At 45.2% G+C, this 64,991-nt stretch overlaps 1 protein-coding gene across 1 annotated transcript; it reads left to right on the top strand.

The window, feature by feature from the left end:
- The first annotated feature begins 7,681 nt into the window (after positions 1 to 7,681).
- CLIC4 (chloride intracellular channel 4) lies at positions 7,682 to 54,363 on the top strand. Its single transcript, XM_066574593.1, has 6 exons — positions 7,682 to 7,940; positions 34,085 to 34,194; positions 45,036 to 45,161; positions 46,618 to 46,724; positions 48,904 to 49,085; positions 49,182 to 54,363. The coding sequence occupies exons 1-6, from the start codon at positions 7,872 to 7,874 to the stop codon at positions 49,344 to 49,346; spliced, it is 759 nt and encodes a 252-aa protein (XP_066430690.1). The 5' UTR covers positions 7,682 to 7,871; the 3' UTR covers positions 49,347 to 54,363.
- Positions 54,364 to 64,991: the final 10,628 nt, after the last annotated feature.

Below are 64,991 nucleotides of genomic sequence, written 5' to 3'. Positions count from 1 at the left end.
GGATGAGTAGACTATGCACAGGGGAGGAAGTAGCAAATGCGGACAAGATGTCGGATGAAGTGGAAATATTTTTCAAGCGGAGCATTACTTGACAGATAGAAAATAAAGAAAGTAGCTAGACCATGTACAGTGAGCATTACAAAATGACTTATTGTGCTTATGTACATTAGATTGTAAAATGTTAGTCTGTGCCCAGAATACCCCTTTAAAGACTGCAGTTATTGTAAGAACACATGGCAACACTGTATTATACTGTTATATGGTCATTACACAACCAGGGAACATAGTTTTGCCTTATAAGGCAGAAACAGTAAGGGGTGGGAAGACATTTTACTTAAGACTGTCATTGGCATCCAAATAGCAGTAAAACATACTGTTAGGAATAAACTATAGTACAGAATGCTGCTACATGAGTAAAGAAGCCGTCTGGTTTAACGTTTCACTGTTTTTCCCTCTATTGGGATATTTTTAGCTCCTGCCCAGTAGAAAGACTGAACCCTCCTAAACAGACATTATGTCATGTTCAATTACATCACCTCGTCAGTGAAAGATTTCCAAATAAGCATTAAGCAGATCTTCCTTAGTCCCACACATACAAACACTTCAAAACCAATAACCAGAGTGGTTAGATGCATTCACTGAAATTGTACTACTGCTAGCATGTTTTACCTTTGTTGTCTCATGGAGGAGAGGAATTACATACCCAGTTAAACTACATCATGATTTAGCACTTTTGAATTTTCTGTTTCTGTCTTGTTATCACTTTTTATTATAAATACATATAAGCAGTTTATTTTAGTTGTCTTTTCTAAGGTAATCCGATTCAGAAGTATAAAATTGTTTAATATTAGAAAATTAGAATTTAAACTCATGGTTTGGTTTGCTTTACTTCCAGAAATCCTGGTATTTCAGTGGTGGCCATTTATGGAAGTACTGCCTTACTGTCTTTCCCCTTTGAATTATCTTCACAGAAACTGACATCTGGCATTCTGTTGGCATGTACAATCAATTATAAAGTAACAGTTTAGCATCGTCAGATAAGGCTGCCATCGGAGGTTCCATTGCAGATCCAACACAAAATATCAAAAGTGCTGCGTGCAGGGCTTTTTCTTCCAGTAAAATGCCAGGCAGCTGAGCGGAAACTGAACGGACCCCATTGTAGTCAATGGGGTCTGTTCAGTGCTGTTCGGTTTCATCATTAGACGGACCCTGTCAGCCAGGGGATTCCCCTTTCTTACTCCCCTAACAGAGCAGGAAAATGGAACCCATGCCACAGATATGAAAGCCGCCTTCAATAATTCAAAGGTGACAACCAAATATCTCTGCAAGTGAAGGCAAAAATTTACCAAACTACAATAATTTCTAAATAAGTAGTACAAAGCCTTTTTTATTTTTTACATGAAAACCATCTTTGAATTGATTTCCACTTTAATTGTAGAATGGCAATGGCACGCAATGCATGATGCAATAAATTGTGCTTAAAGAGGTATTATCATCTCGGCTTTTCATGACCAAGATGGGAAAAACCTGACCACTCTGTTTCGGCCACCTGTCATAAACAGCCAAGTGCTTGGCCCAGTGCTGTTTCCGTAGCTTTCATTTAAGTGAATGGGAGCTACAGATAGTGTAGCACAGCGTGCTGCTGTTTCCAAAACTCTCCAAGTTACGCAAATAGCATAGCGTGCTGTACTACATTGTCTCCGTGGCTTTGATTCACTTTAATAAGAGCTATAGAAAAAATGCTGTGCTAAGTGCTCAGCTCACTCTGTAGACTCCGGCCGGGTGGTTGCTAGCTATGGCAGCATTTTTCCATCTTGGCAATGAAAAGCCAAGATGGGAACACCGCTTTTAGGCTAATTTCAGACAAGCATATTGCCTGTAATATGGATGACTGTCCCATCTTGATTGCAAGTCTACTCACCTTAACTCAATGTATCATAGGGATAAGTAGACCTGCAGTTGGGCCAGGGCATTCATCCGTATTAAAGGTGCATAAATGCGCCCATAATATGCTAGTATGAAACTATGTTTTGTCTACAAGCTGAGTAGGAGCCCAGGAACAAGGATGGTAATATCTGCTGTCATTGCTGGCCTTAGGTATGTGCAACCTGTGTAGCTGCACTGGGCACCGGCCACCAAATGCAAGGGCGGTTGACAGTGAGCCAGTGGGGTCCAAGGGCTGGTCGCAAAAGGGCCCAGTTTGCTGGGTCAAGCACAGCACTTGGACCCCCTTGTTTTTAATTTTAAGTGTGTTAAATAAATAAAAACTAGTAAATACTCACCTCCACTATCTCTCCTGGCTATGGGTAGTTGGTGGCTCCGTCTCCCACTGACTTCCATATTGTTCGATTATGTGACACACATGATCACTGCAGTCAATCCTTGGTCTAAGCGTTAGTGAGGGCATTATTTCTCAGCTCCAAAAACAGAACAGAGAGATGGAATTATAACTGACAGCCTGAAGTGTGAACGCACCCTAAGATAAGTCACAATGTTACGTCTAAAGAGATATTTAGGGGTTTTTTAGGTCAACAAGGCAAACTTATTAAAGTTCTAGGCTTTAAAGGGCCACTCCGGAGATTTTTTATTTCATTCGTTATGTAGCTATCCCCCCAGTATTTATATATAAGTCAGCTAGAATTACCTTAGTTATTTCTTTCTGTCTGAAATCCCTGGCCTCTTTTTCCTCAGATGGCCATGTACTCATAATTCTGAACAGCTCAGATTTAATTGGGGTTATGAATTCATTTTCTAGTCAGAGTCTCAGTTTGCGTGATGCTATTACAGGGATCTACCACAGAAACTGCTTGCAGGAGGACATAGACACTCCTATGACAGTTACTGATGATGATCACACAGCTTCTTTTACACAGTTATAATAGAGGAGATCACAGCTCATTCCCCTGACTGTATACTTATGGTCTGTAGATTATATAGGCGAATACAGAATGCAATGATAATTAAACTGTCCTCACAGCAGGCAGAATGTATTACCTTAGCTAATGCTGTGCTGATGCATCATGGGATTAATGTGCAACTGAAAGTAAAAAATCTCAGCCTCAAGATCATGTCCGAATAAACATTAGACAGGGTACTGTACTTCATGGAAGTGATTGGTTTACACAAAGGAGATCTCCAGAGCATGACAGGAAAAGGCAAAAAAAAAACCAGAAAAGCCCAATACTTAACGATTCTGTGGGGAAAAGTCCTTTGTCTGCTCCCAGGAACATGAGCAGAGCATATACATAAATCCAGTTTGTATCATTTGATGTGGATCAATCCATCTTTTTTATACACTCCAAAATTGTGGTTAATTAGATGGACAATCCCTTTCCTACATAGCTCATCCCACAGGGAGGGCAAAATGCAACCTAATCCTTTCAAATACTGATTATGAAATATTATGTAATATTACACCACCAGTTCAATATAGCATCATAGAATGGTAGAGTTGAAAGGGACCTCCAGGGTCATCTAATCCAACCCCCTGCTAGGTGCAGGATTCACTAAGTCATCCTAGACAGATGTCTTTCCAGCCTCTGTTTGAAGACTTCCATTGAACGGGAACTCACCACCTCCCGTGGTAACTTGTTCCACTCATTGATCACCCCGTTAAAAAGTGTTTTTCTAATGTCTAATTTGTCAGTTTTATCACATTGCTTCTAGTCTTTCCATGTGCAAATGAGAATAGGGATGATCCCCTTGCACCGTGACAGCCCTTCAGATATTTGTAGACAGTTATTAAAGGAGTTCTGTCATTAAAAAAGAAAAATTCTATACTTACCTATTCCTCCTCCATCAGTCTCCTTACCAGATCTTCACCTCAGGGGGGAGGGGGGGGGGGGGGTCAATTCACCTCCAGCTGCCTGATTCTTCCCCTTCCTGTGAGGTTACGTACATTGGTTGGCTGTCTTCTTCTTGTTAACCAATGTACATTACATCACAGCTCACAGACCAGCAGGGGGAATTCCTATCTACTGCAGAGAGTGCTCATGCGAGCTGTCTCGGCAATAGATTAGAATTCCTTCCTAGACAGTGAACGCTACAGCACAGGCACGTGACCTTCACTGACCCGGCCGGAAGGAATGTGAGGAATGCAGCCTTCATAACAAGCCAGCTGGCGTGAGGTGACAACGCGGAAATGCAGATGCTTAGCCAGGAGAAGATGTGCTAAGGAGACTGAGCTAAACATTCCCAGATCCTTTTTCTGTTCCTCACAGGACATGGTTTGCAGACCGCTCACTATCCTGGTAGCTCTTCTCTGTTCTTGTTCCAGTTTGCCTATTCTTTTTTAAATTGGGGCGCTGAAAACTTCACATAGTATTCCAGATGAGGTCTGACTAAGGAAGAGTAGAGAGGGATAATTACCTCACTGTAAAAAGCTACCACAAAAGTAATTGTTTTACAGATGATATTCTTGCTTACCAATCATTACTCATTTAAATATGATAAACATATCCCATTTAAATGGTTATTAGCTCTTCTATCAACTTATATAATAACCAAAGTGATAACTGGCAAAAGCTCACATCACTTTATTTACCTAAAATGACATTTTTGTGCTGAAAATTCAATCTAAAGTGCTAGCCACTAGGGGTACTCCCTTCCTTCTAATTTGCTGTCCACTGCCTGTTGTCAAGTGATGCCCATTTCTTGTAATAGAGATAATAAGATGAAGAACAGGAAGTAAAGCAAGGTGATAACTGATGCTGCTCATAAAAGTCTATGGAGAGGGAGAAAGACAGAAGCAGAGACTCACACACATGCGAGGCTATAGATAATAGTGAGTCATTTACTGTTCCACAACTACTGCAATCACATCTACACTGCTCAGTATTGCAGTATAATGTTCCTCCCTTATGCAGTTATGTATGTGAGTATTACAGAGGGCAGAAACTGCTGTTTCCTCCATATACAGTGTATAGAAGATAGTATAACATCCAGCCTCAGTGAGATAAATGGGACTTGCCATGCAATACCAGCTGGGACCACTGCAGAATGTATAGACACCAGCCCGGGATAACAGCTAAGGAAAGGTTATCAATGCCTAGAAGTGGTATAACCACTTTAAAGAGGACCTTTCATGTCCTTGGGTCAGCTTGGCTTTCTGCATTGCTTTGTAGCTGTGGCCCCACAGACTCTATTATAGCTTGTATTTTGGTTATACTCTCCACCAGTTCTTACGCACCAACCTGCATTAGTTTCAGTTTATGGTGCTTTGAAACTGAGGAGCTGGTGGGCTCCACTGATCACTGTCAATCAAATATGATGTTATCCATGGACAGTGAGCAGTGGGGATCGCAGCTTAACAAATGCAAAGTGACAGGAACTGGTGGAGAGTAGACAAAGAGCAAGCTATATCAGTCAGCGGGGCCGCAACTCCAAAGTTATGCAGAAAGCTCCACTGATAGAAGGAAATGACAGGTCCTCTTTAAGACAATGCCAGGTCAAACTATTGATGTTCTGTGATGTCACAGTGATTTGTTTCCTAATTCTCTCAATACTTGTATCCTGTAACTGTATGTCATTCTGATCAATATTGTATTCTTAAAAATATTGTATTTTAATACTACTGGTACAGAATTGATACCGGTATGAGTAACCTTGGGGAGCTCTGGCTTTTGGAGTTCCCAAAAGTTGCTAATAAGCATCTCTTGTATGCTTTGCTGGACTTGTGTGATTCTTTTTAATTAAAAATAGACAACTGTTGAAAATCCCAGGCATAGATAAGAATACATCTGTCAAATAACCCTGATAATGACAGATTGTCTCAGAAATCATAGAATACATAACAATCATTTTTGCTAAGCAGGTTCACTAATGATATAATAGTATCAAGCCTGGAAAATAGGATGTACACATCTGATGTTTTAACATATTTATGTGAAAGATGATGTGAGTCCGCCATGATTATTTTTAATTAGCTACTTATTGTTTATTCCCGACCTTATGACGACGATGCCAATCAAGCATTGCAGATGTGAATTATGTTATAGGGGAAATTCCAACGTTATATAGAATTCACACATTCTGTGTGCAATGCAGTATATAAAATGATGCCCCTGTTGCAATAAATCTATAATGCTCTTGACCTCACCAGTGGCATAACTAGAGTCCTATGAGTCCCAGACCAAACTTTACACCGCCCCCCCCCCCACCTCTCTTCTTTCCCTCCTCCAGGGTAAACCAAGAGATATCATTCCACCCGTCACACTTTCCCTGTGCCCTTCCCACACTACAATGTTTAAAGGTGTCTTTGCGCTGTAGTGAAATATGTAATAGAAGCGGTTGTTCAATTTGTTGGAACAACCACCATAATCCTTCACAGACCTCCAAACAACCCCCACCATCCTCCACTGTGCCCGTCCTCTATACTGAGCCGGATTGGGATCAGCCAGCACGTAGTTTGTCACCTTTGTCGCAAAAAAAAAATTACTTGCCAAGGTAAAAGCGGACGTGGTTTATCACAATAGTGGCCCCAGTAGTATTAGTGTTCCCCGCAGTGCAGGCCGCCAGCAGTCAGTGCATTCACTTAGTAAAGTTCCATTGTGCATCACCCTATTGGTACACAAGGCCATGGACTCCTCCCCCTGCGCCTACTCTGCATACAGTACATGTAGAAATGCAGATGCTGGTGGGAGGAGTCCCGGGCCCCGTGTGCCCACAGGGGGCATGCAGCAGAGCCTTAGTAAGTGAATGCACTGGCTGCTGCCGGGCTAGACCTGCGCGATGCAGGTAATTAGTTAGTACTGAACCCTGTTAAAAAATAAGTACCTGCACAAGGCAGGTGCCAACCCTGGCCAACACAGGTTCCCCCTTGTGCCCGACTGTGGTCATTACGCCACTGCAGGTCTCTGTGTGTGAGAATATTTAGGGTCTCCCCGTAGGGCTCTTAGCCGTATGTAAAATGGTCAAGAGGGATCACCAAGCCTTAGGCCGGCTGCACACGGGGGATTTGCATTGCGGAATCTGGAGTGGGCACAGCAGCAATAACCCTCCACAGCAATGTATGGAAAAGTGATTATTTATGCCCACGAGCGGAAACCAATTGCAGTTTCTGCTCGCGGGTGAAAAACTGCAGCATGCTCTATTTTTGCGATCTGTGGCGCTTCTGCAATTGACAAAAACAGGAGCTTTAAAAAAAACACTCTGTTTTGCGCACATCCTACGGTTTGCTGTGCGGGCCATCCACAGTACAGAGGAGAGGGGAAAAAAGCAGGTACACACTGCCAGCGCTGGATTGCTTATGCGGCATCCACACCGCCCGTGTGCATGCAGTCTTAGCGGGTCATAATTTATCTACTTTAACCCTTTCTTTCCTTGCACTTTTACGCGACATGTAAATCCTGCACGTTTGTGTTCGCACACATTCATAGGGGCGCAGACATACACCAGCGCCACAACCTCCATGAGTGTTTTGTAGCTGCACCACGCGGGAGGTAAATAAAGTGCTAAATGCTTGTGCCACAGCCCACCAGGGCCGACATCACAGCCCCCTAACTAGCCGTCCTAAACAGAATTGTTCCCTAGTCACAGCAGCCTCACAACTCCAGTAGTACTCTGCCGTGAGGTGGGGCGCTGCAGAGGCGCGGCCTCCATCCCCGGGAACACTGGCCCACATTGTACGTGTGTGAGGACCAAGAAGCGGTTAATGCTCGTCTTGCCGCGCCCTCCTTCCCGCCTCCTCCCTTTCTTCGCCTCAGCTGCCCGTCCCGTTATCCTGCCGTCTGGCTGGTGGAGCGCCTTTCTTCTCCCCAGCGCTAAGGGTATAGAGGGAGCTGAGCCCGCGCATAGAGCTCTGCAGGAGGGGAAGAGGCCAGTGAGGAGACGGGGACAAGTTGTGTGAGCGTCCAGCCCAGCAGAGGAGCACAATGTCCGTCTCCGTGCCGCAGAACGGGCTGCAGGAGGACAAGGACAACCTGATAGAACTCTTCGTGAAGGTGAGTGCGCTTCATCTCCCTCAACTTTCCATCTTTGGCGCCTGATGTCGGGCGCTTATATAACTAATGCCTCAGCGGCCAGCGCTAATCTGATGTTAGCGCCTGCCACCAGTGCGGCAGCCTGTCAGCATGGCACAGCCCCTGCTGCTAGTAATGGAGTAGTAGTGGTGAGGCTGCAGGGAGAGGACATGTGCCAGCTGATGGGCATTAACCTCACACCAGTCTGAAGGTTTCTACTAAGATGACCTGAAGCTTCTGCCCCAGATCTGTGACTCTGCCAGGAGGTGCATCCTTATAGGAGATGTCTCCAGTGGTCCCATAGATTTTTCCACGTGGAGCATCATCCTTGCTTACCACGTGTTATGAATATAGGGGTTCCTGCGGATGTGCCAGTACGTTAGCGGCATCCGTCAGATGCTGCAACCGTCATAGGATGGATCTGGTATTTTTTAGTGTTCTGCCACTATGATGGAACAGAAAGCCAGAAATGACAACACCTTTGTGAAATAAGTCTTACGTGGCGTGAGCGTTCTGGGGAGTTGTTGGTATTTCTCATTACTTTCATAACTGAGTTAAAGGGGTTTTCCACTCCAGTATATGTCATGGTAGAGGCGGTTACTTCTCAGGACCTATTGGTGCAGAGAGACATTTATTAGACAATTTCACATCTGCGTTGGAGGATCCGGTTCAAGATACCAGAAGAAAATGAGTGGGAACCGAACAGACCCCGTTATAGTTAATGGGGTCTGCTTGGAGGAGTTCAGTTCTGTCAGGGGATTCCCCTTTTCTGCACCTGGAGCAGTAGGGCAGACCCTCAGGCACAGGTGTGTAACTATCCTTATGTGGGCTCCTGTGCAGTGTACCATATAGTCATATATAGGAACAGGTCCCATAAAGTACTCTGTTGCAGAGGAAAACACGTTTTCCTTCAGCTTTCTGTAGCAATAACAGCAGATCAAAGGGTTTGTGCCACAAAAATAAACTTTTCTGGTTAAATCCAGTCCATAATTATAAACATGTTTTTGTATTTACTCCTCTAATATAAACAGGCCTCTTCTTGCCCCACACTTTGACCCCTTTGCTGGATGATTTCGGTGGCACTAGATTTGGCACATTCTGGCCACCGCTGTAAAAGCATAACATTTGAGTTTGCTACATTGAGTGACTGCCGGACAAGGTCAGAGTTTTATGTTAAGTCTAGCGGCGCTGTTGTGCATCAGCCAACACCGCCGCTAGGGAGAGTCAAGCAATGCTAAGCGACATTCGTATCAGCTGCTCACCAGTCTGACTGTTGGCATGCCCCCAAAACATGGAAGACGGAGCCGTGGACGGCCAACAATTCAAGACGAATCCTCGGCTCAATAGTTCTTAAAACGCTTACAACCATTTTCCCAATCCTTTTATGTGCACGTAGCAAACATCACGTCAATATAGTATTAATAAAAATGTTTCTATACCCAGAAATCCCAGGATTAATGTTAGAATAGCGCCACCTACTGTCTTTTTTTCCCCTCTGTCCACATCAGTAAATGTTCCACGGTGGTCACACCTATTTAGTCTTTCTGCTGTCTGTGTTCTACTGGGTATATGGAGGGATCCTTTATGTGATGAGTGGCTGCTTCTGGAGCTCCAGCGTCTTCTCTGATGGGGATGAGTCCAATGCGGCTCTAATTGTATGATCGCTGCTACCCCGCCACTAACTGGTAGGTCGCTATTCATGCACAGTAATGTTCCATTTAGATGGGACGATAGTCAGTTAAACCAGTGCTCGAACGCTGACGTCACCACTAGGCTGTTGGCGCTCACGCAGAGCATTTAGACAGATCACCGCTGGGTTCTCTGCCTTTCAGCTTAGCCGACTGGGGTGTGTTTACACTCGGTGAGTAGTCAGCGATCCAACGATGACTTTCATGCCGGTTACAGATAACTACTAATGACCTACAAACATCCATATGTAAATGATATCAGACCTGGAGATATGTGATCTAAAGTAGTGATCGTAAGGGCAGATGGTTTTCTGCACTTCCTGGCAATAGGCATTGTGGAACACTTCAGTCAGTGACTCCTTGGCCCCAAATGGTTGGACGATGAGTAACCTTCAACTGCACAGCAAGGGTTATCTCAAACGGACGTATGCTACTGCGTATTACATGTGCAGTTTTTGCGCGCATAATACACAGTATCCGTCTTGCGTTGATTTTCCATTGTGCCTCTCACATGAAATTTGCACGGGATCTCGGTGTGTACTATACGCCCATACATGCCAAGATAGTGTATGTGGGGATTGTTGGCACGTAGCATATCATTGCGTACTTGCTTGTGTGATACTCTTGTGGGAGAGAGCCCTAAGGCCTCCTGTCCACAGACATTGTGGTATCCCGCTGTGGGAGCCACCGCCCGGAAGCAGGAGCCTCCGCCGGTCAGCCCTATCTGATAGGCTGACCGCGGACAATCGGGGCAATCCACAGCATGCTGCAAATTGCCTGCCGCGAGCGGAGAATCGTGATGATTCTCTGCTCGTGGACAGTGTGCCAGCGCTTTCCATTGCAGGGCTATAGAAAGCTTCAGAGGGCGTGATTCGCCGTCCGTTTACCACCGGCGAAATCGCGCCCCTGGACAGGCACCCTAAGATGTGGATCTTCATCACTTATTTAACCCCTTAGTGACGGAGCTTTTTTGCTTTTTTTCCATTTTTGTTTTGTCCTACTCCCTTTTAAAAAATCGTAGCTCCTTAATTTATCCATCGACGTTGCTGTATGAGGGCTTGTTTTTTGTGGGATGAGTTGTATTTTTCAATGGCACTATTTATTGTACCATATAATTTACTGAAAAACTTTTTAAAAATTCTTAGCGGAGAGAAATGGAAAACAAACGACATTCCACCATCTTTCGGTGGGTCTACAGCACACAAATTGCAAAAAAAACGGCCTGATATTTTTATTCTATGGGTCAGTACGATTGCTACGATACCAAACTTGTATAGTATTTTCTTTGCTGTAGTACTTTTATTTATTTTTTTAAGATATTTAATTTTTTTCAATTTTCTGCCGTCATTTTGTGTGCGCAATACCTTTTTTAGTTTTCCGTAGACGTAGTTGAGCAAGGGCTCATTTTTTGCGGGATGTCCTGTAGTTTCCGATAGTATCAATTTGGAGTACATACGACTTTTTGATCGCTTTTTATTGCGTTTTTTTCTGGGAGACGGTAACTAAAGTGTGTTTCTGGCGTTCTTTATTTTATTTTTTTGGACTATGTTCACCGTGCGGGAAAAATAATGCGCTACTTTGATAGATCAGACTTTTACGGACGCGGCGATACGAAATACATATTTTATTTTATGATTTTGATTTTTTTAATAATGGATATGGCAAAAAGGGGGGTGATTTAAACTTTTTTTTAACAATTTAAAAGACTTTATTGATCTTTTTTCTTACATTACTTTGAAGTCCCCCTGGGGGACTTTAACATGCGATGCTTTGATCGCTCCTGCAGTATGACGTAATGCTATAGCATTACGTCATACTGCTTTTTTTACAGGCAGTCTTTCAAGCCACCCTGTGTGGATGGCTTGATAGGTAGTCTGCTAAGGCAGCCCTGGGCCATTCATTAGGCCCCCGGCTGCCATGACACCTGCACGGCTCCCCCGATCTCACCGCGGGGGGGGCCATGCGGGACCCCCGAACAGCGTTCGGGGGATTTAAATGCCGCTGTCAGAATTGACAGCGGCATTTAAAAAGTTAATAGCCGCGATTGGCCAAACGGCTGAGCGCAGCTATTGCCCGCGGGTGTCAGCTGTAATAAACAGCTGATGCCCGCGCTGTATGGAGGGAGATAGCGCTGCTACGTAGTTTTACGATAGGGCTGTGACTAAGGGGTTAATCTCAGAACAAAGTAGGTGTTCCGGTTCGTAATGCCACCAAACTACTTTGTTACTGTATTGTAGATTTCTACATCTAAAGTGCCAGAAATTTCAGTGACTTGTTTTTCTGCACTTACCAGGCATGCTGTGATTGCAACTAATGCACAAATTAAGAACTGTTATGTTGAAAATCTATTAATACAAGCTCAGTGGTGTAGCGATCCCTTCATCCATGTGCCCTGTATATGAATCTGGCTCAGGCCGGGCTCACGCGAGTGGGTCGGATTCCTGCTATGATCTCGGCCGGCGACCCTGTGTACCTCCTATCAACTGCATTGCAAATTACTGCAGCGGCTTGGCGTTGGTCATGTGCAGTACAGTTTTTGTTTGTTTGATCTGCGCCGCTGTTTAGCGATGATGCGCGTACCTGTAGCCCATACACAATGTTATCTGTTTATGGGCTGTGGGTCAGACTACTCCATTGACACCATGGAGGCCGTCTGCACGCAATTCGTATCTGTGAGTGTGAAGGAAAATTCGAAAAGGTATGCCCGCGTTTTACCATGGAATTCCGCGCAGACACAGATCTCAAAATCCGCAATTCAAATCCAGTCATGTGAGACCGGCTTTAGGCTAAACTCCAGGTTGGTGAATTATCATGGACAGCACAGGCCCCCAAATACGCCTCAGTCATCAGCCATTAGTTATGGTTCTCTGTGCAGCGCTGATCCTGAACAGATCTGCCAAAATTTTGCAAATGCCTTGGCTCTCCATTTGTATGGTGCCTGTCTATGAGCATTGTACCATGTCCAGTGGGTATTCTAGAAAATGCATGTAACATCGGCTTTACACCATCCTGCCTCTGTAAAAGAATACTCTTGTATTAGGCACAGAAACAAAACACAATGGGCCACGTGGCCTTAAATCCTGCACTTGGCCACCTTTTTATTGCTACTGTGGCCACTAGTTCTCAGTATTAAGATACCTTGTATCAATATATGCCTAGTGTTTGATGTTTCTATGCCAGCTGCCGGGCATCATTGTCCTATTTACATAACACAAAGCATCGCATTCTAGGTTAGCAGTAGGAATATTGTGCCGGCTGATGGATGGCTTTCTTCTGACCTGATATTACTCTTCTTTTTGTCCTTCTGTTATTTATTCAGACTACACACTGAGCGTTTGCTCTGGGGGGATCTGTGCCCTATTTTCATCTGCTTCCTGGGAAAGTGTATCTGCTAACCAACTGCTCCATTCACTGACAGTTTGTATGGGAGCCATCCTACAAGAATTACCGCAGGGTGTGTTCTGTTCATGTGGTGCCAGGTATACTCCTCCCGTGAGAGTAATAGTAGTGTCTCCAATATATTCCTGCATACTGTGTTTTCCTGAAAATAAGACCCAGTCTTATATTAATTTTTGCTCCAAAAGAGGCACTAGGTCTTACATTCGGGGGATCTTATTCTACTTGGGCTTGGGCCACGCCCCTGAGTTGCATTGATTGGCCAATTTATAAATCCCGCCTCCACAATGCAATGCTGTGATTGGTTTTCGAGTGCTGCGCAGCCAATCAATAGGAGCCAGCACTTCCTGGAGGCAGGATTTTATGAATCCTGTAACCAGGAAGCAATCTTCTGTGGGCGTCTGAGGACTGCAGGAAGCATGCTGGATCTCCAGAGAGCAGCGGGAGGGACGTAGACCGAGCCTGCTAGGTATGTACTAATTTTTTTTATGTGATGTAGCTAGGGCTTATTTTTGGGGTAGGACTTATATTTCAAGCCTCCTTAAATCCTGAAAAATAAGGGTAGGTCTTATTTCTGGGAAAACGGGGTAGTGCTAAGGGCACTTCTCATCATGTTCATTGTATAGTCATACATCTACAGGGGGTCAGAAGGAAATCCATTATTACCCTCATGTGCGCCTGCAATTGCCTCACAAACCCCTGAAAGTAAAAGCTCGTAATATAAATTCTATAAAGCAAAAAACTCAAAAGAATAAGGGAGTGGTATATAATAACTCATATGTAATGTCTAGTAACCTATATAAACGAGCTCCAAACATCAATTTCATTTTTACTTCAAACGTTATTCTCATCTGTAGCTTAAGGGAGTTTTAGCAGAATTTCAAGTTATCCACTCGGTGGGGTTCTCAACTCTGAGACCCACGCCAAACTTGAGAACGGGACTCCTGTGTCTGGCTTCCCTGTCCAGCTTTCCTCCTAGAGGCAAGACCTCCATCTGTCTCTGGTCCTGACGGCCCCCTTTCCGGCTGAATATGGTGATTCGGACTTATGGAAATAGCTGATAGGGCTGAGCTATGCTGTTTCCGTAACTCAAGTGGGAGTTATGCAAACAGAGTAGTTCGCTATTTTGCTATTTGCGTCACTTCCGTTGACTTCTATGGGAGCTACGGAAACGGCATCGCACAGCCTGCTTGGCTGTTTCTGCAAGTCCCTATCACCAAATTCAGCCAGATAAGGAGCAGCACGGACCCCAACCAGAGGTGGGTGCAGGTCAAAGAGGTGGGTACCGATCAGGCTTTCATGGGCTGTCCTATGGATATGCTGGAAAAATCAGATAAGACAATTACAAGGGGTATTCCTATGTCAGGAAATGTATAACATTTAAGAAAGTCCGGATCGACTCGGCACAGATCTGCCAGCGCAGCATGTTCATTATTCCTTATTATAAGTGTCCTATTCGCATGCATCACCGGCGGAATGTTAGCCAGTTATGTCAGGATTTAGGAGCAGACTTCATGCCTAAATTCTGATAGGATTCTGAACATGACCTAATAGGTAATGCAATTTAGCTGAGTTTGCCAACTGTATCTTAATCCGAAGTACGTAGAGGAGGGACGGGCCCCATAGCAGAAGTAAAAAGTTCTCTCATGGCATTGTTTAGGGGGGAGGAAGCATTGCAAATTATGCCAACCATGAAAAGGGGTGATGGCGTCAACTTTTTAGTTGAGGTCCCCATTCTCTACGGTATCCTAGCAGAGGTGCCCTTGACCTTAACCTATGCATGCTGCTGTTTCTTAAGAAATCTACCAAGCAGTATAGAGCAATTGACTATCACAGCGTGTGCGGCTCCAAAGCAAACACAACGCAGTTCAGTCAAACAAGGCTGCTTTTATAACCAGCGTGTTAGAAAAGGCAGAACACAATGCGCTCTGGCCTGCCATACATGTGCCAATCTATTGGGCCTCAGTGGATGGATGCTGTCCCAGCTCTTTTGTGGGTAGCTTGGCAGTCAGCACCCGCATACAAACATCTTCATCTTTGTAATGTGTGGAACTACTCGCATGGGACTAATTCAGCTATTGCATCAATTCTGTTGATTGACTTTTGATATGTGGTGTTTCCAAGCTGCTTCTGCGACACGCTTATAGAAGCAATGACACTTTTTGTTCAGCTTGAATGCGTGTGCCCAAGCAGATCATCTCTGCAATTTTCAAACCAGCTCTGGCCCGTACAAGCTGCCTTAGACCCTCTACGCAGGAGACCTACTATAGTGTATGGCCGATTTAGCTTGTAGTCCATGTGGATCATGTCTTCTACAATATAGTTGCAAGAAAAAGTGGATACTTTTGGAATTATCTGGATTTCTACATTGGTTACTAATTATGTGTTATGTAAGTCAGTTTTCAAACACTATCTAATAATACATAGTTGCACCGTTCTTGAGCATATTGACTAACCATCCACTATTGCGGATTCCGCAACTCAAACCCAGTCGTGTACAGCTGGTCTTGCTCCTTTTGTGCAAGAATGGTGTTCATGGAAGAACTAGGGATTTTACAGTTTGAGTCTTCTATAGAGCTTCTCCTGTTACCCTTGATTTCCTTATCACCTCTTTTGGGATTGCACATTGTGCTTTTTCTAGTGATCTTAATAGGTCACCCAGCAGTTTTGACTTTCGTTTAATAAAGTGGTTGTCTGAGAAGCTTTCTCTAAAAACTTCTCTCCCCATGGCCCAAACATAACTAAGGGCTTATACTCTCCTCACCAATGGAAGACTTGAAAAAAGCAAGTGTGAGCTCATGTTTTAGCCAGGAGGGAGCCATTTTTTGGAGAACATGGTCCATACACAATACAATGCGTGTGGCCGATATTTCATACGCATCCCTGCGATGAAACAGGGAAATGTAAAAAATAAAAAAACACACTGGAAATAAGTGCTTGCGTGTGATATGCGGGCGTGCGCAGTACACTTGCTGCCCATGCGCGGTATCTGCTGACATACCTGGTATTTACAAACACCGGTAAAACACTGTGGGCGGGAGCCATAAGGCTTCTTTCACACTACATTTTAACAGTCCTGCATTGGTTTCTTGTTTTCTGCATAGGATCATGAACCAGAAGCATAGGGGAGATTATGTGAGACAAACCTTTTTGCCTCATAGTTTCTGCCACTGTCAGGGGTGTTCGTCTTACATACTCTGTGCTTCTGTCCTGGTTACCATCACTATGCATTTTCAGCATTAAAGCGAATGGATGGAAGCAGTACTGGATGGTAAAAATGTATTGTTTAGGAAGCCTAACGAGTCTTATGGAGAAGAATAGATCAGTAACCCGCCTGGGTACCTTTTATTGAATGGGCAAAGCACTTGTGAAACACACACTTCCAATCTTATCTCCTTAATTTAAAACATCTGCCAGTTAGCTCTATATCTGTATAAAGTTTTCTATGCTTTCAGGAATTAAAATGTATACTTTCTAATAAGGCCTTTCAGTCATAATAGAGAGAAATCAGTATGTCTTAGAAACCAAATTTTGAAATCGTGAATTGCATTGTAAGCTATAGTCACTGATGTGAAGATTAGTAAAATGACCAGGTGCCTGTGCTCGGTGTAGAAGCATGAAGCTGGGTTTGCATATTGCAGTGCCGCCCCCCCCCCCCTTGATAACTGCATGCATTTTACTGTAAATTGCCTTTGCATTTACAATCTATAATGGTCTATTTACAAGGGATGATTATTCTTCAAATTCCCACAGGAATCTAAATTTATTCTGAACCATAATCGTCCCATGTAAATGGGCCATTAGGAGTTATGCATATGGGTTCCATACTAGTTATTAGTATTATTTATACCGGTAGTACCAGTGTTTCTGGTGGCGCAATGCACCACTTACTAAATAGTGAAAGGGATTGTTTCAACACTGGACAGCAGTTCACAATTAGATGAAGGCTGGACTAGTGTTGGCGGCATTAGCACTTGAGATGACGTGATATCACGTTCAGGAGACTAAAGATAGCGGGGAAGGAGTATGCTTCAATGTTGTTGGTCAATATGTACCTCCAGCTATGTATATGTACATTTGTGAGGTGTCATTTATTGGAGTCTCCACACAGGTGTGCAGCTTCCTCACAACTAGCTACAAACTGCAAAGTGAGTAGTGCTGTATCCATAGCAACTGAGGCCGCAGAGGATGTATGAGGCCCATGAGCGCTCATTCAGTGCACAAGGATAAAGGCCCTGTGGTGATGTCAGTCATGTGATCAGGGGGTGGAGCTAAAAGACAGTAACTGATTACATGATGGTGGCATCATCACAGGTGCTGTCAGCACATGGTGCTGTCTGGCTCTGTATGTAACTCGAACAGCACACACTGACTCACGGACGAGTGGTTATCACTTTGATTATGGAGCTGTGGACCATCCATATGTTTCTGTACAGCACCTTATTATTGAGGTATTGTCCTATGGATGCAATGCTTCTAGAGGAGAGTGCCTGAATAAAACTGGGTCCTTTGGGTGTGCCTTCAATTTTTACTGCCTTCACTTGGATTTGGAACCAGAATGAAGGAACACCACACTGTGTCATTTTTATAGGTGTGTATTACAACTCCATACGTCTCGTCATTTGTACAGGGCAAGACGTTCGTGAGGTCGAGGGTCTGGGCTTTTGGAAGTAATTTCTGGTATAAACAGGCTTCACAATTCAAAGTGTATGTTGACTTAGGAATTTTTTTTTGCTCCATAAAGGTCAATGCTAAATTGCACAACTGCTGTTCAAACGTACTAGCTTTTTATGGTCATTTTAAAACCTTGTGTGACTCAGTACGTTATTTTGGGTGTAACCATCACACAACTTGCAAAGCTCTGAGTAATTCCAGCAGTGATGCATAGCTTCAGCCTAAGTAATTACATGCTCATTTGTTCCTCTTTTGGTATGCTGGAAGTTGTAGTCTTACCAAAGCCAGATAGCCACAGTTTAAGACCACTGCTATAATGTAATCAAAAATGGCTTCACTTTTTTTTCTCCAGTTTTGAAGGCTGACCTATAGTAAGTATTTTAACACTTGCCATTTGTGGTGGCACATATCTCAGGCTGCCCCTGGAAGGTAATGTGAGGTGTGCCCAGCGGAGCTAGGAACCGTTCTTCTATACTGAGCATCTCCACTGGGAGCTGGTAGCTAAGGGACATGCATCTCCAGGGATGTGATGCGGGGTGTGCCAACTGTCACTTCTGTCTAAAATGATAGATTACGTGTAATAAAGGGCATACAATCGCTTCTGTCACAGTACAAAGAGGAATGTAGAGAACTGAAATTCATAGATAAGTTGAATGTCAGGGTAAGAAAGCTGCTTGTGCCATAGAGATCCCAGATGCATCTGTCAGCGCTGCAGGCCCTGACCTGTGACCGTGTAGCCCTTGTCCTGACACATCGTGCATTGAGCCATTTATGGAATAATGGGACACGTGCACCAATGAGTGAAGTGCTGCAGCAGCCGAGGCTTTTCAAACATTAACAGTATTAAAACTGATGAAATGGACTTCTGTCTTTAGCTAATTAAGTGGCAAAAATCCTGCAAGCTGTAAGAATTCCTAATCTTTTCCAACCGACATTGAAGGGTGACAATTGTTTCCTTACATTCTCTAGAGTTCACATCTCTCATTCCTCGAGTTTGTAAAAGTTTTCTTAGGCTCTCTGTGTAACACCCTTCCCCCTTCTAGCCTTCTCCCACCATTCAGTTTTCCGCCTCTCTTCCCCCTCCTCTCTCACGCTCTCTCTTGACTTGTGTTGTAAGTCCCTTCTTTTGCCTCCCTCCGTTTCTTGACTCTCTTCTGGAGGCTCTTGCTAGACAGCGGCTCCGATCAGCCTGCCAGCTACTGTTGGAGTAGAAGTTGCTTCTTAACTTTTAGTGGCTTTGGTGAATATAGTTGTATAGGCTCCTATTTGTGCAGATAAATGTTTTTATTGGCGTGGCATGTACTGCAAGTGCCAACTGTGTCGGGGTGGTTTCTATCCAGACAAATAGACCTTTATAAGGTCTTCCAGAATCTGTTATGTGTAGGGTTGTTGTGTGCCGGTGAGAGGCATGAAGACTTTCCTAGATGCTTATAGGATGTAGGACTAGGTGTTGACCTACAGATTGACCAGTTGTTTTGTCTACCACCACATATACCTCATATTGAGGGTGGTTTTCCCTAATAAACTGAAGCACCACGCTTCATCTATCATATATTGGCACTAATATTACATGTATATCTTCTCATTGATTCATCGGATTGTGGTTGGGTCCCCACGATAGCTTTGTATCCAGAAACAAACCAGTCTTCTAGTGCAGAAATAAATTACGTACGCTTACCTGATGCTGGGCATTGGCTATATGACTGCATTTACAGTTACCATAGGGGTTATCTCTACTTCTAAGACTGAGGAGGATGTAGCATAGCTGCAACGCTCAGGGCTCTGGAAAAGCTGTGTTCATTTATTAAAAAGGTCTGTAAAGAATTACTGTATTTTAAATCATTTCCATTCTCAAATGGACGCTACAGATTCTGCTTATTTTTAGCTTGTGATAAAATAGTTGTGATCTGGATCCAGCAGGCCGCATTATGTACAACCTCTGTGGTGTAGCTTAATATGGCATTAATAGACTATTTGGCTCCGGTTTCATATGGAATACAATAAAGACACCTCCATATGAATCTGATAAAAGAAAACCATGACCTGTTCCTAATCATGCCTAATGATAGTGATCTTTTCCCATAGAAGCCACATGGAAGCGGCTGCCATGTGCTGGAGACCCTGACGGTAGAACCCCCAGTGTTATATAACCCAATAGCATCCTTATCTGATGGATATAGCCTAGAACTGACATCTAGAGACCGCTGCTCTGCTCAGCACATGTAGTCCTACTGGCAGCGGTTTAGTGAAATCCTAGGGTTCTGCCTGCTGGATTCATTTACGATTAAGCTAAGGTTAGGATTGGCCGCCTTTGTAGTGATGCACACGTGGTCTATGGTTCCTGGAGCCGATGATCTGCTTTTATTCTAGATTATACCGGTTGTCTGGGACTAGTAGAAGGCCCCCCTCCATCCCAATGGCGCACATTTTTTCTGTGGGCCGTGTGATAGCTTCTGTCTGTGAGCCTGGTCAGTGACCCTGTGTACCTGTTTCTGTATGCAGATGACTGTTGTGGCTCGCTGTCGGTCATACTCAGTGTTTTTTTTTCGTTTTTTTTTTTTTTCTTAGCATTGTGGGAAATACAAATATTTGTGGTCTGCAGGCTGACTTCAATGGAGACCATCCGTGGCAAAAGGGAGCAATTTTGGCATCATAGTTGGTACCACTGTCAGAGGTGTTCGTCTGACATATTCACCTGTGTGATTCTGTCCTGGTTGACATCCCTATGCATTATCTGCATTAAAGCAAAAAACCAGGATGGAAACCGTACTGGATTCTAAAAATGTAGTGTGAAGGAAGCCTAACCAATCTTTTGGAGTTGCAAATTTTTTTTCCCTCCCCTAGTGAAATCTGTGATTCATATCTGCAATTGTAAGCGAAAAAGTGAATTTACATGGTTTTCAACACCCATGCTGTGCTGCAGTTCCTCCGCGTGGATGCTGATTGTGGATTCCTCAACTGGAATCTGCCCATGTGAGCCCGGCCTAAATCTAATCTACTCATGGCTTAAAAGACCAAAAAAGCTGCAGTGTTACTAGGCCTGCGGTGCGCATTTTAAATTTGCTGATTTTCACCACTGATTTCTCCTCTTTCAGTGAGTGGGGTGGAAATTGCAACAAATTCACATGGCTGTCCTCAGATCAGTTCTGTATGCTCTGCAGCAGAAATCATATATGAACATATACTAAGGTTATGTCTACACATAGCGGAAATGCTGGAAAACCCTGTGGTAAAATCCACAGCACTTCCACAAGAGACAGTGAAATCCGCACCATCCGTATGGATTTTGACTCAAAAGCCGCTGTGCTTCTTCAGCTGCTTCCAGAAGATGCCACGTTCCATCTCTCCTCCGAAATCTCTGTGGTCTCAATGCTTCCTTCACCAGGCACCCGGCGGCCTCTGGTGAGCACAGTCACTTCTGCATCACCTGTCCATCAGCACCTTTTTCAGGTGACCATTGTAAAGAATCAGAGGCTGCAGGGTCACGGTATTAGTGTATTTTGATGCCACTGGAAGCTAGGGGTTTGACAAGAGGGAACGCTTCTCTCACACCCCCAGCTCCTGATAGGGTGACGTTACAAAGGTCCTAGCTGCACATTGCTTAAAGGGGTTGTCTCGTGAAAGCAAGTGGGGTTATACACTTCTGTATGGCCATATTAATGCACTTTGTAATATACATCGTGCATTAAATATGAGCCATACAGAAGTTATTCACTTACCTGCTCCGTTGCTGGCGTCCCCGTTGCCATGGTTCCGTCTAACTTCGGTGTCGTCTTGCTTTTTTAGACGCGCTTGCGCAGATCAATCTTCTCCCTTCGGCTGGTCTCGGAAGCATCGGCGTTTTGGCTCCGCCCCCTTGTACGCATCATCGCGTAGCTCCGCCCCATGACGTGTGCTGGTTCCAGCCTCCTGATTGGCTGGAATCGCCACATGACGGGGGCGGAGCTACGCGATGATGCGTACCAGGGGGCGGAGCCAAAACGTCGATGCTTCCGAGACCAGCCGAAGGGAAAAGATTGATCTGCGCAAGCGCGTCTAAAAAAGCAAGAAGACACCGAAGTTAGACGGAACCATGGCAACGGGGACGCCAGCAACGGAGCAGGTAAGTGAATAACTTCTGTATGGCTCATATTTAATGCACGATGTATATTACAAAGTGCATTAATATGGCCATACAGAAGTGTATAACCCCACTTGCTTTCACGAGACAACCCCTTTAATGGCCGGCTGGCATTCTTAGTCTCGCGCTTACTTCGGTTCTTAGCAATACATTATGAGCTGTCAATGCTGGCATGTAACACCAGTTACATGCCAGCATTAAAATGTTATAATGTAAGGTAATGTAAGGCTAAGAAGGGAAGTATCCGTGAGGCTGCGGGGCAGCCATAAAGAATTGTGCAGTGTGCAGCGATAACTCTACACGTACGGCCTGTTCTCGCCTCCCGCCCGGCCCCTGCCTCACTGCTGCATTAGCCGGCAGCTCTTGCTGCGTCTGTGCTGGCTGACGGACTGTCCCAGGGTCACCCCCATGTTGTCGCTGGGGCCGCATGTGTCGTCCGGCTCCGTCGGGAGAGCCTGCCGCCCTGCGCCTCTATGTTCTCTCACGGCTGCTCCCCCACTCAGCATTCGCATTTTGGTCCGGCGCAGTGAGAGCTGGCCAGCTGGCGGTTCTGTCAGCTGTATGGCGCCTCTCTGATTTCTTCCGGCCGGTGCCTCGGTGGTGATGAGCGGTCACCGCTCCAAGGCACCACCACTCCGCAGCTGGCCTTACGTTTCTTCCAGACGGCGTCTCTGTTCTCAGGAGCGATCACCGCTCCTAAGGCACTGGGGCTCAGCAGAGGGCTGGCAAGGGTGGAGCGGGGAGCAGAGGCCCGCTGACGCTATACCAGGACCACCGAGCGCAGCGGTGCCCAAAACAGAACATCTGCTGCCAGATTAAGGGCAATAACGGAACATCAGGTGCGCCGAGCACTGGGAACAACTGTTACACTGGCCTGCCAAGACCTGTAGACAATCCTTATTTTGAAGCCAACCACTCCCCTCCACCCCCCCACCACCACCACCACCACCACTTCCTGGTGACGTCAAGATACACTAATACCCAGGGTCACCACCTCTTCTCTTGGTATCAGCGCTCACATCCTGAGTGCCATCATGCCAGCAGTTAAAGAATGTGACGCTACAGCAGTCATGCAATTTCCTGTGACACTATCTGTTACAGCAAACCCTGTGATTGCAGTGAGCTGCACCGCTGGATCCCGGTCGACCTGGAAGGGTAAGTATATCTCTTCTTTTCACACAGGGGGTCCTATTGAAAAGGGGTCGTCTAGTAATTGGGGGGGGGGGGGACGCAGTTTAATTACTATTGCTTTCTATAGTGACCTAATTAAGTGAAGAAAAACGAAAAAAAGAAAGTGTTCAAACTACTAAAGCAAGAAGGCAGCGAAGAAGCGCTAAAATCATACAGGGGAAAAAAACAATATGCAAAGATAAGATCAAAATTGCTAAGGAGGAGGCAGAAAGACTGATCGCCAAAGACAGCAAAAACAACCTGAAACTATTTTTCAACTATATTAACAGCAAAAGGATTTGCACTGAGAGCACTGGCCCTTTAACAAATAATGCAGGAGAAATCATTGAACATGATGGAGGGAAGGCAAACCTATAAAATAGTTTCTTTTCAAGCGTATTCACAAACGAAAAGGAAATGCCACTTGAGATGCAGGGGAATAAAATGAACTTCGCACAAAATATCTCATACCCAACGCAGGAGGAGGTGCGGAACCGGTTAAAGAAGATTAAAATCGATAAATCGCCAGGCCCAGATGGAATACACCCAAGGATACTAAAGGAACTATGTGATGTGATAGCTAGGCCGCTATATCTAATATTTGTGAATATTATCAAGACCGGGGTTGTACCATTGGATTGGCGCATTGCCAACGTGGTTCCAATTTACAAAAAGGGGCCCAAAGTGAGCCTGGTAACTACAGGCCGGTAAGTTTCACTTCGGTGACTGGAAAAATATTCAACGTGTTTCTGAGACGCCATCGAAAAATACCTCAAGGAGAACGGAATGACTCCTCATCAGCATGGGTTCATGAAGGGTCGATCATGTCAGACCAATCTGATCAGCTTCTACGATGAAGTATGCTCTCGGCTGGACCTGGGAGAGTCTATTGCTCTTGTATATCTGGACTTCTCTAAAGCATTTGACACCGTGCCACATAATAGGCTGATATATAAAATGAGACAGCTCGGTTTGGGTGGAAATGTGTGTATCTGGATAAAGAACTGGCTCAGAGATAGAAAGCAGAGGGTGGTAATAAACAGTACATACTCTGACTGGGCCACCATCGCTAGTGGGGTGCCACAGGGCTCCGTATTAGGCCCCATTCTGTTCACCATATTTATCAATGACCTGATAGAGGGGCTGTACAGTAAAATATCAATATTTGCAGATGACACAAAATTATACAATATAATCAATGCAACGGAGGACAATGTACGGCTACAAACGGACCTAGATAAGCTGGGGGCTTGGGCAGAAAAATGGCAAATTAAGTTCAATGTTGAAAAATGTAAGGTTATGCACATGGGCGGGAGAAATGGAAGTCACCAATATACACTAAATGGGGTACTGCTAGGGAAAACTGATATGGAAAAAGACCTGAGGGTACTAGTGGATTGTAGACTAAACTGGAGTAACCAATGCCAGTCAGCTGCTGCAAAAGCTAATAACGTTTTGGGATGCATTAAAAGAGGTATAGGGGCGAGGGACGAGAACATTATTCTTCCACTATATAAGGCACTAGTCAGGCCCCACATGGAATACTGCGTACAGTTCTGGTCACCGGTGATCAGGAAAGATGTTACAGTGCTGGAGGGGGTTCAAAGAAGGGAAACTAAATTAATACATGGAATGAAGGGATTGGAATACCCAGAGAGGCTATCCAAATTGAGATTATTTACCCTGAAAAGACGACTAAGGGGTGATCGAATAACTATGTATAAATACATGTGGGGACAATACAAGGATCTCTCCCATGATCTGTTTATACCCAGGACTACGACGGTAACGAGGGCATCCTCTACGTCTAGAAAAAAAACAGGCTTCATCGCCAACACAGAAAAGGGTTCTTTACTGTAAGAGCAGTGAGACTGCGGAACTCTCTGCCTGAGGATGTGGTGATGGCAAAATCCATAGAGGAGTTAAAAAAGGGACTAGATGTCTTTCTGGAGGGGAAGGATATTACAGGATATAAATCCTCGGTTATTTGTTAATCCAGGTATACAGGCAGGTAGGAACTATTAGAGGTTGATCCATTAGTCTGATTGCCATTAGGGAGTCGGGAAGGAATTTTTTTTTTTCCCCCAAAAGGGCTAATTGGCTCCTGCCTCTTGTTTTTTTTTTTGCCTTCCTCTGGATCAACATGGGAGGATAAACAGGTAGGACTAGATGGACATTGTCTTCATTCGGCCTTACAAACTATGTTACTATGTAGGCTTCTGACCATAAATATACAGTCTGGATCAGTGTTTCTCAACTCCAGTCCTCAGGGACCCCCAACAGGTCATGTTTTCAGGATGTCCTCAGTGCTACACAGGTAATGTAATTATTGTTTGTGCCTCAGACATTGCCACAGGTGTTCTTACCATAGGATAGCCTGAAAACATAACCCCTAAGTAGAATTGAGATCACATGACCATCTCAGGAAAAAGAGGCTGGGATATTCGGACAAAAATAAATAACTAAGCAAGTTAACATTAGCTCACTTACATATACTGGGGGGATAGCTACATAATGAATGGGGGGAAAAAAAATCACTGGAGTGACCCTTTTAATTTACTCTGCTAGGTCAGACACAATTTTTCATTTGGAGTTTATAAAAAAAACAATGTTCCACAGATCAATCATTGACTGGATCCTTTCTTTTTCTATTGTGAAAGCAGCTAACAATAAATTGAGGAACTAGGAGCGACTTTATCACGGTTAGTGTGGCTGGCCTCCACAAAAGCAAGAATCGCTCCATTCCCCGTGTACAAGAGAATCCCATGGATTCACAAGGCTACGGAGCCTGTGTTTGGTTTTTCGTACATTGCAGACCTGATGGCCATTGTTAGGCCATTGGCTGCCGTAGCAATCCCTCCGCACAAAAAGGGGTGACAGGGTGAGCCCCCTCCCTCTAAAGACTTGGATAACGTAGTTGCTATTGACATCACTAGCAACAATCCCAGCTTAGCGTAGCACGAGCCTAGTTGTATATTTCAACCAGCTCCTGCATGCAAGTTCCATAAATGTATGGCAGCCCCCATTATCTCCTGTCTGTGTAAATATATGGTGTAGGGCAGGAAGCTGTAAAAATGCCCGTACATATTTATATACTACTTCTGCTACAACCATTGTAAATGTAAATTACATTACGGTGGTGAATAAGGACCAGGGCTGCATTGGAAGCTCAACAGGATATACTGGTGTAAAACCACAAAAGATAGTTATATTGGCAAGTTTCTGCATATTGACTTGTTTAAACCTGTTTTCTGTATCTGTGAAACGCCTATACAGAACCTTATGGTAAGAATTCCTTTTTGGGCATCAGCAATTATAAACTCACTTCATTATACTTGCAAAGTGAAGTCCTTCATTTTCACATCAACACAGCTCCCTTTTCCTAGATGCCTGAAACCTAGCTGAAAGATTACACCTAGTGACTTTAAAGGACCACTCCAGCAAATACATTTTTCCATCTCGGCTCCCCTCACCTAATTGTTTGGCATGCTTTGGATGTCTATGTATATTGTAGTCACTTCCATGCAGTGCAGCCTCCTGTCTAATGCGATACTGTTATACCTTGGCGCCACCGGAAGTGTTAGGCTGCTTGACAGCCAGGTGACGCCCCCGTGCCTGATTGGCTGTTAGCAGCGGCGCCAGACACATTGAGAGCAAGGGACAGAGAGCCGCGGAGCTGCAGGGGAGAAGGCGCAGCAGCCGCCAGATGGAGAGCGGCGGAGCTGCAGGGGAGAAGGCACAGCAGCCACCAGATGGAGAGCGGTGGAGCTGCAGGGGAGAAGGCACAGCAGCCACCAGATGGAGAGCGGCGGAGTTGCAGGGGAGAAGGCACAGCAGCCACCAGATGGAGAGCGGCGGAGCTGCAGGGGAGAAGGCACAGCAGCCACCAGATAGAGAGCGGCGGAGCTGCAGGGGAGAAGACACAGCAGCCACCAGATGGAGAGCGGCGGAGCTGCAGGGGAGAAGGCACAGCAGCCACCAGATGGAGAGCGGCGGAGCTGCAGGGGAGAAGGCACAGCAGCCACCAGATGGAGAGCGGCGGAGCTGCAGGGGGGAAGGCACAGCAGCCACCAGATGGAGAGCGGCGGAGCTGCAGGGGGGAAGGCACAGCAGCCACCAGATGGAGAGCGGCGGAGCTGCAGGGGGGAAGGCACAGCAGCCACCAGATGGAGAGCGGCGGAGCTGCAGGGGGGAAGGCACAGCAGCCACCAGATGGAGAGCGGCGGAGCTGCAGGGGGGAAGGCACAGCAGCCACCAGATGGAGAGCGGCGGAGCTGCAGGGGGGAAGGCACAGCAGCCACCAGATGGAGAGCGGCGGAGCTGCAGGGGGGAAGGCACAGCAGCCACCAGATGGAGAGCGGCGGAGCTGCAGGGGGGAAGGCACAGCAGCCTCCAGATGGAGAGCGGCGGAGCTGCAGGGGGGAAGGCACAGCAGCCTCCAGATGGAGAGCAGGGAACGGAAAAATTCGAAGCTACTGGGGAGAAGGCACAGCAGCAGTGGCACCAGGGACCTTGACAGCGGGGGACAGAGCAGCAGGGGATAAGGCAGAGCAGCAGGCAAACGGAGGCTCCTGCAGCACCAGGGAGCTTGACAGCAGGGGACGCAGAGTGATGGCAGAGTGGTGGATCAGCTGGGGAGATGGCAGAGCAGCGGCCAGGTGCCAGACAGCAACACAGCACCAGGGTTTGGGATCGCTAGCGTGGGGGAGGCGGGGGGAGGAAATAAATGCTATTTTAAAATGGAAAGAATAAATTCTTCATTAAGATAGAAGAACAGATGCTTCTATTTTAATGCTACTAATGTATGCCTAACTGTTTAAACTACCCCTAACCTTTCATCCATAACAAAAGTCCTTCCACACTCCTAGGACCTTGGAGCAGGCAAGCAATTGGGAGCTTTTCAGCTAATCGGGCACAGGGGCGTCACCTGCTGTCAAGCAAGCTAACAGTGGTGTACACCTACCACGTCCGGTGGCATCAAGGTACAACAGTACCATTTAATGCTTATACCAGCTGGATGTTTCCATCTCTCCACACTTTACCTTCTGCTGTGCTTGCAATTCCATGAAGCATCAGCACAAAAAGAAACATGGGCAGCTAGAGCCAATATCCTCTCTGCCTGAAGGGTGAACACTAATGTATTACCTTTTTTTATATTTTATGGAACAGTGTGAGAGAAGCTTTTTAAATCGTTGTCAGTAATTTGTGTTGGTCGTTGTCACAGTGCGATCATTAACAGTTATTTAACGCTTAACTCATTTGCAAACCACAAAACTTGCTTTGCAGTAGGGCTCTTGACCAAAACGCTGCTCTGTGAGACCCTACCGTTTAACCCCTTAAGTGTGAGTGCCGGCTGTCTCTTACAGACAGGCTGTGCATCGTTGGTTGGAGGGAGGGAGGGCATAGCTAGCCTAGCTCATTAATATCCAGGACTACTTCCTGTAGCCCTCTATATGTGCTGCTACTGATAAAATGTAATTTTCTCAAACTCCTGCACAGATCCACACAGTAGACATATCGCTGTGATCAGTGTGACTGTCACTACTTTATGCTGTGCTCAGAAGGGTGCAAGAAGATGGTGACAAGGCTTAGCTTTTAAGCTTTCAATAAGTAAACGACCTGTTTTGTTAAAGTCCTGCTCACTTTAACTTTAGAGCTTCCAGTTAGAACCTCCAATGCCATTAAAACATAGTACGTACCAGCGCTACATGCTGCGCTATTTAGTACTGGTGTACCTTGACGCCACCAGGAAGCTAGGGGTTTGACAGGGCTTGGATGCAGGAACGCCCGTGTCACACCCCCAGCTCCCGATAGGCGTACGTTAGTAAGGTCCTAGCAGTACTGTGTGCAGAGATTTTTGGCTGCCCTGGAGGGTTACGGTTGAGGGATTATTGTACTAACAGGACAATAATCCCTTACCCTAACCCTTCAGGGTAGGCAAAAATGTCTAGACACTATGCAGCGATATGTTGCAGCCGTCCCCCTTCCATCTGCCCTCCGCAAGCTGTTCGCTCCGGACAGAAGGGACATGGACACCGTGGAGCAGCGGCGAAGGGCTGTAGTGCACTCTGCTGGCGCTGCAGGCTCAGCATACACTGCATGTTTTGCCACTTGGGACAGAAGGGAGCAGCAGGGAAGCGCTGGGGAACACACTAGTGGAGGTTACATGCAGCGCCGCCCGGGGAGGCTGCCACACTCGCAGCAGCGGGGAAACCGCCGGGAAACACACTGGCAGAGGTGACCTATGGGGAGCCTGCCACTCGCAGCAGCGGGGAAGGTCCGGCCAACAGAGTGCAGCAGTTCGAAGCAAACAAACCCCCCGGGGAGCCTGGGACAGTCAAAACTGCATCGGAGAAATTACTTCTGGGGCCGCCCGGGGAGCCTGCCAGAGTGACCGCAGCAGCCGGGAGGACAACTGTTGGCCGGGAGCTGGGACTGGAGGATGATACAGGCCTTCCAGGACCTGCAGGGAAGCCATCTCATCAGCCAATAAGGTACAGGGGGGCATCACCGGGCTGTCAGTGTGCTCTCCAGCACTACTTCCTGGTGGCGTCAAGATACCCAGTACCGCGCTATTTAATCCTGTAAACTACTGGACATATACCCCATGATAGTCGGTGGGGGCCGTTCAACACTACGGTTCCATCATATGACTGTTTTGTTTGGCCAGAGGTGCCATCTTCCTGCTACCATAGTGGAACAAGAAAAAGGAACCATTTAGTGCTGATTATGAACCGGACCTAACTCGTGTTTTGATACACTAAGGCCTCATGTCCACGGGGAAAATCAGGCCCGCTACGGATTCTCCATGGAGAATCCATAGCGGGTCCCTCCTGCCCCGCGGACATGAGGGCTGAAAATAAAAATTAACTCACCTGCTGCGGGGCGTGCGTGTCTTCCTTCCTTTGCGGCCGGATCTTCTTTCTTCGGCCCGGCGGATGTGCTCGGCACGCCGGCTGCGTGCCACGCGCATGCGCCGGGCACATCCACCGGCCCGAAGAAAGAAGTTTCCGGCCGCAAAGGAAGAAAGACCTGCATCGCCCGGAGCAGGTGAGCTTAATTCAGGCGCGGGTCTCCTGCGGATCTGGATGGCTTCCATAGGCTTCACTAGAAGCCTGCGGGAGCCATCCCCGCGGGAGACCCGCACCTAAATGGAGCATGTCCGGATCTTTTCCTGCACGCGGGACCAGCGCCTGCAGGGAAAAATGACATCCGCAGGTATTTAACTACCTGCGGGTGTCTAATGCATCCCTATGGGGCGCGGATCCACGTGCAGGAAAAACACTGCGGTTTTAAATTGTTAATTTGCCCGTGGACATGAGGCCTAAAATATTTATTGCAGCAGGAATATTACATTTGCAACAAGACATTAGGCTAGAATTACACTCTATGATTTGCAGTCTTGAACAACATGTGTTCGTACTGTCTGAACTCAGTGCCTGGTCAAAGCCTGACTGAGATTTCTTCTACACTGTCAAATAATATCTATGTTCATGCATTTCGACTCTTGAATCATGTAAGATGTCTACAACTTGAGTCTTGTTTTGGCCTTGCACAGTCGAAATTTAAAGGAACTGGATCACCGACTTTTCTTTTTATTTATTTTTTTTAAATCCCCAGTAGTAGAAACAGTTTCCATTTTTATAATTGTTTAAATGTATAATTATTTTTTTATTCTGTATAAACATGTCTGTACATGACTCTGGGGGCGGTCATATTGCCCGAGCTGGATTTTTAAAGGGGTTTTCCAGTGAAATACTATTGATGACCTATCATCAGGATAGGTCATCTATAGTTGATCTGCCAGGGTCCAACGCTTATAACTGCAGGCACGGCTCTCATTGAAATCAATGGGAAATGTGCCAGCCACTACATAGGTCAGCCAAATACACAGAGGTTGGAGCTGAATCATTTGTGCCTACCTCCTTATAGTGTCCGGCGCTTTTAACTGCAGGCACAGCTCCCATTGAGTGACAGACGTGCCTGCAGTTACAAGCGCCGGCCACTACACTGAGGTTGGTATTGAGACTTTCACTCTGACCTCTGCGTTATTGTGGCGCTGACAGCATGATGGGTATTGATGACCTCTTTCTCTGAAAAGCCCTTTTAACAGCTTTTAGAACATTTAGAGATATGCTTTACGGCAGTCTCATGGGCCATTCATACAATGGACAGGAGGAAACCTATTTACCTGTATGGGAGACGGTTCTAAAAATGCTCTGTGACCGGTGCAGGGGGCATTATACAAGGAGAGGGTAGATGGTCACAGCTAATTTTAAAAAATTAACACGTGATTTGTATAATAAATCATTTTCTGATGACCCATTCCCTTGAAGTACAGTTTTGAACCTGGGACATCAACCACATCTGGAAAGTGTCAGCAGCCAAACTACTGGGAAATCTTTCAGACGCATCAGGTTTCTGTTTAGTTTTGGCCCTTTAGTATACGGGCTGTACAGCCAGCCTCAACGTCTGCTGCAGAACACACATGCTTGTGTGCGGTGAACCGATCCTATTGGAGTATCATGCCTGTAATACAGACCCCAGCTAGTACTAAACATTTAATGTGCCTCGCTGAGCCGTCTCTGGGAGGGCACTGAAGACCGCTTGTAGATCTTGTCTATATTAGGTTTCAGAACTGTGTAAATGTGCTTCAGATAATACTGAGCAGCGGGGCTAAGAATAGCAGATTGTGTTGTGGAATCACAATCCACATGGCAGTTGTCTCCAGTCTGACGGATACTTTTAGAGTGTTGATTAGATAAAGAATTGCAATAAACGGAAGAATTGCTGCAGTGTAACAAGTACAGAAGCGGGACTTGTATTGTGGAATAGATTATCAACCTTTTATTTTGGGTCAGAAGTTCCCAAACTTTTTTGCCCCGTAGACCACTTGCGGATCTTTATTTATTTATTTTTCTCCTGTTTTCTGTAGACACCCCCCCCCCCCCCCCCCCCCCCCCCCACCCTTCCCCTCTGTCTGCCTAAGGCCGGCTACACACGACCGGGTCGGATTCCACATGCAGAAGCCATTAGCAAAATCCGACCCTGTGCTCAGCCAGCATCCGCGCGTACATGGCCTTTCTTCTCTTCTGCGGATGGTCCATATGGCTCCCTACCTTATTAAAGTCAAACGGGTTTTTCACAGCTGACATGGTGCTGCTCACTTCGATAGGGTTTTTTGTAGAGTGGACAATTGTTAAAAAAAAAAGAAAAACAAATATAATTTTTATTCAGATCTTTATTGAAAAGACACAAAATGCAAGCAAATATTTGGATTTGGGACGAAACCAATTAGAACCTAGTAAAATTCTTACATAAAACTAATACACAATGCTGTTAGGAGGGATGAGCCGGATGCTCTGGTAGTGAGCTATAGGCTCAAGTCCCCACGTCCAGTGATCTACAATCAATTTTGTTTTTTTCGTAAGAAGATTGGCGACCGCACTACCATGTGGTATGATGATGGGAAAGCTATCAAAACCTTTCTTGCCATAGTCTATAATGTAGGATAGGCCTCAGGTACGCGCAGGCTGTGTTGCTGCCGGTATAAAAACTTTTAAGAACTTGTACATGAATATAGCCCACCACAAAGCAGATGGGTATAGATCACGCAAAACGTCTTGGGCTCTGGTGGATCACGTGAAAATGATGTTCCGTAGAAACTTTCTAGGTACGTTAGCTACTGTGCAGGTCTGTTTTGTCTATCGCCAGAGCCCAAGGAGTTTTGCGAGAACTCTACATAAACAATGAAATATCAAGGAGGTAAGTTATTTCTATGTCTATTATAAGTATTATGTACACAATCTGTCTGAGGTGTATTATGTCATTTACAGAACGCCTAAATGTTGATGACGACCTGCCTAAATGGAGTCCGCTCACGTGGACCCCCATTTACATCTTGTGCACACCCAAATTCTTTTCTTGCTAACATGGACCCCCAGCTAGTCAAAATCGACCCCTGGGGGTCTGTATAGACCTCTTTGGGAACCACTGATCTAGACAGTTCATTTTTCTAAGGCAGCTTTCACACGGCCGAGAAAATCCTGCATGATTTTATATACAGGAGTCTTTTTTTTGGGGGGGGGGGGGGGGGGGGGTTATTTCCCTGCATAATGCTGCATGTTCTATGTTTGAGCGTTCCCTCGAACACCCTGCCCATTTTGTTTTTTTTAATGGGGTCAGAAAACATATTGCACGGCATGCAGCGCTGTGAGGTTTTCATATTGAAAACCCAGTGGATCCCTGAAGCGATGGGACGCGTTTTTGACACAACTCGCATCCGCAAGAACATCGCACGCTCCCCAATATTGAACCAAGTTTAACAGCGAGATATGCGCTCGCCTGTTGGCGGCTCAGTTCAGGGTTTCTATCGCTCTCTGCTCTGTTTTTGGAGAGAAACAGAAATAAAACTGTTCTGTTTTCCCCATTGATCTGATTGGGGTTTAAAAAAAAGAAAAAGGCTTCTGCTTGGTTTCTGTTTTAGCTTTTAGTATTTTTTTTGTTTGTTTTTTTTGACAGAAGAATAGCGCAGTCTGCAGCTTTTATTTTTCTGTCTAAAAAGAACAGAACCTAAAAGAATGCAGCCAAGCAGAAGCCTTTTACGTTTTTTTTTTTTTTTCTTTAAACCCCATGGAAATCAACGGGGCGTAAAGTATACTTTTTTTTTTTTTTTCCCCCCTCTGCTTTATTTCGGTTTCTTTCCTCCAGAACAGGGCTCAGTTCAGGGGTTCTGTTTCTGTTCCAAACACAGGTGTGAAAGCAGCCTAATGCCACCCTCACTTGGTAGTATGTATTGTACACTTGATGTGCTGCCACAATTTTCAGGAAAACTGGTCACATGGTAACCATGTTAGTGAATTTCCCATGTAGACCTGCTGGCGGTTTTATTTATTTTATTTGTATTCTGCAGTTCTATTGCTTGTCTCACATTATAAACTATTGGTGTTCTTTAAAATCTGACTATGTAATCCTGATTAGCTCAAGTTAATAGATATTGTATTAGTTTTAAACTAAAAGGCTGACATTTACAAAATGCAGATCATTTATAGTAAATTGAGTTACTCGTTTTCTTCCAGGCTGGCATTGATGGGGAGAGCATCGGAAACTGCCCCTTCTCACAAAGACTTTTTATGATCTTGTGGCTTAAAGGAGTCGTGTTCAATGTGACAACAGTTGACTTAAAGAGGTAAGCGAAGTAAAGCAACTTTGGGCATGAATTAATTTGTGGGTGTTAATCTATATTCTGATTGTATAAAACTTGTTAGGGTATTGTACACTACCGTTCAAAAGTTTGGGGTCACATTGAAATGTCCTTATTTTTGAAGGAAAAGCACTGTACTTTTCAATGAAGATAAATTTAAACTAGTCCTAACTTTAAACAAATGCACTCTATACATTGCTAATGTGGTAAATGACTATTCTAGCTGCAAATGCCTGTTTTTTTTGTGCAATATCTACAAAGGTGAATAGAGGCCCATTTCCAGCAACTATCACTCCAGTGTTCTAATGGTACAATGTGTTTGCTCATTGGCTCAGAAGGCTAATTGATGATTAGAAAACCCTTGTGCAATCATGTTCACACATCTGAAAACAGTCTAGCTCGTTACAGAAGCTACAAAACTGACCTTCCTGTGAGCAGATTGAGTTTCTGGAGCATCACATTTGTGGGGTCAATTAAACGCTCAAAATGGCCAGAAAAAGAGAACTTTCATCTGAAACTCGACAGTCTATTCTTGTTCTTAGAAATGAAGGCTATTCCATGCGAGAAATTGCTAAGAAATTGAAGATTTCCTACAACGGTGTGTACTACTCCCTTCAGAGGACAGCACAAACAGGCTCTAACCAGAGTAGAAAAAGAAGTGGGAGGCCGCGTTGCACAACTAAGCAAGAAGATAAGCACATTAGAGTCTCTAGTTTGTGAAACAGACGCCTCACAGGTACCCAACTGGCATCTTCATTAAATAGTACCCGCAAAACACCAGTGTCAACATCTACAGTGAAGAGGCGGCTGCGGGATTTTGGGCTTCAGGGCAGAGTGGCAAAGAAAAAGCCATATCTGAGACTGGCCAATAAAAGAAAAAGATTAAGATGGGCAAAAGAACACAGACATTGGACAGAGGAAGACTGGAAAAAAGTGTTGTGGACGGATGAATCCAAGTTTGAGGTGTTTGGATCACAAAGAAGAACGTTTGTGAGACGCAGAACAAATGAAAAGATGCTGGAAGAATGCCTGACGCCATCTGTTAAGCATGGTGGAGGTAATGTGATGGTCTGGGGTTGCTTTGGTGCTGGTAAGGTGGGAGATTTGTACAGGGTAAAAGGGATTCTGAATAAGGAAGGCTATCACTCCATTTTGCAACGCCATGCCATACCCAGTGGACAGCGCTTGATTGGAACCAATTTCATCCTACAACAGGACAATGACCCTAAACACACCTCCAAATTGTGCAGGAACTATTTACAGCAGAAGCAGGCAGCTGGTATTCTATCGGTAATGGAGTGGCCAGCGCAGTCACCAGATCTGAACCCCATTGAGCTGTTGTGGGAGCAGCTTGACCGTATGGTACGCCAGAAGTGCCCATCCAACCAATCCAACTTGTGGGAGATGCTTCTAGAAGCGTGGGGTGCAATTTCTCAAGCTTACCTCAACAAATTAACAGCTAGAATGTCAAAGGTGTGCAATGCTGTAATTGCTGCAAAAGGAGGATTCTTTGACGAAAGCAAAGTTTGATGTAAAAACAATGTTATTTCAAATACAAATCATTATTTCTAACCTTGTCAATGTCTTGACTCTATTTTCTATTCATTTCACAACGCATGGTGGTGAATAAGTGTGACTTTTCATGGAAAACACAATTGTTTGGGTGACCCCAAACTTTTGAACGGTAGTGTATGTCCAATGCTATGGGCAACTTTTTGACATGGAACAGATTATTCTTACGTATGTTTAACCCCTTAACGACACAGGACGCCGGATAATGCCAATCACATGACTGGGGATCGCTCATCGCGGCCCTCGTACACTGTTCCAGGCTCTCTGTCACCTGTAGTAGCCAGGAGCAAGGAAATCTAAAATATCCTAGACCCTCCCTAGCTTCTGCGCTTATGTCTGCCATTTTGGCGACGCGCATGCGCCAAAGTTGGGGAAAGGTCCATGAATAAGCATCCTGTCGGCGAATATAGCCAGAGGCCTTAGGTAAGTAAGGGGGGGGGGGGTGTCTCTCCCTGTGGCAGCCCCCGACGCCCCGTGATGGCTCCAGATTGTCGGCTACCTCCGATGGCAGGGACCTGTCACGTTGCTTATATCAACAATCGGGGATGGTTTTACACAGAAAGATAAATTGCTATCAGAAGATTTGAATTTACATGGTACAATATTTTGTGTGCACTATAATTGTGATGGTTTGTACAATTGCTGCTTTTATCCTTTTGCTGTTAACATTACAAAAAATAGGCGGATACTTGTTAACATAAATGTATGGCTGTCAAAAAAAAATTTGGGCACAAAAGATGTGATAACGGAACATTGCCGCATATATTTACATTATACAATAATTAGCTATAATCCACCTCAGGGGCTCTTGTCGAGCCAAACGTTTTTTGGGTGTATTTGCTGCCACAAACTTGGGGTGTGGTGTTGATGTCTAATTCCCTTTTTCTGTGCTGCTACTGATGAATGAACCTCCGTGGACAAACTGTTTTGCCCACTAAATTTGGGACATCATAGCTTTGTGCAAGATTGTAAGAGATTTCTAAAGATGCCGCTGTCTGGTACGTCCCTTGCGGCACACAGTAAAAAATGTTCTAAAGTAGTGTGTGCCACCGGTGGAGCTTCATGGGCTGTCCGTGTACTCGGAGGTGGCATGCAGTAGTTGACTTGTCTCAGCGTTGCCATTGGTGGTAGTTTTATGGGCTGATGGTCTATCCAGTTTGCTTATACTCCCTTTCCTTTTTATGCTTCTATCAGTAATCAATACTCTTCCTCTCCATAATTTTCAAGGCAGATTTGCTAAATGTTCTGCACATCTATGGCTCAGGGAGAGGGTTGGGGCTAAAAATAGAGGCATAGAAACAGGAAATCTTGTTAAATGTTAAGCTGAAAATGAGATGGGCAGAGGTGACAGCGTCCAGTCATGCTGCCAGCGCTGAGTTCTTCTGTCAGATCCTAGAGCCTTACACATGGCCTCTTGTTCTGTGCAGACCCTGCTAGAGACTCTGGGAGATGCCTGTTAGGATTATGTAATGATGAACAGAAAGGCCAGATATCTGCTGGAATGTCTAGCCTGTGTAAGATGATCACATGCCTGCTCTTGTAGAAGATGTATCGCCTCAGCTTCAGGCCTCATGTCCACTGGACAATTATAATTTAAAAAATCCACGCGGGTGTCCCCCACGCATTTTCTGCGGGCATAGGTATGCATTGGACACCCGCAGGTAAGTAAATACCTGCGGTTGTCCTTTTTCCCTGCCGCGCGGATCGCATGTGCGGGAAATCACCTGCAACATGCTCCATTTTCTGCGGGTCTCCTGCAGGCTTCCATGGAAGCCGTCCATATTCGCGGTGCACCCGCAGCTGAATTTCTGCTCTCCGGCGCAGGAAAGCAGGAATTCAAAAGAAAGAGTGCACGGGGCATGCGCGCGGCATGCTTACAGCGTGCTGAGCACATCCGCCGGGCCAAAGAAAGAAGATCCAGCCGCAACGGAGGGAAGATCCGCTGCGTCCGGACAGGTAAGAGAAATGGTTTGTTTTTTTTTGTTTTTGTTTTTTTTTCCAGGCCTCATGTCCGCAGTAAAGGAGGGACCCGCTGCGGGATTCTGCATGGAGAATCCGCACGGGCCTGAGTTTCCTAGTGGACATGAGGCCACAGGCCCCTTTCACATGGGCAACAGATTTTGCAGCGGGAAAATAGCAGCAATATCGTGTGTGTGTGTTCTCTGCTTTTTCTCACACGACTTTGCTGCAATTTTGGGATATGTCTTAGTTTCCCCAAAAATAAGACCTATCCTATTTTCAGGGGAGGAGTGCTTGAAATATAAGATCTACCTCAAAAATAACCCCTAGCTGTGTTACATTAAAAAAAAACACCTAATAAGCACAGTCTGGGTCCTCCCGCTGGTCTCTCTCTCGCTCTGGCACACTTGCTTGCAGTCCTCAGCACATTGCTTCCTCATTACGGGGTTCAAAAAGCCTGCCTCCAGGAGGCAATGGCTTTGGCTGAGCCGTGGCACTCGAGAATCAATGCAGTGCTCAAACCAATCCCATTGCAGAGATTGGCAGAACCGCAGTGCTTGAGAATCAATCAATACATTGCTCGAACAAATCCGATAGCTGAGATTGGTTCATTGAATGCTGCATTGATTGGCTAAGCCGTGGCACTTGAGAACCAATCTCGGCCATCTGATTGGTTTGAGGACTGCATTGATTAGCTGAGCCGCAGCGCTTGAGGACCAATCAAAGCCATCGCCTCCTGGAGGCGGGGTTTTTGAACCCTGTAACGATGAAGCGATGTGCTGAGGACTGCAAGCAAGTGTGTCGAAAAGAGGGAGACCAGCAGGAGGACCCAGACAGCTCCTGTTAGGGTGTGTTTGTGTGTGTGTGTGTTTTTTTTTTTTTCCAAGGGTTGTTTTTTCAGGGTAGGGCTTAAATTTCAAGCACCCACCACCCTGAAAATACTGAAAAATTAGGGTAGAGTATTCTAATGTTAACCCCTTCCCACTCCAGGACGGGGCGACCTCGTTGCATACACTGCGGGCGTCAGCTGTTTACTACAGCTGCCACCCGCGGGCAATAGCCATGAAAGACCAATCGCGGCTATTTACCCTCTAAATGCCGCGGTCAATTCTGACAGCAGCATTTAAAACCCCCGAATGATGTTCAGGGGTCCCGTATGCCCCCCCCCCCCACGGTTAGATCAGGGGAGCCGTGCAGGTGTCATGGCAGCCGGGGCCTTCTGAAAGCTTGATAGGCTGCCTGTCAGAATGCAATATGACGTAATGCTATAGCATTACATCATACTGCAGGAGCGATCAAAGCATTGCATATTGTAGTCCCGAGGGGGGACTTAAAAGTAAAGTTAAAAAAAGATCAAAGTTTTTTTAATTGTGTGTAAGAAAAAAAAGTAATAGTTTAAATTGCCCTCCTTTTGCCATATCTATAATTAAATCTAAATCCTATAATCTATTTTGTATCGCCACGTCTGTAAATGTCAGATCTATCAAAGTTGCACATTATTTACCCCGCAGGGTGAATGTCGCCTGAAAAAAAATAGACCGCCAGAAATGCACTTTTTAAGTCACCCTGTCTCCCAGAAAAAATGCGATTTTAAAAAGGATCAAAAAATCATATCTATTCTAAATGAGTACTAACGGAAAATGCAGGACATCCTGCAAAAAAATGAGCCCTCGCTGGACTACGTCGACGGAAAAAGTTATTGCACGCACAAGATGACGGCAGAAAATTTTAAAAAAGTTTTTCAGTACATTATATGGTACTTTAAATGGCACCATTAAAAACTACAACTCGTCCCGCAAAAAACAAGCCCTCATACAGCGACGTCCATGAATAAATAAGGGCGTTATGATTTTTTTAAAGAAGGGAGGAAAAAACTAAAATGGGGGGGGGGGGGGGGGGGAGAGAAAGGGTTGCGTCATTAAGGGGATAAAGTTGCATCGTGCAAATGCCGCAATTTCATGCAGTGCAATACAAACGAAAGCTCCATAGGGAAACGTGGGCTACAAAAACTCGCAAATCGTGGCTGTATAGAGCATGCTGCAATTTTATTTATTTTTACTGCAGATTTACAAGTGCCTTCTATAAGAATGTGGATGGCAACCTCACTGTCCACAGGTGCAAAAAGTAAACTTCATATAGTTATTTAGAATGCAGAGTCACTTTACCTCAAATATAGTCAGAATACGGCCTCTATGTGAATTGTTATGATAAAAAAAATAATAATTACCCGTTCGAGTACTGGCTACTTTTTTCCATGCCTGTCTTTTAGAGCATAACAATTAGTTTTCCTTCAGCATAGCCACATAAGGGCTTGATTTTTGCCAGACTAGTGTTTGTTTTCTTTAATAATGGTAACATTAAGGCTGGGTTCACACAGAACGAAATTGTCGCGGGAAATTTGCCTGTGACCGCTAATCCTGGGTTTAGCCAGCCTTGTGGATGAAATTTGTCAAGTCTCGTCCACAAGAGACGGCCAATCCGTCGCGCCAAAGCGGCGTGGATTTCCCGGCTGCAGCATGTCAAAGTTTTGGGTTGTTTTTCCGTTGCAGCCTTGCACTCCTCTATGGGAGCGCCGGCCGCAATGGAAAAGCATGCGGCCAAGTGCCCGGGTTTTGAAGCTGCACTTTCCCGGCGTAAATCTTGCGATTTTTCGCTGCGGCCAAACCGCGGGATTTCCGGCGGGATCCCGCCCTGTGGGACCCCAGCCTTAAAGTCCCATATAATGTTTGAAAAAATTGGGCCACTCTCCAAAATTGTGGCGTTTTGCCAGTCGCATTTGTATTTGCCGCGATTTTACTTCCATTTTTGGAGGCAGGTTAATGCCTTCGGCAGCAGGATTTAGCGCACCCCATCATTGTGATGAGGTGCGCTAAACGTGGTAAAATAGCGGTCGAAAATCGCAGTGTTTTCAAATGCCGTGATAGAGTGCACGTCTGCGAGGGCCCCATTAAAGACAATGGGAGTGTTATACCGTGATGTTCAAAATGCCGCAATAATCGCAGTCAAAGGGTGCCTTCAGACCAGCGTATATCGGCTCGGTTTTCACGCCGAGCCAATATACGATGCCCTCCTCTGGGTGGGGGGGGGGGGTGGAGGATGGAGGATGGAAGAGCCAGGAGCAGGAACTGAGCTCCCACTCCGTCTCCGCCCCTCTGCACTATTTGCAATGAAAGGAGGTGGGATGGGGCAGGGCTAAGTTCTGAGAATTAGCCCCGCCCCTATCCCACCTCTCCACATTGAAAATAGTGCAGAGGGGCGGAGAGGAGGAAGCAGAGAGGGCGGGAGCTCAGTTCCTGCTCCTGGCTCTTCCATCCTCTCCCCTCCCCCCCCCCCCCCCCCTCCTACAGAGGAGGACATCGTATATCGGCTCGGTGTGAAAACCGAGCCGATATATGCTGGTCTGAATGTACCCAAAAACCGTGTGAGGGTGGCCCTAATTTTTTATTTTATTTATTTTTTAAACTGGGATGAAATTGAAAAAAAAATTAATAAAATAGCCCTTACTCGCCCTTCCACTACTAAAGCCCAACTCTGCCACCCCAGTTCCTTTTGCTCCAGTCCCAGCTTCAACAGTAAGCAATGAAGTAGTGTTCATCACTAACGTGACAGATGCTGCCGCTCGTTGTTTTCAGCTGTCATGTATGCATAATTGGCATATCACTGCCTTGGTCAGTGATTGGCTGTTGCAGTCATGTGAGCGATGTTTCATTAGGGAGTGGAGGAGACCAGATCAGCATTGCTACATTGGAAGCACAGTGGAAGGGTGAGTAATGGCTACTTAATTTTTCTTTTTTAAATGGTGGTATTTAATGTACCATATAATGTACTGAAACTTTTTTTTTAAATTCTAGGTGGAGAGAAATGGGGGGGGGGGGGGAAGACATTTCACCATCTTTCAGTGCGTTTTGTTTCTATGGTGCACAAACAGCAACAAAAATGACATAACTTGATTCTATGGGTCAATACGATTTACTGCGATACCAAACCTATATAATTATTTAAAATAGTTTTCTGTCCATCTTCTGCGCACAATAACTTTTTTTTTTTTCTTCTTCTTTCATTGACACAGTTATGTGAGGGCTCATTTTGTCTGGTACAGCCTGGCGTTTCCGTTGGTACCATTTTTGAATACAAACGACTTTTTGATCACTCTTTATTAAATTTTTTTCTTGGAGATGGGGTGACCAAAAAAAAAACCACATTTCTGGTGTTCTTGATTTTTTCGGATGACGTGCATGGAGGGAGATAGCAGCGCTATCTCCCTCCATACACGTCCTGTAATGGCAGGACGTAAAAACACTATGGCGCTGTCACTAAGGGGTTAAAGGAAACAATATACAAAGTCCATTACTAGCAGTGTACCACTATAAAAGGTCCAAATAATACTGCCACACCATGAACACTATTTTTTCCCCCACAAATTATAGCTGAATAATATATTACCATATTGTTACAGAATAAAAAATGCCACACAGACCAATATTAGCACCACACAGTGACCATATACTGCTAGATACTAGTTCTACATGTGGGTTTTGCGGAAGGTTTTTACAGTTAACTCCAGTGACTCTTGGGTCACGTGCTCTGATTAAAGTCATTCACTTATGTCTTTTACATTTGGGCCAGACCGCCTTGATGATTTTTTCAGTCTACGATTTCTGTTGCGTTTGCTGCCCAGACATCCTTTTTACTCATTTTCCAGCCCCTTATCTATTGGCCACTTGCACAAACTTCCAGCTCTGTAGCTGACCCAGCTATCTGCCTCTATAACTGTATCGACTGTTACACAGGGGCCCTCGAATACTGTACAAATAATAATCTGGGGGTAAACTTTAGTTTTTACACTATCACCACACGTATGGCACGTCTGAAAATAGTTTGATAGTGCCAGCCAAAATAATAATGCCAAACGTGTGTGTGTGTCTGTATGTATTAGTGCATCACATGTACCCCACTGAGTAATAGTGCCCTCACAAAGCAATATTCATCTTCTCAGTGACCACAAACAGTAAGTGTCTTTTTTTTTTGTGTCCTACAAAGTAATATCCAACATTGTGTCCAGACAGTATTAGTGTGGCTTTGTAATTAATTATGTCTCCCTTCTGCCCCATCACTGTAATAATGTCTTTTGTGCCCCCCTCATAGAAGTAATGCCCACTGCTGTGCCCTGTAGTAATGAACACTCTGCCCCAACAAATGGTGAGTTGTGTAGTGTGGTACTGCTGCATCTGGTCTCCACTGGATCTAGGCGTGGAGACATGGGTTGGGCTGACTCAGTGACAGGGAAGGGGCAGGTGACATCCCCAGCACTGGATTGGTTGATAGTGTTTCCAGAGCCGCCGCTGTCGCTTAATCTTGCCCTCCCGGCTGCTGATTAAGTTTCCCCCTGCCGGTTTCTATAACATGGTGGTAGAAAGTCCCCTCCTTGCTGCTGTCACTCAACAACACTCTGTTCCCAGCACTGGTTGCTGATCCTGTGCTTCCTCCTTGCCCTCTGCGCACAGACCCAGCCGCCTCCCACCCCGCTTAATTTGCATACAGGTGAATTTCTAGTCCACCATGTCCTTTTTAAAACCCATAAGACGCATGCGACATATGCCCATGTGGGCCCTACGACTGCAGTGGTTCTTCATAATGCTGTCAAAAATGTATTTTGAAGTTGACACTAGCATCCAACCAGACGCTTAAGTGCATCAGTTCATTAGTATTTTTATAAACCTGCCTTTAAGTTGCTTCAAGTAATGCTAATACTGTCTTCTATGACTGAACTAAAGAAAATAGATTTTCCTCCCATCTCCAGGAGTAGAACTTGAAGTAAATATTTACACTTAAGTGATGCCCTATGGCTCATTCCACATAGAACAACTTTGACCATAATGAGACTTAAGCTTGCTGAAGTGCAAGTGTTGTAAGAGGAAAGGAATTGGGTTATGAGTGTATCAGGGGATGCAGTAACACGCTTTGGCATCTAGTGATTTCCTGTAGTTGTTTGAGCAAAGCCATGCATTTTAATTGCAGAAAATCCCCTTATATGACTTTGGGATCAGCTCATTGAACTGTACTAGCCGGAGCATTTTCAGGTGGTCCTACATAAGCCACAAAGTTTACATAAAGTTTCACCTCCTTTCTGCCCTCCCTTTATCCCACTTGTTATGGTGGTGCCATGCTACTTGAAAAGTGACTGGACCTAAAAGATGACTGAAATATTAAGAGCAAAAGTTAACTTCTGCAAGATCCCTGCCAACGGAGTGTAAACTCCCACTAAGTAATAAACCACAGATGGATGCTTTATTTAAATAAGGAATCTCTGGAAGCATTAGAAATATCTGTGTAGGAAAGTCTCTATAAAAGTTTTTTTTTTTTTTTTTTCTTTTGAAGGTAAATTGATTTAAAATGTAAAAGGATGAACCAGGAGCAGGTGACCTTTGGGCAGTTCATACACAGAAGTAAAAGGAGTAATAAAATAGTTGTTGCCACGAGGAGGAAATCATTGAATTCAGTTGCTAAAATTAAGCACTTAAGTATTTACAGTAATATGGTGGGATTGGGAGGAGTGTACCCCACCTAGTCCCTACACGGCAAGTGATACTGTAACTTCTAATGGGTGGGGTTAGGCTGGGTTCACACGGGATGGAGTTGCTGCAGGATTTCCATGCGGAATGTCCACACAGCAATTCCGCCCATGACTGCTAATCCTGGGATTAGCCAGCAAAGTGGACAAGACTTTGCAAAAATCTCATCCACATGCTGCGGCCAAGCTGCACTGCAGCTAACATGCGGTGTGGAAAACAAAGACGCCGCATGTCAATTCTTTTTTAATTTCCACAGCGGCCTCTCTCCTCTTTATGGGTAGAGATGGCTGCAGCGAGGATACAGGTTTTGAAGCTGCGCTTATCCTACGGAAGTCTCGCGTTTTTTCGATGTGGCCAAGCCGCGAGATTTCCGTTGCATGACAACCCAGCCTTAATGTCTTGGCAAGTTTTATCTTTATCTAAAAGCTCTTGCATACTTGCGTTTTTTTTTAATCACGCGATATTGCGGATTTTTCACGCGAATGTCAATGGGACTTTCTAATGTTAAAAACGCATCACACAGAAATTGCAAAGCACAAACTTGCGTTAACATTAGAAAGTCCCATTGACAATCACGTTAAAAAAACGCAGTAATATCGCAGCGTAAAAAAAAAAAAGCAAGTGGGTGTGAGCCCTAAAGCTAAGGTTTTGTATTTGCTTATTTTATTTTCAACTGTCTTCTTGTTTTTGTTTTGTCTTTTTTTTTCTTTTTTTTCTCTGCAGAAAACCAGCAGACTTACAAAATCTTGCCCCTGGAACACACCCACCGTTTATAACCTACAACCATGAAGTAAAGACTGATGTGAATAAGATAGAGGAGTTTTTGGAAGAGGTGCTCTGCCCTCCAAAGTAAGTGATGGTAGCAGTGATAGCAGTGATGGTCCAATGTATGTGATCAGATAGTTTGGCTACAGTGCTTCAATGTTAAACTTCAGTAAGGCCGGTCTCACTTGGCCAGGTCGGATTCTGAATGCGGGAGCCTGCAGTGGAATATGGCTCTGACTGTGGCCGGCATATGCGTGGAAATGTTTAAATCTCTATTGCGGATGGTTCAAATGGCTCACCATCAGACATGCACAGTGTAGATTTTTTTTTTCCCCACATATTTTTTTTTTTTTTTTTGCCTGCACAGTCGCTAGATGACGATGCTGGTACCCGCAACATTGCTGATAGGCCTCAGGTTGGACGGCTTCCATTGGCTTCAATGGAAGCCGTCCGTGCAGAATCCACACAAGAATAGAGTATGCTGTGATTTTATTTCCGCGAGTGGAAATCCGAATCTTTGTCCGCTCATGTGAGCGGACATGCCAATGTTCCATTCTTGCTAATGGATGCGGACTACCGTGGATCGTTCGCGTGGGTGAATCACGGATTCCGCAAGCCACGTCTGGTTGTGTGAGGCCAACCTAAAAGTGACTATGGGAGGAGCTGTTTTGACATTATGATTCTGTCAATAGACGCCTGTATGTAGATTGACTAAATTCTTGGCTTGCTTTGCAAATAAGAGCCATTTGGGCCTTCGGCATAATTATGTAGTAAAATCAAATTCCAGGGAGCATAAAGTTAAGCTGTAAAGGTATGGGGGAGACACTAAAAATGCTACTAATGTGTAATTAGTAGAGATGAGCGAACACGTTCGGCCCCGCCCCTTTTTCGCCCGAACACCGAACTTTGCGAACACTTCAGTGTTCGGGCGAAAAAGTTCGGGGGCCGCCGTGGCAGCGCGGGGGGGTGCGGCGGGGAGTGGGGGGGAGAGGGAGAGAGAGAGGGCTCCCCCCTGTTCCCCGCTACTGCCGCCCGCGCCGCCGCGCATCTCCCCGCCCCCCGGCGGCACCCGAACTTTTTCGCCCGAACACTGAAGTGTTCGCAAAGTTCGGTGTTCGGGCGAAAAAGGGGCGGGGCCGAACGTGTTCACTCATCTCTAGTAATTAGCTTTAAAAATGCAAAGTCTGCCTCTACTATCCAGAGATTCTCAGGATAACCGGATCCCATAATCATTCTCGTGAGGGGCATACATTTTAGCCCTACTGCCTGCAGTTGCTGGTAAATCAAAACAAATTTGACATGGCAAGGTGGACCACCTGTTGGGTATGGGAGAGAACAGCTTTTATGAATGTGCCATGCATTACTGGTAAGCTAGGATCACTTAAATAGGCTCCTAGTGGTCTAAGATGGATTACTGCTTAGTCTTAATTTTGATCTCTAAAGGGGGATTCCGACAGCAGACTTTTATGGCATAAATATGTGCGGTTTTGTCACCCCTAGCAGATCAGATAACACCTTTTCTTATTTTTTTCTATTTCAGGTATCGAAAGTTGGCGGCAAGGCACCCGGAGTCTAACACAGCTGGCATGGACATATTTGCTAAATTTTCAGCATATATCAAGAACTCCCGCCCAGATGGCAATGAAGGTAATTAATTTAAATAGATTTGGTGTTTACTTTAGTATACAGACAACTATACTCATGAAATATCTGAAACTGAATGCAGGTTTGCCTGCCCTCCCATCTCCCCTGACTTTGGTATAACTATGTATGTTCACCTCTCCATATTGTAATAAATCACATCCACCTGAGCTGAATATAAGCTACTTGACACCTCCAGGTAGATAAATGCAGCATGTGGATATCCAACAACTTCCAATGCCCCATCTCCATACAAAGCTCAGCTGAATAACTCCCACCCATTGGATATTGATGACCTATTCTGAGGATGGGCAATACACTTTGAAAATCCACTAGCATACTTTATTAAGGGTTATCAGTTTTTCTTAATCCATGCCCGACATCCGCCATACATGTACCATGGTGTTGTACAGGCCCCTGTAAAGGCCCTCAAGCCTGCTAGGTATTTTAGCCTGTTAAGCCAAGTCTGCATTTCTGAAGTAAAACCCTATGTGACTTTTTTTTTTTTTTTTTTTTTTTTTTTTTTTAAATCTTATTTTTACTTCATTTTTTTTAGTTGTAAATTTAAAAATATTAAGGGTTTAACCCCTTCACGACCAATGACGTACCGGTCTTCATACAGTGCGGGCGTCAGCTGTTTATAACAGCTGACACCCGCGGGCAATAGCCGTTCGCGGCTATTAACCATTTAAATGCTGTCAATTTTGACAGTGGCATTTAAATCCCCCTATGTTCGGGGGTCCCGCATGGAAAATGTCTTTGAAAAAAAAAAAAGAGGATAGTAAAAAAGAAACTATACAAGTTTGGTATTGTAGCAATCATACTGACCCATAAAATAAAGTTATCATGTCGTATTTGTTGCAGTTTGTGCGCCGTAGAAACAAGACGCACTAGAAGATGGCGAAATGACGTTTTTTTCCATTGTACTCCACTTAGAATTTTTAAAAAGTTTTTCAGTACATTATATGGTACTTTAAATAGCACCATTGAAAAATACAACTCGTCCCGCAAAAAACAAGCCCTCATACAGCAACGGCGATGGATAAATAAAGCAGTTACGATTTTTTTAAAAAGGGGAGGAAAAACGAAAATGGAAAAAGAAAAAGGGCCGCGTCATTAGGGGTTAAACCCCCTTTTCCTAATCGCTGCATAAAAACATAATTCATCCTGCACTATAAGTGCTATTAGAAAAAAAAATACACTGTGCCAGAATTGCACTGCTTTTCATTCACTTGTCTCTAAAAAAAAATAAATAAAAAAAAAAAAATGACTAAAAGTCGAAGAAAAAGTCATATGTACCCCACAATAGTACCAAAAATTACAAGTCTCTCTACAATATAATTTCATAGGGTCAAATATTACCACTATGCTTTTATTCTTAACATGTCAACTTATTATGGAACGCTGTATAGCCCGTGATAGTGGGTTGTAAATAAAGGTGCATGAAGAGAAGAGGACTGCCCAAGAAGAGTGTACCAGCGGTGGATTAAATACTTGAAAGGAAAGGATATCAATTTGTTACTCCTGGAAAATCACTTTCCAGCTTACTTTAAAGGGGTTGTCCCGCGCCGAAACGGGGTTTTTTTTTTTTTTTAACCCCCCCCCCCCCCCCGTTCGGCGCGAGACAACCCCGATGCAGGGGTTAAAAAAACCACCCGCACAGCGCTTACCTGAATCCCGGCGGTCCGGCGTCTTCATACTCACCTGCTGAAGATGGCCGCCGGGATCCTCTGTCTTCATGGACCGCAGGGCTTCTGTGCGGTCCATTGCCGATTCCAGCCTCCTGATTGGCTGGAATCGGCACGTGACGGGGCGGAGCTACACGGAGCCGGCATCCTGCATGAGCGATCCCATTCATAAAAGAAGAAGACCCGGACTGCGCAAGCGCGGCTAATTTGGCCATCGGAGGGCGAAAATTAGTCGGCACCATGGAGACGAGGACGCCAGCAACGGAGCAGGTAAGTATAAAACTTTTTATAACTTCTGTATGGCTCATAATTAATGCACGATGTACATTACAAAGTGCATTATTATGGCCATACAGAAGTGTATAGACCCACTTGCTGCCTCGGGACAACCCCTTTAACTACTTAAGTACAGTACTTATTAGCGACTGCTATTAAATGTTGGATCTTGTTGTAAAGTGAAAATGTGTATTTACATTTCTTATTTTTATGATTTGAAGGACTGGAAAGAGGATTGCTAAAAACGTTGCAGAAGCTTGATGAGTACCTGAACTCTCCTTTACCCGATGAGATTGATGAGAATAGTATTGAAGATGTAACAGTTTCCAACAGGAAATTCTTAGATGGTGATGACATGACTCTGGCTGATTGCAACCTTTTGCCAAAGCTCCATATAGTCAAGGTATGAAAGATAGAGTAGCATTGTATGGAGTGGGGAACTAGGCACTTTTATTTTGGTAGGCGACTAACCTCTTCTGTATGTCTTGCTATTCTACAGGTGGTGACCAAAAAATACAGGAACTTTGATATCCCAAAATCGATGACTGGGATCTGGAGATATTTGAGCAATGCCTACAGCAGAGACGAATTTATCAACACATGTCCATGTGACCGAGAGATAGAAATCGCATATGGAGACGTAGCCAAAAGACTCACCAAATGAACTGTGCTTTATATCCGGATGGAGCCTTAGTCCACAATAGATCTTCTCTGGAGAGTCTTGTGGGCAAAATGTCTGTTTTTTTTTTTTTTGTTTTGTTTTTTTTCTTGTATTTCCCAAAACAATTGTTATTTGACATAACTTTTTTTTTTTTTTTTTTTTTGAAAAACAAGGCCTGAAGTAAGCTAAAGAAGTCTCTTGTTTTTAATTTTCTCCCCATTTTAGTACAAAATGTGTTATTGGGTCTTGTAATTTAAAAATTGGTAACTGAGTATATTAAATAATGCAGTCCCCCTTCCCCTCCCACTTCACCCTTCCCAAAAATTTTTAATTCAAAGAAATCGGTGATGAACAGGATAAGGTTAAATATATATTTCTGTTCAATCCTTTAACCATCAGTCATTAAAGAGGTTGTCTAACCGTAAACTACTAATGACCAAGCCTCGGGATAGGCCATCAGTAGTAAATCAGTGAGGGTCTGACACTTGGGGACCTCCTCTGATCCACTGTCTGCGCTTATGCACTGAGCTGATTTCTACAGAAAGCAGACCTCTCCGCTCCTACTGTTAGCGGCCTGCCTTGGTATTGCAGCAATTCACTTTAGTCGGATCTTTGCCTGTAATACCAAGCGTGGCCACTACAGAAAACGGCTGATCAAAGAGGTTTCTGAACTGTGAACCCCTGTCAATCTACTATTGCTGGCCTATCCTTTAGATGGGCAATCAATAGCTTACAGCTGAACAACCACTTCAACTATCCATGTAGATGAATTGTGCCATACTAGTTATCACTTTTTTTTTTTTTTACATTTATTTATTAGTAGTAGCGAGCAGTTATAGCATAACCTCTTCAACTAAAGAGTAGACATTGTTTCTTTATACTATACAGTTTATAAATATGTTCAGTTTGTCACAGCTAGAGTCACCATAATGAAGAACTGGGATACAAAAGTCTCAGGCCACTAATGTCTTTTGCTAGGTTCTTACATATACCAGGTCTTCAGTTAAATGTTACGAGGCTGCTGTACCAGACACAGCTGTATGACAAGTACTTCTAATGGGTGATCAGGAGTTTAGCGTCTAGAGCCACTGGCCACACATACTGCTGAAATCCGCACTCGCATGTGTTACTCAACTTTTGGATACCCCCAACAGATCATAATTTGAGGATTCCCTATAAATGCTAAGGAAACTTTGAAAACCTGCTGTAGATACTAGTGGACTGGAGTTGAGAAACCCTGCTTTAGCAGCAAGTTGTTTGTGGCAGTGTCACTTAAAATAGGCAAGATAAAGCTTCTATAGTAAAAAATGTAGAAAAACCATCTTGGTATGTAAAATTTTATTCCAAATTTTTATCCAGCGTCTGCAGCTGATAGAAACGCCATCACCAATTACTACAAAGTAGAGGTTCTAATACATAGACATTTACCTACTTACAACCAGATGCAGAGTAAATATAGTTAGTGTTACCCGGCATGTTATCAAGAGAGGTAAATATATTTATATGCAGCTTCTGTTAATGGAAATGAGTTGGGATTACAGAAACTGCTGAGTGGGCACTGCTGTTTACTTAAATCCCAATAATCTCTCCACCTTTAAAATGGATCAAGAAAAGGTCTGTTTTTGGGGAGTTTGTTGGGGTTCCAGTAAGTTGGAGAGGTCCTAAAACACTAATCGGTGAAGGTGCAGAGTCAGACAAATATTCTAACGGCTCATTCGCACTTGCACTGTGTGAGTCCGTTGTTTGACTTTTTCATAGATGTCAGATGGACCGCATGGACTGTAATAGGGTCAGTCTGAATTCTGTGATCCAGGACAAAATAACTCTGCATGCAGCGCTATTTCGTTGCCGGAGGGCGTTTTAACAGGAATCTTTAAAGCAGATGTGATAAAGCAATTCTGTATCTTCGTTAACTGAACACATGTATCCGAACAGTATGTTTGTACAGATGCTGTGCTGTTGAATTTTTTTTTTCCCTCTAGTAATCAAAATGACCAAATAAGTAAAATGTTCCTAAGTATGAAATACTTATTTGGTATTGTAAATGCTATAAGTCTCGAAGCGACGAGGATCGGCAGAGAAATACGTTTTAAGCAGGTCTGATAAGAGAATTTGAACTATTGGCACGAACACTCGTTATTGGTTGTATCATCCAAATAATTTGTGAGTCTTTGGCCATATTTAGCGAGAGTTACTAAAGTGCCAGTCTAGTAAATGCTTTTGAGCTAACGCAAAAGTTATTGTTTTTTGTTTTGTGTTTTTTTGTTTTTTTACATAACAGGATATTATTTAATGCCTATATAATCTACAGCAATGCACCAAAGGATTTCACAAGTTTAATTATGAGTGATAGAATACTAACTGTACAAAGTTGTAATGTTGCATATATTATGTCCCTTTGTTGATAATATAAATCCATGTAGTTTTAGCTGTAAAAGGAGTACTAAAAAAATTGTCATGGGTTGTAAAATCTACTTTAGCAAAAAGGTTTCAGTGCCCAATCAACTGTTTTAGAAATATCTGACAGGTATGTAGGGCATACACTTAACTTATGTTAATATAACCTGCTTTTGGATACTTTATATAATTTTCCATTATTCATGAAGTTTTTTTTCTAATCCTGAAAACCCTTTTATGATGTATCAAAATCTGTGAGCAAAAGCTGTAATGCCAGCCAAAATGCATGGAAAGGGTGGCACGGTTTCTGAAATAAAACCAGACCCACTATTGTAATCACAAACAAACCTGTTTGACGTTTTAAAGGGATTCTGTCACAAAGTTCATGAAGTTTGATGCAGGACTGAGCTCTGAGTCAGAGGTGGGCCATGCCGGACTCTCCTGACCTGCAGCATGCAGAGTGACTGCTCTTTCTCTATACGCAAAAGGGAGAACTGTCAGTCTACATGATGCAGCCGGGGAGATAACCGCACAGCCTGCCTCTGTGACTTGGCACTCAGCTCCAAGTCAAACTTCATGAATCTGGTGACAGAATCTATTTAAATGGATGGAATCTATAAACTAAAGGTGCACAAAGATGATCGCTCAAAAGATGGCTTTTGAGCAATGCTTTTGCATAATCTACTAATTGATACTAATGCCTATTAGTACCAATTAGTAGCGTGTGAGCTGCTGGAAGATGAATTTATTCAGAGGACCACTCGCTGTTCGCTGAATAGATTCTTCGTTTTGCCGCGCTGATTACAACTGAGACAATGTAATCGGCTATTATCAGCGGTCCCCGGGCTGAACACAGCGTGCGGTCCATCTTTTCAGCTGTTCTGCTGAACAACTTATTTCAAGCTGAACATTTAAAAGCAACGATTATGGCTCAAAAGATAGCTTTTGAGCGAATTCTCAGCGATAATCATTGTCTAAATGGGCCTTAAGTTTTCTAGGTGATGTCCTTTTTTCACATTCTCCCAATTCCCCCATTCTTGTGGTCTTCCCCGTCAAAGTCGGTGCGCACACACCAGCTTGGAGCTTTTCATAAGGCTGTGCGTGGATCTCCCCTTCCTCTATTATAGTCCTTGCAAACAGACTTACTAACAGTAATAGCAACAACATGCACACTTGTAAAGCAATAGTGACTTAATAAAACTGTCTATTAACCCATTTGTATATGTGACAGGTTGCTGGTTTGTACTTTTCCATGCTACCTAGCTGTCTATTTGTTCCTTTATAGCTTCAGGGATTTTTGAAACTGTTTAATGCTTTTATGTTAAAGTTTGCCTTAAAAGTGTCCTTTACTGATTTCTTATACAGTGATTTAAGGGAGAGAAGAAATCCCCACTGCGACTGAAGTTTTTTACTACATTTCTTTTTATATATCTACAAAAAGTGAAAACCTTTTGAATATATGCAGAGTTGTCATCGTTAGTTCTACACAGAGCAGCTTTCATTTTTCAAGAGCATCATTAGAAATAAAAGCTGAGCTGTGACTGCTGTCTCTGGGCAATAAAGGCGGTCCGTCTTTGACAGTCTAATAAATCTGCCCCTATGTTTATCGGTTTTCTAGTAAAATGTATGCTTTAACTTGAATGTGGCAATTTCAAGTTGTGAAAAATTTAAATTCTGCTGTTTCTTCAGGTTTTTATGTTTTTCTCTAGTTGGCAGTATGGGATCTTGAAGGTCCTATTTAAAGTTAATATTTTGCTCAGTTCAGACACACAAGAAAGTCGTTCTTTGTATAGCTTTGTATTTTGTATACTTGCGGGAAACCACCTGCTACTAAAGTAATGTACATCTTTTATCACATTAGTGTACACAGCATCATTTAAATAGTTTTCTATATGGTTAATCCAAGACTATTCTTGTGTATGTTACACATGGTACAGCGGTTAAGGGGGTCTCTAGGATTTTATACATTGTGCTAAAAATCTAGTGCTATTATATTGTGTAACATTTTTTTATAAATCCTATTTCAGCTCTAATCTTGGTGTTCATAGCCAAATTGGCATGGTTTATATATGTAGATGTCTGTAGATGTATTCTGCGCTACTGTCCCATAAATTAATTTGCCTGGATGAATTTATGAGAACAAGCAATGTATACCCCACACCCAAATATAAGCCAAGTGTATAAAGAAGTGTTAGTGCTAAAAGCCGTTTGTAACATCCTAGAGAGTCTTAGTATCCTCACCATAAGCTTTTCATATGACATTAAAAGGTCGCAGCTGACTGGAGGATTGTGCTAGGTTTACACCACACTTCTGTTATTCAGTTGAGGCATACATTTTACTGCATGCTGCAAAAAGTGTATTGTTACAACCGGATGCCACTGTCTCTATGCAGTTGAATCTTGTTGCCATTATTTATATGGCATTTGTCTGGATACTGTATGTCAAAGAAAAATGCAGTTTTTTCACGCTGGAGATGCAGCTGTGAGGCATCCTGTTATAGCAGGTCAGTTCATGTTGTGTTTTGTTTTCAGTGTCCTCTTCATAACCAGTGGCCATAAGTGAGAAATTGCTTCAGTTTTGTTTATGACCTTTTCTTAAGAAATAAAGTGTGGTTCTGATGTCTGAGATGTGTCTTTATTTGAGCATTAGGCTATTCCAAAATGCAGGGGGCAAATGCCTGTACGTATGCAGCAAATCACGAGGTACCCTTACATCTGGAAATGTTATCTAGAGGGGCTCCATAAAAACTCCACATACATCAATTAATGTGAAATTGTATGGTGATGGGGGTTCAGTCATTTTACTGCAAAGAAATTGTATACAGAGGAGACGATCGGATTGAAAAGCAATTAGGCCGATGATTTTGCATTTGTAATATAGAAGTGTGCCCTGACCTAACCCAGTTTACTCATGAGACCTGTGGCCAGATTAATGCACACGCCTGTGTTACGAATAGTGTCCAAAATCAGTGGCCTTAGGCCTCATGTCCACGGGATAATTGTAACTTTTAAATCCGCTGTGTTTTTGGCGCACGCGGATCTGCGCCCCATAGGAATGCATTGTACACCTGCAGGTAGTTAAATACCTGCAGATGTCATTTCCCCCGTGGATTCCGAGTGCGGGGAAAAAAACGCTACATGCTCCATTTTAGTTCGGGTGTCCCGCGGGGACGGCTCCCGCAGGCTTCTATTGACGTCTATGGAAGTCATCCGGATCCACGGTACAACTGCGCCTGAATTTCTGCTCTGAGCATGGGAGAGCAGGAGTTCAAAAAAGAAATGGAGTGACCGGCGCATGCGCGCGGCATGCTGCTGGCGGGCCGAGCACATCGGCCGGGCCGAAGAAAGAAGATCCGGCCGTGAGGGAGGGCAGGTCCGCAGAGTCCGGACAGGTAAGGAAATTCTTATTTTTTAGCATCATGTCATCGGGAAAGGAGGGACCCGCTGCGGGATTCTCCATGAAGAATCCACAGCGGGCCTGATTTTTCCCTGTGGACATGAGGCCTTAAGGTGTGGTTCCAGAAATGTCTTACTACTGGAAGTGTTCTAAAACTGTTTGGGACCATCATAGCCCTAACCTACGGGATTCCTATGGTACTCTTTTAACACTTTCTGCACTCTTCAACATTTTCCCAGTAGATTGAACTCTTTTAGTAAAAATCACAGGTCTGGCACTCCTGAAAGGTGATTATGCTGTAGGGACATTATAGGTAGTTCTTGGTTATTTGTAACTTTTTCAATTGGGTAGCAGGTCGGTCAACCAGAGTTATTGCATCTTTGTTCTGTCCGATATTGCTGTGGTTTCTCACAGCAATATTGCGATTTTTGTAGAGCTCTTTTAGCAGGATTTTTGGGAAGCCTTGAAATAAGCCCGAACGGGCGCTGTCTGCTCCAATGCAGTCTCCTCTGCAGCCTCGTGTGTAGTTTCCCCCTAGCGCTTCCTGGTTTGGAGGTTCAAAATACCTGCCTCCAGGAAATGCTGGCTATGATTGGTTCATCAAGCGCTGCAGTCATTGGCTGTTTGAAGCTGGACCCTGAGGTTTAAGGCTGAAGTATGAACCCAAAGTCTGATGGTGTAGGGTTGAAGCCTGAAGCCAGCGCATGGGGCGGAAGCCTGAGACCAGGGCCCGAGGGCATGGAGTATTTGGAAGGAATATCTGTCAGCTAGAGGAGTGCTTGTCCTGCAGCCATCTAAGGGTGCTCATATACCTTAGTAGCACAAGATCTAATATTAGATTGTAAGCTCATAGCAGCAGAGTTTCTATTGTATATTAGATTACGTGGATTTATTTTTGGGGTCTACGGTGTTATCAATAGGAATGTTTGCACCCTTCCAGATCTATGGTCCGAGATTGTGCGCACAATGAAAGAGATCATACGGAGACAAGGCTGTCAGTGTAGAAAGTCTTCCTGACTCTGTTTATTAGTAGGTGTATAGCATCTTGTATAGCATGAGGAGTTAATTGCCCTTTATGCACATGCAGGAAGCAATACTTGATTGGAAATCAAAGCATGAGATTGGGTGGTCCAAATATGGTCATTTTACATCCAGTCCTGCCTGAGTTGCTGTCGTCATGGACGGCCGACATCAAGTTTTTTGAGATACAAAATCAGCGCCATCTTTTCGAGTTCGATGGAGGGGGCAGCGGTGGGAATGAGCAATGTGTCATCAAATGACGCCTGCGGGTAGAAAAAATGTGCCCTGAGGTTATGAGCATGTATTTCTATCAAGCTGCATATTCTGATAACGGTTAGCAGTACAGGATGTGCCGACACATTCCATTCTACTGAGGTAAGAAACTGTCTGGCCTTCCATATTGGGCCGTAATCATGAACAATGCCAAATGCATACCGGGAATCAGTATAAACGTTTGCAGTCTTACCTTCTGCCATTCTACACGCCTCAGTGAGGGCCTTCAGTTCTGCTTCTTGTGCTGTGACATGCCACGATTTGTTTTTCCACGCAAGATTTCGAGTGGACAAATCGCGGCTGTCTGTATAGGATTGTGTTTTCTAACGCAATCCTATGGCAGCTTCCACGGGCGGAAATTCTGCGGGGGCCATACTCGATTGGAAGAAGAGTAGCCGGTTCAAAGTAGTACAACATTGGAAAGAAATACTATGAGGCATGAAGAGGGCTCCTTGTAGACAGGCCAGAGATAAATGCTTGGGTTGCACTTGTGTGCACATACTCTGGATGTCATGAGGGGTGAGGACTACTATGGGGTAGTCCAGAACCGTAACCTTGTTCCCCTCGCGGAGGTCATGGACCATGCAATAGGTGTCCACATGAACACCTCTTTGTGTCTTTTCTTGACTGGAAAAGATAGGTGTTTGCTGCAGGACGTATCTCATGCCAAACCCCCATTGGAACCAAGTCTTTCACTTGTCTCCCAAACAACATTTTCTTGTGGGAAACTAAAGGGATACTGTTTGACCCAGGGGTGTGTATTCTGGTTTCAAACATACCATCATAGGGGGTACATTCAATTTCGCTATGTGTGTCTTGGAGGTGGCCAACAATTTGTCAGGACCTGCGGAAGACTGAGTTTCTGCAGCCGCTGTCAGGACAAACACATGAGCCGGTTCCACCAAGAGAGCAGTTCGTTTACAAAACTCTTCTGAGCCGGCACCTGAGGTCTCAACCCGTACCGATCCATCCGATGAGAATTTGATGGATGCAGATAAGGCTTGTAAGATGTCAGTGCTGAGAACAGAGACATGAGTTATAATCACCTATCCATATTTCAAATGTGATATCTTTTAAGCAAATTCATTATTAATCTGATCCTGCCTGCAATGTCTCATCAAATTTGAGACAAAAAAACCCAACTTTCTGACTGCCCAAGATTCTCACCCCCCGTTGTGGACAAGAAATGGATGACCCATTATGTACTTTTACATAATCTAGCTCCACCCCTTTAGTTCTGATCACAAACGAGTAAAGTCTTATGCAGAAGGGGGGGGGGGGGGGGGGGGAACCTTTTGTTCCCAGTCAATATCTATATCACACATTTTACATTCATCACATGAACATGGGTCATTAACTCTCATCCATCCATGCGGTCAAGTCTGCCTCCCACGTGTGAAGGTGTACCACCAAGATATAGATACACAGAAAAAGAGTGTGATAAACAAACATGCATCAGTTGAAAGGCATTGAGGTGAGTGTTATAATGTTATAAAGTACATGATTCTATTGAGATGAGATTGTGAATGAGTGCTATTTTTGACAAATTGTGTGGAAAAAGTTTGCTGAGTGAGATATTATTTTATCTTCCTTATTTCCTAAAGCTGTTATGTGCTATATTAAACACTGATCTATTTTCCAATGGCCATAGTGGACTATGCAGATGGTCTTCTCTGTCTTTTGACCTTGAACAAAGAGTGAAGTCTGAGAATGACAGCCCCCACCTTTTCAAAATAACTCTGCTATCTCTCTCCCAGCACTGCTACATCGAAAGATATTAGAAAGCAGCCAAAATATTCAAACAACTTTAAACAAAATTAATCATTAGTAATTACAAGAGGTATATGAAAAGAATATGAAACACAGATTTTAACAAAGTTGTTTTAGTTTAACTAATCCCTGCAGTTAAATTCTTACAGAAAAAAAACACACTGGGAGCTTCTGACAATGCAACTGCTCTAACCATTTAGTACATCACTGAATGTCCATTTGTGACTTCTGAGCCCAGCAAGAATGTACCTTAAAATTCCTATCTTCCCTGCCTTCTAAGACAGAATAATTCATTAGTTTCATTATCGGCTTCTATTCCATTAAAGCAAACAAAGCTACTTTCCAAGGTTAGTATCACATTTTTCTCTCCATTCTTATCTCTGAGAAGAAGACAGAGGCAAGGAGGGGGGCTTGTCTCAGCCCAGAGTTTCAAGTAAACAGTCTTTCTCTCCCTAAAAGAAAGCTCAGTTAACCATTTGTGTGTGTGTGTGTATATATGTATGTGTGTGTATATATATATATATATATATACATACATATATATAGTGGCAAGCTGGGTGCACTTGCCTGCGGATCGCCAACCATTTGCACTTGAAAATGGCGCACCACACGTTTAAAAACTGCTCAGGAGATATGGATTTCTATATCTGGCTCCTGCCAGCCTTTATTTGTCATCACCTCAATCACCAAAAAACAGCAATATCATCCAACATCAATATATACAGTCCACATGCACCCCACTTGGGTGTGAGTCCAGGGTTGTCACCCCTGTCGGACTCTGGCCTCTGCTAGGCCACCAGCCTGCAGCTCCTCTCTCTGCTGCTTCCTGCACAGCTGCCTCTTTTGTAGTTAACTCTTGCTACAACTAGGGTATTAACCCTTTCTTTCCCTCTTGCAGGTATTAGAATGCCTGACTAGCGCACTCTGCAGGTCATTCTGTGTAATGACTATATATAAATACACACACCTTTTCCTATATATCTCTTGCACTGTATCTATATCTATTATGACATATTGATCCTCTCTCTCTGCCACCAAATCACATGCCTTGTAACTAGAGATGAGCGAGCACCAAAATGCTCGGGTGCTCGTTACTCGAGACGAATTTTTCGAGATGCTCGAGGGTTCGTTTCGAGTAACGAACCCCATTGAAGTCAATGGGCGACTCGAGCATTTTTGTATATCGCTGATGCTCGCTAAGGTTTTCATTTGTGAAAATCGGGGCAATTCAAGAAAGTGATGGGAACGACACAGAAACGGATAGGGCAGGCGAGGGGCTACATGTTGGGCTGCATCTCAAGTTCCCAGGTCCCACTATTAAGCCACAATAGCAGCAAGAGTGGGCCCCCCCCCCAACAACTTTAACATCTGAAAAGCCCTCATTAACAATGCATACCTTAAGCCAAGCACCACACTACCTCCAACAAAGCACAATCACTGCCTGCATGACACTCCGCTGCCACTTCTCCTGGGTTACATGCTGCCAAATCCCCCCCCCACGACCCAGTGTCCACAGCGCACACCAAACTGTCCCTGCCCAGCCTTCAGCTGCCCTCATGCCACGCCACCCTCATGTCTATTTATAGATGCGTCTGCCACAGGAAAAGCAGGCACACACTGCAGAGGGTTGGCACGGCTAGGCAGCGACCCTCTTTAAAAGGGGCGGGGCGATAGCCCACAATGCTGTACATAAGCAATGAGAAATCCAATCCTGTGCCACCTCCATCTGGAGCTGCACACGTGGGCATAGCAATGGGGAACCTATGTGCCACACACTATTCATTCTGTCAAGGTGTCTGCATGCCCCAGTCAGACCGTGGTTTTTTATATATAGTCACAGGCAGGTACAACTCCGCAATGGGAATTCTGTGTGCACCCACAGCATGGGTGGCTCCCTGGAACCCACCGGCGGTACATAAATATATCCCATTGCATTGCCCAACACAGCTGAGGTAGTAATGTCATGTTTAATGCAGGTGGGCTTCGGCCCACACTGCATGCCCCAGTCAGACTGGGGTTCTTTAGAAGTAGACACATGTAGTTACAACTCCGTGTGGACCGACAGCATGGGTGGCTCCCTGGAACCCACCGGCGGTACATAAATATATCCCATTACATTGCCCATCACAGCTGAGGTAGTAATGTCATGTTTAATGCAGGTGGGCTTCGGCCCACACTGCATGCCCCAGTCAGACTGGGGTTCTTTAGAAGTGGAAACAGATGCATTTACAACTCCCCGTGGACCCACAGCATGGGTGGGTGCCAGGAACCCACCGGCGGTGCATAAAAATATCCCATTGCATTGCCCATCACAGCTGATGTAACGTCAGCTGTAATGCAGGAGGGCTAAAAATTAATTTGATTACACTGTATGTGAGGGCCCCAAAAATTGGTGTATCAACAGTACTAATGTACCTCTGAAAAATTGCCCATGCCCAACCAAGAGGGCAGGTGAAACCCATTAATCGCTTTGGTTAATGTGGCTTAATTGGTAACTAGGCCAGGAGGCAGCCCAGTTAAAATAAAAATTGGTTGAGGTGAAAGTTTCAACGCTTTAATGAGCATTGAAACGTATAAAAATTGTTTAGAAAAATTATATGACTAAGCCTTGTGGGCCTAAGAAAAATTGCCCGTTCGGCGTGATTATGTGAGGTTTCAGGAGGAGGAGCAGGAGGAGGAGGAGGAATATTATACACAGATTGATGAAGCGAAAAGGTCCCCGTTTTTGATGGTGATAGAGAACAATGCTTCCATCCGCGGGTGCAGCCTACGTATTGCTTACGTATCGCTGCTGTCCGCTGGTGGAGAAGAGAAGTCTGGGGAAATCCAGGCTTTGTTCATCTTGATGAGTGTTAGCCTGTCGGCACTGTCGGTTGACAGGCGGGTACGCTTATCCGTGATGATTCCCCCAGCCGCACTAAACACCCTCTCTGACAAGACGCAAGCTGCAGGACAAGCAAGCACCTCCAGGGCATACAGCGCGAGTTCAGGCCACGTGTCCAGCTTCGACACCCAGTAGTTGTAGGGGGCAGAGGCGTCACGGAGGACGGTCGTGCGATCGGCTACATACTCCCTCACCATCCTTTTACAGTGCTCCCGCCGACTCAGCCATGACTGGGGAGCGGTGACACAGTCTTGCTGGGGAGCCATAAAGCAGTCAAGGGCCTTAAAGAGTGTTGCCCTGCCTGTGCTGTACATGCTGCCTGATCTAGGCGCCTCCCCTGCTACCTGGCCCTCGGAACTGCGCCTTCGGCCACTAGCGCTGTCGTATGGGAATTTTACCATCAATTTGTCCGCCAGAGTCCTGTGGTATTGCAACACTCTCGAACCTCTTTCCTCTTCGGGTATGAGAGTGGAAAGGTTCTCCTTATACCGTGGGTCGAGCAGTGTGTACACTCAGTAATCCGTAGTGGCCAGAATGCGTGTAACGCGAGGGTCACGAGAAAGGCATCCTAACATGAAGTCAGCCATGTGTGCCAGGGTACCTGTACGCAACACATGACTGTCCTCACTAGGAAGATCACTTTCAGGATCCTCCTCCTCCTCCTCCTCCTCAGGCCATACACGCTGAAAGGATGACAGGCAAGCAGCATGTGTACCCTCACCAGTGGGCCAAGCTGTCTCTTCCCCCTCCTCCTCATCTTCCTCCTCCTCCTCCTCCTCACCGCACTGAGATATAGACAGGAGGGTGCTCTGACTATCCAGCGACATACTGTCTTCCCCCGGCTCTGTTTCCGAGCGCAAAGCGTCTGCCTTTATGCTTTGCAGGGAACTTCTCAAGAGGCATAGCAGAGGAATGGTGACGCTAATGATTGCAGCATCGCCGCTCACCACCTGGGTAGACTCCTCAAACTTTCCAAGGACCTGGCAGATGTCTGCCAACCAGGCCCACTCTTCTGAAAATAATTGAGGAGGCTGACTCCCACTGCGCCGCCCATGTTGGAGTTGGTATTCCACTATAGCTCTACGCTGCTCATAGAGCCTGGCCAACATGTGGAGCGTAGAGTTCCACCGTGTGGGCACGTCGCACAGCAGTCGGTGCACTGGCAGATTAAACCGATGTTGCAGGGTGCGCAGGGTGGCAGCGTCCGTGTGGGACTTGCGGAAATGTGCGCAGATCCGGCGCACCTTTCCGAGCAGGTCTGACAAGCGTGGGTAGCTTTTCAGAAAGCGCTGAACCACCAAATTAAAGACGTGGGCCAGGCATGGCACGTGCGTGAGGCTGCCGAGCTGCAGAGCCGCCACCAGGTTACGGTCGTTGTCACACACGACCATGCCCGGTTGGAGGCTCAGCGGCGCAAGCCAGCGGTCGGTCTGCTCTGTCAGACCCTGCAGCAGTTCGTGGGCTGTGTGCCTCTTATCTCCTAAGCTGAGTAGTTTCAGCACGGCCTGCTGACGCTTGCCCACCGCTGTGCTGCCACGACGCGCGACACCGACTGCTGGCGTCGTGCTGCTGCTGCTGACACATCTTGATTGCGAGACAGAGGTTGCGTAGGAGGAGGAGGAGGGTGCTTTAGTGGAGGAAGCATACACCGCCGCAGATACCACCACCGAGCTGGGGCCCGCAATTCTGGGGGTGGGAAGGACGTGAGCGGTCCCAGGCTCTGACTCTGTCCCAGCCTCCACTAAATTCACCCAATGTGCCGTCAGGGAGATATAGTGGCCCTGCCCGCCTGTGCTTGTCCACGTGTCCGTTGTTAAGTGGACCTTGGCAGTAACCGCGTTGGTGAGGGCACGGACAATGTTGCGGGAGACGTGGTCGTGCAGGGCTGGGACGGCACATCGGGAAAAATAGTGGTGACTGGGAACTGAGTATCGCGGGGCCGCCGCCGCCATCATACTTTTGAAGGACTCCGTTTCCACAACCCTATACGGCAGCATCTCCAGGCTGATAAATTTGGCTACGTGCACGTTTAACGCTTGAGCGTGCGGGTGCGTAGCGTACTTGCGCTTGCACTCAAACACTTGCGCTAGCGACGGCTGGACGTTGCGCTGAGAGACATTGCTGGATGGGGCCGAGGACAGCGGAGGTGAGGGTGTGGGTGCAGGCCAGGAGACGGTAGTGCCTGTGTCCTCAGAGCGGGGTTGGATCTCAGTGGCAGGTTGGGGCACAGGGGGAGAGGCAGCGGTGCAAACCGGAGGCGGTGAACGGCCTTCGTCCCACCTTGTGGGGTGCTTGGCCATCATATGCCTGCGCATGCTGGTGGTGGTGAGGCTGGTGGTGGTGGCTCCCCGGCTGATCTTGGCGCGACAAAGGTTGCACACCACTGTTCGTCGGTCGTCTGCACTCTCAGTGAAAAACTGCCAGACCTTTGAGCACCTCGGCCTCTGCAGGGTGGCATGGCGCGAGGAGGCGCTTTGGGAAACAGTTGGTGGATTATTCGGTCTGGCCCTGCCTCTACCCCTGGCCACCGCACTGCCTCTTGCAACCTGCCCTGCTGCTGCCCTTGCCTCCCCCTCTGAAGACCTGTCCTCAGTAGGCGTAGCAAACCAGGTGGGGTCAGTCACCTCATTGTCCTGCTGCTCTTCCTCAGAATCCTCGGTGCGCTCCTCCCTCGGACTTAATGCCCTTACTACTACCTCACTGATAGACAACTGTGTCTCATCGTCATCGTCCTCCTCACCCACTGAAAGGTCTTGAGACAGTTGGCAGAAGTCCCCAGCCTCATCCCCCGGACCCCGGGAACTTTCCAATGGTTGGGCATCAGTGACGATAAACTCCTCTGGTGGGAGAGGAACCACTGCTGCCCAATCTGAGCAGGGGCCCGAGAACATTTCCTGGGAGTCTGCCCGCTCCTCAGAATGTCTCATTTTCATGGAGTGAGGAGGCTGGGAGGACGGAGGAGCAGCAGCCAGAGGATTCTGAGTTGCAGCAGTGGACGGCGCAGAACTGTGGGTGGACGATAGGTTGCTGGAAGCACTTTCTGCCATCCACAACAGGACCTGCTCACACTGCTCATTTTCTAATAAAGCTCTACCGCGTGGACCCATTAAATGTGCTATGAATGTGGGGACGCCAGAAACGTGCCTCTCTCCTAATCCCGCAGCAGTCGGCTGCGATACACCTGGATCAGGAGCTCGGCCTGTGCCCACACCCGGGCTAGGGCCTCCGCGTCCTCGGCCGCGCCCACGTCCTCTAGGCCTACCCCTACCCCTCAGCATGCTGTATTACCAGGAATGCAGAAACACAACGCTGTAATTAAATGTGCCGCTTATTGGCCTGTGGTTGGAGGCTGAGTTCGCTTACGGAACGCCAGGAAATAATTTGGCGCAAGCCTGCTGTAACACTTAGCTGGCTGCGTGTTTATTTGGAGAACTACTACCCCCCAGCAGACACGGACCCAGAACACTGAGCACAGTGACAGGCAGGCCAAATAGATTTTTTTCCAATATTTTTTTCAAAAGGACCACTGCGTATATTTAATCTATAATATGTCTTCTGGCCCTGCCTACACAATTCTGTCCCTGATGTGTGTGTCACGGAACTGCAGTGTTGCACTGTTATTAACTGCAACAGACCGGTGATTTCAGAGCCAGGAAATAATTTGGCGCAAGCCTGCTGTAACACTTAGCTGGCTGCGTATTTATTTGGAGAACTACTACCCCCAGCAGACACGGACCCAGAACACTGAGCACAGTGACAGGCAGGCCAAATAGATTTTTTCCAATATTTTTTTCAAAAGGACCACTGCGTATATTCAATCTATAATATATGTCTTCTGGCCCTGCCTACACAATTCTGTCCCTGATGTGTGTGTCACGGAACTGCAGTGTTGCACTGTTATTAACTG

This window comes from Eleutherodactylus coqui, chromosome 1 (genome assembly GCF_035609145.1).
Source record: "Eleutherodactylus coqui strain aEleCoq1 chromosome 1, aEleCoq1.hap1, whole genome shotgun sequence".
Taxonomy (NCBI): domain Eukaryota; kingdom Metazoa; phylum Chordata; class Amphibia; order Anura; family Eleutherodactylidae; genus Eleutherodactylus; species Eleutherodactylus coqui.
The sequence above is the reverse complement of the archived record's forward strand: the minus strand, read 5'-3'. Positions and strand labels throughout refer to the sequence as shown.

Bases quoted from the DNA above. Each gene is read 5' to 3' on its own strand.
- CLIC4 (XM_066574593.1), top strand. From the start codon at position 7,872: ATGTCCGTCTCCGTGCCGCAGAACGGGCTGCAGGAGGACAAGGACAAC. The intron at 34,195-45,035 runs GTAAGCGAAGTA...TTTTCTCTGCAG, and splicing joins ACAACAGTTGACTTAAAGAG to AAAACCAGCAGACTTACAAA. The intron at 46,725-48,903 runs GTAATTAATTTA...TATGATTTGAAG, and splicing joins CCGCCCAGATGGCAATGAAG to GACTGGAAAGAGGATTGCTA.